The 72,089-nt window shown below is 41.1% G+C and overlaps 2 protein-coding genes and 1 long non-coding RNA gene across 13 annotated transcripts; 2 read left to right on the top strand and 1 right to left on the bottom strand.

Moving 5' to 3' along the window:
- The first annotated feature begins 2,456 nt into the window (after positions 1–2,456).
- LOC112218741 lies at positions 2,457–25,616 on the top strand. 3 transcript variants are annotated; one of them, XM_024379830.1, is made up of 8 exons: positions 2,457–2,671; positions 16,538–16,657; positions 17,889–18,130; positions 18,215–18,316; positions 20,695–20,815; positions 20,912–20,964; positions 23,234–23,383; positions 23,820–25,616. In XM_024379830.1, exons 1-8 carry the CDS (start codon positions 2,584–2,586, stop codon positions 24,000–24,002), a joined length of 1,059 nt encoding a protein of 352 aa, XP_024235598.1. In that variant the 5' UTR covers positions 2,457–2,583; the 3' UTR covers positions 24,003–25,616. The 3 variants fall into 3 exon arrangements, with proteins under 3 accessions (XP_024235598.1, XP_024235589.1, XP_024235607.1); XM_024379821.2 differs by having other exon boundaries at positions 2,458–2,671; positions 17,886–18,130; XM_024379839.2 differs by having other exon boundaries at positions 2,459–2,671; positions 17,886–18,130; positions 18,236–18,316.
- A 4,457-nt stretch (positions 25,617–30,073) lies between these two features.
- On the top strand, positions 30,074–38,303 carry LOC112218754. 3 transcript variants are annotated; one of them, XR_002948659.2, is made up of 5 exons: positions 30,074–30,283; positions 33,165–33,259; positions 33,498–33,662; positions 34,695–35,775; positions 38,014–38,303. It is a non-coding gene; the product is annotated as an uncharacterized LOC112218754 (long non-coding RNA). The 3 variants fall into 3 exon arrangements; XR_006078630.1 differs by lacking the exons at positions 33,165–33,259; positions 33,498–33,662 and having other exon boundaries at positions 30,090–30,283; positions 34,695–34,956; positions 35,053–35,775; XR_002948656.2 differs by lacking the exons at positions 33,165–33,259; positions 33,498–33,662 and having other exon boundaries at positions 30,090–30,283.
- Positions 38,304–48,737: 10,434 nt separating this feature from the next.
- LOC112218758 (complement decay-accelerating factor, GPI-anchored) lies at positions 48,738–71,174 on the bottom strand. 7 transcript variants are annotated; one of them, XM_024379877.2, is made up of 14 exons: positions 70,919–71,174; positions 70,561–70,752; positions 70,351–70,453; positions 70,166–70,236; positions 68,627–68,809; positions 67,248–67,325; positions 67,056–67,100; positions 59,637–59,702; positions 59,452–59,502; positions 59,320–59,367; positions 58,361–58,428; positions 57,864–57,909; positions 57,095–57,176; positions 56,626–56,907 (listed from the first exon to the last, which is right to left on the bottom strand). In XM_024379877.2, the coding sequence occupies exons 1-14, from the start codon at positions 70,980–70,982 to the stop codon at positions 56,883–56,885; spliced, it is 1,122 nt and encodes a 373-aa protein (XP_024235645.1). In that variant the 5' UTR covers positions 70,983–71,174; the 3' UTR covers positions 56,626–56,882. The 7 variants fall into 7 exon arrangements, 6 of the variants coding, with proteins under 6 accessions (XP_024235676.1, XP_024235645.1, XP_024235651.1 ...); XM_024379883.2 differs by lacking the exon at positions 58,361–58,428 and having other exon boundaries at positions 70,919–71,171; XM_024379899.2 differs by lacking the exon at positions 58,361–58,428 and having other exon boundaries at positions 57,864–57,874; positions 70,919–71,171.
- Positions 71,175–72,089: the final 915 nt, after the last annotated feature.

The raw sequence follows: 72,089 nt of genomic DNA, 5'->3' as shown, positions 1-72,089 counted from the left end.
GAGAGACTGGTAGCATAGTATTTATATCATCCCTCTGATTACAATGACGAGCAAGACGTGCCACTCTGTTAGGGCCAGCTGCAGCTTAACTAGGTATTTTCTTACAGCACTGGAGCACATGACTGGACAATAATTAAGATTAAACAAAACTAGAGCCTGCAGGGGTTGCTTTTTGGAATGTGGTCAAAAAATCTCTTTATTACGGACAAACCGCTCTCCATCTTTACAACCAATGAATCTATATGTTTTGACACTGACAGTTTACAATCTAAGGTAACGCCAAGTAATTTAGTCTGCTCAACTTGTTCAACAGCCACACTATGCATTACCAGATTCAGCTAGAACTTAGGAAATGATCTGTACCAAAAACAATGCACTAAGTTTTAGAGATGTTCAGGACCAGTTTATTACTGGCCACCCATTCCAAAACAGACTGCAACTCTTTGTTAAGGGTTTCGGTGACTTCATTAGCTGTGGTTGGTGATGCGAATGGACACACATGCTTTGTTTAATGCCAGTGGCAGGTCATTATAACATTTGAAGTGTTTATATTCTTTTAAAAATGTTGTTAGTGTAATGTTTGTTGATTGTTTATTTCCCTTGTTTATTTCCCTTGTTTATTTCCCTTTTGTGTATTGTCTATTCCATTTTCTTTGGCAATGTAAACATAAGTTTCCCATGCCAATATAGCCCTTTGAATTGAATTGAGAGGGAGGGATAGAGAACAGAGAGAGTGAGAGACAGAAAGAGCGAGAGACAGCTAGAGAGCGAGACAGCTAGAGAGCTTGACAGCTAGAGAGCGAGACAGCTAGAGAGAGAGACAGCTAGAGAGAGAGAGACAGCTAGAGAGAGAGACAGCTAGAGAGAGAGAGACAGCTAGAGAGAGAGAGACAGCTAGAGAGAGAGACAGCTAGAGAGAGAGACTGCTAGAGAGAGAGACAGCTAGAGAGAGAGAGACAGCTAGAGAGAGAGACAGCTAGAGAGAGAGAGAGACAGCTAGAGAGAGAGACAGCTAGAGAGAGAGAGACAGCTAGAGAGAGAGACAGCTAGAGAGAGCGCGAGAGACAGAAACAGAAACAGATAGAGGAATTTGCCCTGGCACTTCCCATTGCCCTTTCACAGAGGAAAAAGAGTATTCTGTGCATTTACGGTCATCTGAGATGAAGTCATGATTCAATGGAAACCCAGCAGCCAGTGAATGCCTTTATCTAACAGTAGTGAATGTTTTACTTCTGTGACATGGACGCTGTCCCCCAGCTGTATCCCAATATACCCAGTTACCCATGCTGCCCCATCCAATGCAGCCCCCCGGGACGAGGGCAAAGCTCAGGCTGAGAAGCAGCAAGAGGCCAACTACCCACCTCAGTGCCCCATTGTTTTTCATTGAATGTTACTAATGTGGGTTTGGGTAGGGGGGATGGCTGAGAGGGAGGAAATGGGGTGATGGTAGAGAGGGGGATGGAGGTCAAAGCAGGGACAGGGGACCTTCGGTATCATGTTACAGGCTTGTTTTTTCAAAAACAAAAAGAAAAATGTATAGGAAGGTCTTAAAAACTCCAGTTGGCTTCGACTGCCTTTGGGGGAGGGGATTGGAGCTTTTTACAAGTAATTTAGCATACCTCTAACAGTGGTTCCAGATGTTGGATGTGCATTGTATATAAGAACAGAGGAGAAGAATTAACAGTAAACCAAAGATCCACAAGGGGAGGGAGAGGAGTGTTGTGTACCCTGTATGGGTGTGAAAGCTTGAGGCATCTCCAGCAGTGCTTGGCCCTGTTGTGCTGCTGACAGAATTGGATTGGTTGGTGTTGATTGATGGCCTGGATGGGGACATCGGCAGCTAAAACTTGATGGGATGGATTTAAGGTATTTAGCATAAGAAGAGGATCACACCACTGTTTCAGCACCTTAAAAGCTTACCTTACCTTATGGCATCTGCATAAGCCCATTACAGACCAATGGCCCACAGTCTATTGTCCTCTAATACCTTCCATTGTGTGCAGAGTGACTGCTTCCCTCCAAAGCCTTTCAGGAGTCCACAACAGAATTAGACTCTAACTGTGAACATCTCCACTATGAACCATATATGTTTCGTAATAGCCACTGATGATGCTAGATGTTTCCTTTTATGACAGGCATTGTAACTTTGAAGTTATTAATTAACCAACATTATCTATATAATACATGTCAACAAAATAAAACTACTCAGAAATATTGGAAGATTTCTGCAGAACTATTTTCAAACTACATTCAACTATACACCAAACACAAGTTTAGAATCCCAACACAAGTCCATTATTTTATTCTTTATTTTTTCCCTCCTTCTGCCATGCTCCTTCTCTCCCCCCATCCACCCAGTAAGGCGGGGCCACAGAGGAAGGATTAAAGTAACCAGTGAGAGAAGGGGTGTGGAGTTGGGCCTCAGCGAGGGAGGGCAGCCATATAAAAGTGCCAGAGCACAAGCGGGACTTTATCCGGCCCTTCCCACTCACGGTAAGAGGAAATCCTAAACTGGTCTGGTCCACTGGTGCTCCCCTTCTCTCTCGCTCACACACCCTGGACGCTCACACAAACAGGAGGAGAATGGCAGTAGCAGCATCCACACAGAGAATGAATGAGACCCACAAAATGCTGGCATTCACTTTGCTTCTCATCACCACCCTCTTTCACGGTAAGTAAAAACTCATACATCCAGACTCCTCAAGCTGAACTTGAAAGAAAGCATGGGAGCGCTCAGGGGTGGGGTTCAGGGGTTGTCTCAGGCTGAACACAGAGATTTTCATGTTATCAACTTTATACAACGGTATCAACATGATTTTCACTTTCATGAAAATAAACCCATGGTTTAGCAGTGTGTAATAATTTATAAATGCAGGATAACTTCATGGAATTCCCCCCCCCCCATGATTCTGAAAGGGAAAAGTTACTTTGTAGCATAACGTAGCAAACAAAGGGGCCAATTTGAATATGAAACCTGCAGTCACCGTGCAGCTGAATCTTGCATGCATAACCTGCACCTATTTATTGCCTATGGGAACGCTCTCTCCAAATTGTACTACTTCTCAACAATGTGACCCTTTCAAGGCTGCGGGGCTGACTTGCTGTACTGCAATATCTGCTATTTCATTGACTATATGCCAATGTTCTACTATAGCTGGGAGAGCTGTGTGTGTTTATAATTAGCAGATGGTTGTGTGTGGATGTATGGGGTGGGTGGGGAGACGAGGGTGGAAGTTGAGTGAGGCACTTTTGGGTATAAAATGTGGGTGGGAGTTGTGTTGATACAGCAGGGGCCGTAACAAGGCACCCAGGGGTAAAATGATGTCAATTAGAGACTCTCTTTGTGTTCACCTAGAGTGTCAACTGGTCTTGGCAGAATAGCAGCTATTATCTGGACCATAAACACTGGCCACATGCCTGATGAGAGGGTTAAGTACAAGATTGGGAGGTTTTTCTTGCCATCTCCATCTGATCTAACACATTTCCAGAAGAGACTACAGTGTTGATTCAAACCAGGTTGTCTGTAGTGACACTTAGCACTGAGATGCAGTGTCTTAGACCACTGTGCCACTTGGGAGCCCAAAAAGTTCACTCAAAACATTTGTATTTGTTCTGCCAGCAACACCCAACTGGGGTGGCAGGGTAGGCTAGTGGTTAGAGAGGTGGACTAGTAACCGGAAGGTTGCAAGTTCAAATCCCAGAGCTGACAAGGTACACATCTTTCATTTCACCCCTGAACAGGCAGTTAACCTGCTGATCCTAGGCCATCATTTAAAATAAGAATTTGTTCTTAACTGACTTGCCTAGTTAAATAAAGGTTAAAAAAAATGCACATCAATTAACATTGCAACAACAGCAGTTATTTATGTTCTCACTAATTGCATTAGTCTTTTGCTGTGGTGTGGGAAGAAATATTGACATAGTAAATTGCTTAATCTGAAAGTAATGCAATGTTTCTTAGATTTATTATAAATTATGTAATTGGTATTGGAAGCACAAATCTATTCCTATAAATTGAAGGCAGCTGGTTCTGCTATGATCTGTGGAACACATGCATGTAGATTAATGTTGAAGAGTAAAAATGTTATGTTTCCACATATCTTAAGAGAATCTTGAATCTGAAGATTGTGTGGACACATGTTTAATATAATTTACCATTCAATGAAAAGCTGGACATCACAACACCATGCCAAGCTAGCTGACAAAAATGAATGGTAGCAGAATGCCTCACAGTTATCCTAAACAGTAGGAGGGAGAATACATGGGAGCAAGAGGTGGTAAAGCAATGGGAGAAGCAAGAGGGAGAAAAGGAGGGAAAGCAACAAAACAGTGTATAGTTTTCTTAACGTCTATTTCCTGAGAAGAGACAAGTACTTCTGCTTTCTAACAAAGTCCAACTTACTGTATACCATTTGTTTTAAAGCCGGATGCTCCGGTCAACTTTAGAAATCTGGGAGAGGGCTGTATTATGTAAGCACTGTGCAGAATTACTGTAGTACTGTGGATTAAGTCAGAGCTAAAAGACAGATGTTGGCATAGCTGCAGTACAGTAGTTAAGGTGGAGGGGCTTTTCAGAGATGGGTTTGGAGAATGGATTCAAGAGCTATAGCCAAACAGCAGAATGAGGGGAACTACTAACATACTGTAGCACTCAAAAGTTAATGCAATTGTAACTTTTTAAAGTCACCCCTAAAAGTTAAACTTAACAAAACAAAGTATAAATGGATCTAATTTCAGCATCACATGATGAGAGTAAATTTACATTTGAGTAATTTAGCGGACACTCTTATCCAGAGAAACCAGGGTTAAGTGCCTTGCTCAATGGCACATTGACAGATTTTTCACCAAGTCAGCTCGGGGATTCAAACCAGCAACCTTTCAGTTACTGGCCCAACCACTAGTTTACCTGCCGCATGCATGAATCACAATTGGAGTAGAACAACCTAGTGTTCTCAAGTGAAGTTTCTAAAATTTCGAGAGGTTGTGTTTATCAACAGACTACAAAGGATTTAAGCCATATGCTTGTCCCTGGTTTTAGGAGGCTTACTAGTTTGAGGGAACTCAACCTGACCTCAGGACCTGCAATTATGTGAATCATAGATATTGTTTTAGCAACATCTACTGAACACTCACACAGGAACATGTCCAACAAAGAAGCCACTCCTCTCATAAAGTAAATACCATTATGTCCAGGGCTGAAAACCCAGTCCATGTCCAGCACCTGTGGAACAGGAACATTTATTTTGTATCTTATAAGGCCTGTAGAAGGACAGGTCTTCCTCTTTGGGCTCCCGAGTGGCACAGCGGTCTAAGGTACTACATCTCAGTGCAAGATGCATCACTACAGTACCTGGTTTGAATCCAGGCTGCATCACATCTGGCTGTGATTGGGAGTCCCATAGGAAGGTGCACAACTGGCCCAGCGTTGTCTGGGTTTGGCCGGGGTAGGCCGTCATTGTAAATAAGAATTTGTTCTTAACTGACTTGCCTCGTTAAATAAAGGATAAATAAATATTTGTTTCTGTAAGATTGCTAAATCACACTGTTTCAAGTTGATCGTTACGTTTTTGTAGTCTGTTTTATAGTTGTTTCTAAATGTGTGAAACAATCTTTGTGTGGGAGAGTGGACATGTCTTTCCTTTACTATCTGTGGTGATAAGCAGAACAAACATGGACACTTAACATTAGATAAGAAATGTGTCATTCTAAATAGAAAAGCATTCTGTGCTTCTACACCTGCATTGCTTGCTGTTTGGGGTTTTAGGCTGGGTTTCTGTACAGCACTTTGAGATATCAGCTGATGTACGAAGGGCTATATAAATACATTTGATTTGATTTGATTTATGGTTGAGGGCCAGTCTACGTTTCCAGATTAGTGTCTTGATATTGTCTAGTTTAGTCTGGACATGGCTGTTATTCAATACCACCTCCAGAGGCATGGTAGTAATTTGTCTGTAGGAGATTTGAAATCTCCTTGTGATTCTCTCTGAACTGAATCACTGATTTACTCCTCCCAGACAGGAACAGTTAAGGTAATGTATACAGCAGTGAACCTGTAACAGACAATCTGTACAGTGAAATACATACACAAGTAGAAACAGATGAGTCCTGACTGAAGTCCCCAGCACTTGGCTGTCATAGCCCCAGGGTGGGATGAGAGCTTCTGACTGAAGTCCCCAGAACCTGGCTGTCGTAGCCCCAGGGTGGGATGAGAGCTTCTGACTGAAGTCCCCAGAACCTGGCTGTCGTAGCCCCAGGGTGGGATGAGAGCTCCTGACTGAAGTCCCCAGAACCTGGCTGTCTGAAGTCCCCAGCCCCAGGGTGGGATGAGAGCTCCTGACTGAAGTCCCCAGAACCTGGCTGTCCCCGTAGCCCCAGGGTGGGATGAGAGCTTCTGACTGAAGTCCCCAGAACCTGGCTGTCGTAGCCCCAGGGTGGGATGAGGGATGGGAAGTCCCCAGAACCTGGCTGTCGTAGCCCCAGGGTGGGATGAGAGCTTCTGACTGAAGTCCCCAGAACTGAAGTCCCCAGAACCTGGCTGTCGTAGCCCCAGGGTGGGATGAGAGCTTCTGACTGAAGTCCCCAGAACCTGGCTGTCGTAGCCCCAGGGTGGGATGAGCCATGGGTGCAGCACTGGAGCTTGAATAACAACACGAGATCCTCCATCCTCTTTCTGGGTTTAATGCCAGGGAAAAGAGGGCTGGGCTGGGCTGGTTCTGTGATAGAGACAGAGTTTAAGATAGCAGGTCAGGAGTCTAGAGTTGCAATACTGTGTTCACCTCCCGAGGGACTGAGGTCCAATGTCCCATTCCTCAGCCACTAATAGTGGCACTTTCAGACGCAAATTCCTCAGTTGTACTATAGAATCATACACAAGATACATCTAAGTGGCTAGAATTGCCAGTAGAGTGAGGTTTCATTCAGCATTGTAACTATTAGTGAGAACAGGACTTCAATACTGAACACAAAAGAGAGGGAGAGCCTAACCGTATGATCACCGTGGAAAAAAATCAATCGTTTCCTGAGAATGTTACCCTGGCTTTGTGCTTTGGTGGCACTGTGTACTGACAACTATACATGGAGGGTGTCAGAGGGGTGTTATGACAGACATGGGTGGGTTATAATGAGGGTCTGACACGCAGGGTCACCCGGTGCCCCTTCTCCCACACACCCCTCTCATTCCTCACTGAGCCACCCTTCACACATATCCTGTTGGAGGATATGTGAGGAACATTCCAAACATATATCGCTGATGCAAAGAAAATAGATATGTCAGTCCAGTTTATAGAACCTGTCTTGTATAGAGGAGACTCCCTTATTTTAAATATGTTAATTTAGCTTTATAGACAGTGGAAAAAAAGGTTTTGGCTAAAGCAGCATTTTATTTGTGGAATTTGAAGATTAATGAGACAGTTTGTTTTAGAGTTTGCATGTTTGGCTCTCCTTGTGCAAACACTATCTCACGTGGTTACCATTGCACACTATGTGAGAATTGTGGTCAACTCGTGCCTGCAGACCATTATCATCTCACTAAGCCCTGTGTCACAGTCCAAAGCCTACTCTGCCCCTGCCCCTCCAGCAGCAGAGAGGAGTAGCCTACTGTATGGGCCAGTCTGGTTGTATGTTGCTGGCCATGGGAAGACAGGGCCACTACCCAGCTCTGACTGTGGGCATGACGTGTTGCGTTGCGTGGGAGGGATGCGCCTGGTGAATGCATATACTTCTCACCTCTGTAGATCCTGGGGATAAGAAGTCCACAACTGTAGGAGGGTGGGTGGAACTGATGGGGGGTTGCCTATACGTTAAGCAGGCTTGTTCTCCTCCAAGGCTGCTGCTGCTGGCATTCCCCCATCCAGAACTCCCTTGAGACGAGTGAAAGCCGGAGGATATCCAGACCTGTCAATCTGACCATCTGCTGGGGAAATCTCAGAGTGCAGGGTAGTCGAGGCCGTTAGTGGGGGGGCTGAGGGAGTTAAGTGACATGGTTCAGAGCTTCACATTAGTGCTCCATGCAACACATAAAGAATAGGTAAGAAGAATAAAAAGAGGGGTAGAGAGACAAAGGAGGTCTCAATATAAGGAATGGATGCAGTAAATCATAGACAGGTTAGCTATAGCTGTGGTTCCTGGGTAGAGGGCAAAGGAGAGGTCATCCTGTGAGAATCAGAGGAAGTGTTCTGTCTGATTGCTAACCTCCTGCTCTTAGCGGCCTGGCAGCTCACCCCACAAGACCCCACTGTATCCATTACAACACAAACCAAAGGGGATGACTACATACTGGCCCTAGTGTGTGCTCCACAGCTATGTTAAAAGTTATTTACACATCCAACATTCCCATATAGTGAGGATCATCGGTGATGACTAACAACTATGTCAAATCGTTCATACTGCACCACCAGTTGCCTGAAATTAACATTAACAGCCATATAATGTCATGAAACATGGAGCCCTTAAAAAGCGAATCAAAATGAAGCAAAATGGTATTCAAAGGTTCCTTGACGTTACCATGTCTGGTAATGATGAGATGACTGCTATGTACTGGCATAGCGTAAACCCCCATGGAGGGACATTGAGGGTGTGGGGGGTGAGCTCTGGGGCCTCATGTGCCGTCGTCTCACACCTATGTTTATTTTTTATAAATACTTTTGACAGTAATCCTGCCTTTTAGTTTCCACATGTAGCAAGCAAAGTGTTTGTGTTGTCTACATCTACATGGGTAGAAGATGAGTTAGTCAGACTAGTTTTCATGGATCTAATTAGCCCATTTCCCAGCGGCAGCCCGCCTCGGCCTCCTCATCTAATTGGCTATCAAGTAAAAAAAACAGTTACGTGAATCAGGTCAGACTCGGATGATGGAGAGTGAGTTTGTTTTTCAAGATGGATAAGTAAAAGGCAAGAACAAAGTGGTGTACAAAAAAACTGCAAAAAAGCTTTATCTGATCAAGCTCGTGCTAACTTACTGAAGATAACCACATCAGTAAAGCTACCACCACCTCCTCCTTGACTGACGAAACACCATGGCAGGTGGAAGCTAGTAGGCCTACTTATGCAGCAGCTGGTACTAGCAGCCTAACAGTCCTGACAGAGACCTCACTGCCCGGGCACGCCAATAACAGTGGCCTTGCTTCTCCTCTTCTTCCTCCCCTCAGTTCCTCAAGTGAGAGGAACTCACTTCTCCTCCTCCTCCTCTCCCTGAAAATCAAGCTGATGACTGCCAGAGACACACCCGCGCTCATGAGAGCAACACCCCTTCTATGAACACGGGTAAACCTACGAGTGAAGAGACGGATAGCCTCGTCAGCGTGGAGTCCGAGTTCCAATCTGTAATATACACTAATGTTGAGTTTACACCCCTTTTTCCCCAAAAAGAGCCTCAATTTGTCAGAGCATGCACTCTACACGGTGTCGAAGCATTCCACAGGGATGTTGGCCCATGTTCTCCAATGCTTCCCACAGTCATGTCAAGGTGGCTGGATGTCCTTTGGGTGGTGGACCATTCTTGATACACATGGGAAACTGTTGAGCATCAAAAACCCAGTAGCGTTGCAGACACACTCAAACCGGTGCACCTGGCACCTACTACCATGCCCCGTTCAAAGGCACTTCAGTATTTTGTATTGCCCATTCACCCTTTGAATAGCACACACACACAATCCATGTCTCAGTTGTCTCAAGGCTTAAAAATATGGATTTAACCTGTCTCCTTCGCTTCATCTACACTGATTGAAGTGGTTTTAACAAGATACATTTATAAAGGATCATAGGTTTCACCTGGAGCATGTTTCCATTTATATTTACACTCTACCATCTAAATACTGTATATAGCTATAGATAGGCTAGTAGGCTAGACTGAATTGTCTGCATAATGAAACAATCCATAGTAAGCTATTGTTTTGACAGTGGATTGATTGTATTATTTGGCATTAAAGGGACATTTAAAAAATGTTTGACTTCATATTCATCATCTCCAGCACCACCCCATCATCAACATATGAGAAAATTAGTTTTGTAGTAAAAAAAAAATACATGAAGATAAGTGTTTGCAGTGACATTATTTTTTGTTGTTGTGTATTATTATTTTTTTAACCTTTATTTAACTAGGCAAGTCAGTTAAGAACAACTTCCTATTTTCAATGACAGCCTAGGAACAGTGGGTTAACTGCCTTGTTCAGGGGCAGAATAACAGATTTTTACCTTGTCTGCTCAGGGATTTGATCTTGCAACCTTTCAGTTACTGGCCCAATACTCATACCACTAGGCTACCCTGGTGTGCGTCGTGTGATTTAAATCAATTATGAGTAGGCATTGCCTACTAAATTCCTACTAATTGGTTGATGATGTCATTATCTTCCTCTATTATATTTACTGCAAAACATAGAAACGTGCCATTTTCACATATGTTGATATTGGGGTGGTGCTGGCGATGATGAATATAGGCCTACAGGACAGTTGTATATAAAAATGTAAAGATCTATTGGTTACTGATTAGTATGCTGTTTCATTGAAAATTCATTTTACAATCTGCAATGTTTGGATTTCCCACTTTAATTACTCAACAAGTATATATACTACAGTTCAAAAGTTTGGGATCAATTAGAAATGTCCTTGTTTTTGAAAGAGAAGCAACTCTTTTGTCCATTAAAATAACATCAAATTGATCAGAAATACAGTGTAGACATTGTTAATGTTGTAAATGACTATTGTAGCTGGAAACTGATTTGTAGCTGATTTTTTTCAATGGAATATCTACATAGGCATACAGAGGCCCATTATCAGCAGCCATCACTCCTGTGTTCCAATGGCATGTTGTGTTAGCTAATCCAAGTTTATAATTTTAAAAGGTGAATTGATCAATAGAAAACCCTTTTGCAATTATGTTAGCACAGCTGAAAACTGTTGTTCTGGTTAAAGAAGCAATAACACTGGCCTTCTTTAGACTACTTGAGTATCTGGAGCATCAGCATTTCTGGGTTCCATTACAGGCTCAAATTGGCCCAAAACAAAGACCTTTCTTCTAAAACTCATCAGTCTATTCTTGTTCTGAGAAATTAAGGCTATTCCATGCGAGAAATTGGCAAAAAACTGAAGATCTCTTACAACGCTGTGTACTACTCCCTTCACAGAACAGAGCAAACTGGCTCTAAGCAGAATAGAAAGAGGAGTGGGAGGCCCCAGTCAACAACTGAGCAAGTACATTAGAGTGTCTGGTTTGAAAAACAGACACCTCACAAGTCCTCAACTGGCAGCTTCATTAAATAGTACCCGCAAAACAGCAGTCTCAACGTCAACAGTGAAGAGGCGACTCCGGGATGCTGGCCTTCTAGGCAGAGTTGCAAAGAAAAAGCCATCTCAGACTGGCCAATAAAAAGAACATTAAAATGTGCAAAAGAACATAGACACTAGATAGAGGAAGATTGGAAAAAGGGACAGACGAATCTAGGTTTGAGGTGTTCGGATCACAAAGAAGAACATTCGTGAGGAGCAGAAAAAATTAAAAGATGCTGGAAGAGTGCTTGACGCCATCTGTCAAGCATGGTGGAGGCAATGTGATGGCTGGGGGTGCTTTGGTGGTGGTAAAGTGGAAGATTTGTACAGGATTAAAGGGATCTTGAAGAAGGAAGGCTATCACTCCATTTTGCAAAGTCATGCCATATCCTGCGGAAGGCGCTAAATTTGAGCCAATTTCCTCCTACAACAGGACAATGACACAAAGCACAGCTCCAAACTATGCAAGAACTATTTAGGGAAGAAGCAGTTAGCTGGTATTCTGTCTATAATGGAGTGGCCAGCACAGTCACAGGATCTCAACCCTATTGAGCTGTTGTGGGAGCAGCTTGACAGCATGGTACGTAAGAAGTGCCCATCAAGCCAATCCACCTTTTGGGAGGTGCTTCAGGAAGCATTGGGTGAAATCTCTTCAGATTACTTCAACAAATTGACAACTAGAATGCCAAAGGTCTGCAAGGCTGTAATTGCTGCAAATGGAGGATTCTTTAACGAAAGCAAAGTTTGAAGGACACAATTATTATTTCAATTATAAATCATAATTTATAACCTTGTCAACGTCTTGACTATATTTCCTATTCATTTTGTAACTAATTTCAAGTATGTTTTCATGGAAAACAAGGACATTTCTAAGTGACCCCAAACTTTTCAACAGTAGTGTGCATTTTTGCCACCAGCTAGCATTCTATAGCTTCGTGAAACATAAGCATTAGGCTTAACATAAGCAGTAGGCTTGACAACCAAATATAAATAAGCATGTATCCATTAAAGCAAAGCAATAGGCTACTACAAGCATTAGCACCAAATTATCTGACAGCCTATCGATGGGAAGATACATAGACATTGCAATTTCAGAACCATGGACAGCTATCAGAGCACCCAAATTCTGACTTTGTGGGGCGGGGGGGGGTTCAGAGAAACTGCGCTACACCAGTGCTGCCATGTTGAGGTTAGATTCTTGTTAAGTGGGTTTGTGTGTAGAACACCTAGCTGATGACTGATGGCTGGTCAGACAGTGATTAAGGCTGCTCAGGCTTTAATGGCCATGCTGGCCGGGTTGATAAACAACATGCTCTGTATGGCTCTGTTTTAAACTAAGCACCCAGGTGTTATCAAATCAAATTAAATTGTATTTGTCACATGCGCTGAATACAACAACCTTACAGTGAAATGCTTACTTAAAAGCCCTTAAACAATGATTTAAGAAGTTAAGAAAAAAAAGTGTTAAGTAAAAAATAGATAAGTAACAAATAATTAAACAGCAGCAATAAAATAACAATAGCGAGGCTATATACAGGGGGTACCGGTACAGAATCAATGTGCGGGGGACACCGAGGTAATTGGGAGTGAACAGGGAGTACAGGAGGGGACTGAGCATGCACCCCTGAGGGTCCCCCGTGTTGAGGGTCAGCGTGGTGGATGTGTTATTACCTCCCCTTACTGCCTGGGGGCGGCCTGTCAGGAAGTCCAGGGTCCAGTTGCAGAGGGAGGTGTTTAGTCCCAGGGTCCTTAGCTTAGTGATGAATTTTGTGGGCACTATGGTGTTGAACGCTGAGCTGTAGTTAATAAATAGCATTCTCACATAGGTGTTCCTTTTGTCCAGGTGGGAAGGGGCAGGGTTGAGTGCAATAGAGATTGCATCATCTGTGGAACTGTTGGGGCAGTATGCAAATTGGAGTGGGTCTAGGGTTTCTGAGATAATGGTGTAGATGTGAGCCATGACCAGCCTTTCAAAGCACTTCATGGCTACAGACGTGAGTGCTACGGGTCGGTAGTTATTTAGGCAGGTTACCTTGGTGTTGTTGGTTACAGGGACTATGGTGGTCTGCTTGAAACATGTTGGTATTACAGACTCAGTCAGGGACAGGTTGAAAATATCAGTGAAGACACTTGCCAGTTGGTCAGCGCATGATCGGAGTACACGTCCTGGTAATCCGTCTGGCCCTGCGTCCTTGTGAATGTTGACCTGTTTAAAGGTCTTACTCACATAGACTATGGAGAGCGTGATCACACAGTCGTCCAGAACAGCTGATGCTCTCATGCATGCTTCAGTGTTACTTGCCTCAAAGCAAGCATAGAAGTTATTTATCTCATCTGGTAGGCTTGTATCACTGAGCAGCTCGGGGCTGTGCTTCCCTTTGTAGTCTGTAATAGTTTGCATCCAACGAGAGTCGGAGGCGGTGTAGTACGATTCGATCTTAGTCCTGTATAGACACTTTTTGTTGTTTGATGGTTTGTTGGAGGGCATAGCGGAATTACTTAAAAGATTCCGGGTAAGAGTCCCACTCCTTGAATTCAGAAGCTCTACCGTTTAGCTCAGTGTGGATGTTGCCTGTAATCCATGACTTCTGGTTGGGGTATCTATGTACGTCACTGTGTGGATGACGTCACTTATTGATGAAGCCAGTGACTGATGTGGTGTACTCCACAATGACATCGGAAGAATCCCAGAACATATTCCAGTCTGTGCTGGTAAAACAGTCCTTTAGCTTAACATCTGCTTCATCTGACCACTTTCTTATTGGCTGAGTCAGTGGTGCATTGAAGTCCTCGGCTACTAGGAGCGCCGTCTCTGGAGCGTTTTCCTGTTTGCTTAAGGCCGTATACAGCTCATAGATTCTGGTACTAAAACCTCACTCAGTTTGTGGTGGTATATAGACAGCTACAAAAAATACAGATGAAAACTCTCTTGGTAAATAGACTCTGGTTGGCTGGCTCTTTGGGCTGTTATGTACCTAATACAGAGCTGGTAGCAATATGCACATACATTAATTACAATGACAGAGAGGTAGCTCATAAACACAATTAAATTGTCACAAAACACGTGACAGCTATAACCAACAGTTGCTAGTCTAAGTATACCAGTGTGAGACCTCCTTCAGTACTGTTGACCCACCTGTTTACGTGGCACGCTGACTGTTTTGCACTTGTGGCACTTGCTCTTCATACTGATTTAGCAAGTCCAATCAATGCAACACACTGCATTTAGCATACTGCAACAACTGACTATAAAAGTTAAATTCCACAAGTAAACAAGGTGGAAAGACAGTCGGAAATGTCCATCCTGGTGATACAGTAGCTTATCCAAACCCAGCCCAATTATGCAACATTCAGTTCTGTCTTGGACAAAGCTTCTGTGGGTTTAACCAGAAAACAACATTGTTTAACTGCATTGGGAAAAGGCAGGGAGGGAGGAGAGAGTCTTAATGAGATTCACAGAATTTTGGCAAAGCCACGTGGATGAGGTAATGCCGTTGTGTTAGAGGAGAAGGCTACGGGGGGCAAACGATTGCAGAGCTTTCTTCGTTGCCATAACTATCTCAGTAAACATGTTCAATCTCAGGAAAAAGGGAGTCAGGTGCACAGCTTATTAAGATATTTCATAGCAAGATCTTTGCCCAGTTTAGTTTATTAAACATACAATGCTCCGTATGGTATGCACTGCATTAGCACTGCTCACATGAAATATAGTTGCTGACAAGACTAGAAAATAATATGACAAACTACATTATAAGTTTTGTACTTGATTTAACCCACCACTACAGTACTTGAAAAGATAAAATGACACATCACATTGTGTAAAACAAGCTTTTACCTCAGGGGGCCTGATAGGTAGAACTATGGCTATTTTTTTAATCAAATTATCGTTTCGACATCACTGTGCACCAACAGTTTTAGTAAAGTAGCAGTATATTTCAGCAGGGCGTTCGGCTGTTTAACATGCTAGCTAGATGGAAACTTAATTCACCTAGATGACTTGATGTTGTGTATCCCACTGACTAATGAGGCTGAACTGTTGTTGGGAGGCACAGCTCTCCCATTACTTCTTTGCATGTGAGAGCTGGGACTGAGATGGTGTCAGTACCAAAGCCCATCAGTCTAAAAGACATGGCCATCGCCAAGTAAGGGTATCAGTGGTCTATCAAGACGCCCAGTCAAAGCACCCATTTACAGGCACATACGGGCACAAGAGACTTACATACACAGTATGACTTCACCCTGGTGGAGGATAAATGGGTGTTATAATCACACACTGGGGAGAGATCCTTACCCTCTTAGCATTGAGCGGCATCTCTCTTATTGCATGACACCTGGCAATGAAAGACTTTACAGTCTTCTGATAGTTAAGTATTGAAATATCAAATTCTTCAAGGTTTTAGAAATGACAAGATTGTTTTTGAGAGTGTGAAAGTCTGCAGTTATTATATTTATCTACATAAGTAGCTATGAAGGAGGAAGAAATAATCACATTCCTCGGTCCAGCTGCATATCTAACTAGGTATGAGGAAATGGATGCACATACTAAGACTTTAAAGAGTAAATTACCCAGAGGCCCATGTATTAAAGCCAGTGTGCTTGCTGCATAGCTCCCATAATGTCTGTCATTAGACCAGAGAGAGATTTCCCCTGGGGGGCTTGTACCCACCATCCCAGCGGGAGTGTGTCAGGGGTCAGGCCAATTTGCAGGAGAGGACAAGAACATTTATTTGCACAGGCTGAGCTGAGGAGTTACCCCACAGTTGGGCTATTAATTACAGTCCCTTCCTTAGTGCTGCATGGAGCCTAATTGATTTCAGGTCAGGCCCTGGAACCTATTAGAGACGGACTGCATAGCTCCAACACAAACACCTCAGTCAAGATTACATTCACAGCCAATGAGATCTCCCCCCCCCCCTGGGATCACTAGTAATACCAGACTATATGGGTGTGGCAGGATTGCTATCAGTCCTGTGAGTCTAAGTGCTAAGTCAAGTCAGTTTGCACACATGCTGTCTATTAATGTGGTGCTATAGACCTGGACACAGGTGTGGGATCAGTTGAACATAGCTTGGAAAGACAATGTCATATAAAGGTGCAGACAAATGACCATGTAGCTTGGTGTAAATGAGAATAGCAGCTATTAAGCTAAGTGAAGTAGAATACTCTTTCAGAAAGGGACATCACTGCTGTGACAAAGTTGTCATGGTTTCTACAGTATGTGTTGGCATGCAAGGGTTATAGTGCAAGTTATCCCTTTGTTGTTCTCTTCCAGGTGGTGTAGTTGCACAAGATGAGAGTGAATCAGATGTTGTCACTGGGCCCACACAGCCAGTGGATGTTGCTGAATTAATTCGTGGAGATGACATTGACACCACACAACCGGCAGATGAAGGTAAGAAATGGATCCATTAGAAGATGATCTCCACAGAGCCACTATTGGTGTTGCTGTATTAATATACCGTCCTAGGCTCATCCTATCAGCTTTTTGTCATAAATGTTTAAATCAAGTGAACATAGGGGCGCAATGCACCTCAAATCTGTGGGGACACAAAGTGCATGAGGATTTCTGGGGGGTGGTCCTTGCCCCCCCTCCGGAAGTTGGATAATTTAGCATTTTTCAAACACCTGCAATCTAGAGCCATAATCATTATGCTTAATCCTATTTAAAAATATGTATATTTTTCTGCATATCTAAGCATACAGTTGAAGTCAGAAGTTTACACACAGGTTGAAGTCATTAAAACTCGTTTTTCAACCACTCCACAAATTTCTCGTTAACAAACTATAGTTTTAGCAAGTCGGTTGGGACATGTACTTTGTGCATGACACAAGTCATTTTTCCAACAATTGTTTACAGAAAGATTATTTCACTTAAAATTCACTGTATCACAACTCCAGTGGGTCAGAAGTTTACATACACTAAGTTGACTGTGCCTTTAAACAGCTTGGAAAATTCCAGAAAATTATGTTATGGCTTTAGAAGCTTCTGATAGGCTAATTGACATCATTTGAGTCAATTGGAGGTGTGCCTGTGGATGTATTTCAAGGTCTACCTTCAAACTCAGTGCCTCTTTGCTTGACATCATGGGAAAATCAAAAGAAATCAGCCAAGACCAAGAAAATACTAATTGAGTGTATGTAAACATCTGACCCACTGGGAATGTGATGAAGGAAGTAAAAGCTGAAATAAATCATTTGCTCTACTATTATTCTGACATTTCATATTCTTAAAATAAAGTGGTGATCCTAACTGACATAAGACTGGGAATTTTTAAACGGATTAAATGTCAGGAATTGTGACAAACTGAGTTTAAATGTAGTAGGCTAAGGTGTATATAAACTTCCGACTTCAACTGTCTGTATCCTCCTGACTGGTGGTTATTTTATGCTTGATAGCCTGAAATGGCTTCTTGGTAGCTAGTTATGAGGTTGGGAAATTGGGAACCTCTGGCCTAGCTAAAGACAACTTCATAAAATTGCTAGGTGGCTAGTAGTATTACAGAGAAACAACAAAAATAATAATACAATCTGAGGGGGCACGTGTCCCTGTGCCCCCTATGGTCATGATGCCTCTGACTGGACATAAAACACTAAGAAAGAGACTTTTCTTTTCTTTTCAGAAGCAGATAAACCCCAAGTCCAGATCATTTTATTCCCCAGTATTCCTGGCCTGGATCTGTCAGGCTTCTTACATGACACCACAGCGACTCCAGTCACCAAGGGGGTAGTGGAGACCACAGACATAGGGGAGGTCACAGTGGAGGCTGGTGAAGCAGGAATCACAGACCCAGATGACAACCAGGAGACCCAGGCTCCCCAGCAGTTTCAGACCTCCCAATCCAGTGACACTGTGCTCATCCCAGAGGTGAGCCTCGAGTTCAGTGACAATGCCATCCAAATCGCCAATCCAAGTTCAGAATGAACGATACACACTCTAGTCTAACTGAAGTGGTCTGGTGTCTCTCTACAGGCTGATGTGATGTGTGTTGATAAAGAAGCTGTCCAGGACAGAGATGCAGTGAATCTGAAACTCAAGGCCTCATCCAGCTGTGTAAGTAATGAGCACACCACGTGTACACACACACACACACACACACACACACACACACACACACACACACACACACACACACACACACACACACACACACACACACACACACACACACACACACACACACACACACACACATACACACACCTCACTAAAGGAAAAGCCAACTTTTCCTGATGTGACATACAGGAAACCCTCACAGCAGTGTCCACTTCAGTTCAAACTGTATCGAGGGTAGTTTCAGTAGCGGAAGCTGAGAGTCAGAGTAAGATGTTATAGATGACCGACTCCTGAGGCAAAATCATAGCAAATTGCCACTTTCAATTTGCCCCTTATCAGACCAGTGCACATTAGCTAAGCAGGAAATTCCTATTCATTAAGCTACAGTGATTAAAACATCTCCCGTGGGCAGTGAACAAGAAGGCTAGTGACACACCAGCCCTTCTCCTCCCTAGTTATGCCTGCCAGGTGAGGAGGGGGAGCAAAAATAGTTTGTTACAACCCAAGACATGCCTACAGGAGAGAAGAAGAGGGAAGAACGTGTTCAAAGTGTTGGTGTGAAAGGTGGGAAGGCGGTGGTGGGGATATTGTTGTAGCGTGTGTACAAAAGGGATTCCTCAGCCTCTTGGGGCAATGGCTGCTGGGCTAACAGGAATTCCGCTCTGTGCCGGCCAGGGAAGTGAAGGGAAGTGGCGTCTCGCTTTCCTCAACTGTGTCTGTCTGCCAGGCTGCCTGTCGTCTGGAGCTCCAGCTCCGCTGATTTCAGTCAAGATAAAATTGTATTAAATAATGCCCTGAAATAACGGAGTCCTTGGTGATATCACACATCAAGAGGCATGTGGGGCGGCAGGGTAGCCTAGTGGTTAGAGCGTTGGACGAGTAACCGCAAGGTTGCAAGTTCAAATCCCCGAGCTGACAAGGTACAAATCTGTCGTTCTGCCCCTGAACAGGCAGTTAACCCACTGTTCCTAGGCTGTCATTGAAAATAAGAATTTGTTCTTAACTGACTTGCCTAGTTAAATAAAGGTCAAATAAATAAAAAATGTGTAAGAGTCTTGAATGGGATTTAGCTTCCCCCTCTCCATCTAGGCCTGCATGGGAAAGCCCCCTGCAGCATGGCATGTAATCAGTGACACACTCACTCCTACACCAGGCTATGCTTTATGACTTGATTGGCTTCATCTGGGTTAGACACCACATCCCATTTGTGAAGATCCATGTATGTTTCCAATTATATGAGGATCATATATACTGTAGATGAGTTTTTAAAAATATGTTTTTCAATTATGAACATATTACTAAATACTTTTAAAAATTATAGAATGGAAACATCTTGAAAATGTTAGAAAACCCGCCATGCTATGCACTGACTACACAAGACAATAAAGCATCAGGGGCAGGACCCAAGAGACTGCATCAGGGATCAAGAAACAGCTGAGAACGACGTGAATAAAACTGTTTTCAACTTAAAGATGAGAATTTGTGTGCTTTACATGCACTGTATTGAACATGCTCTGAGTGCCGTAGCAGATGAGGCCTTGAGAGCGATCCTGTTTCCTTAGCTTTGTAAAGAAGCCAGCTGTCCTATCTGGGGCTGGGATCAAAGGTTTGAGCAGAGCCGTCTGTGAGTGCTAGTGGCTGTTTTTGGACCATGTTAAATAGGGTGGAGTATTGCAAGGTTGTGATATAATTTATTGGGTAAAGGGAGAGGGACATGGGAGGGGGGTGTGGCCCTTTTGTGGTGTACATTTCAAAGACCCATAGTTGTAACTGTGTATTCATGAGAATGTATATTACCACATTTCATTTCTGTGTGAACACATTTCATTTCTGTGTGAACACATTTCTGTTTGAACACATTTCTGTTTGAACACATTTCTGTTTGAACACATTTCATTTCTGTTTGAACACAATTCTGTTTGAACACATTTCTGTGTGAACACATTTCATTTCTGTTTGAACACATTTCATTTCTGTTTGAACGCATTTCTGTTTGAACACATTTCTGTTTGAACACATTTCTGTTTGAACACATTTCATTTCTGTTTGAACACATTTCTGTTTGAACACATTTCTGTGTGAACACATTTCATTTCTGTGTGAACACATTTCATTTCTGTGTGAACACATTTCTGTTTGAACACATTTCTGTTTGAACACATTTCTGTTTGAACACATTTCTGTGTGAACACATTTCTGTGTGAACACATTTCATTTCTGTGTGAACACATTTCATTTCTGTTTGAACACATTTCTGTTTGAACACATTTCTGTTTGAACACATTTCTGTTTGAACACATTTCTGTTAACTAGGATGACCAGGTTCAGCCCCAAATTCACATACTTTGTTATTAATCCAACTGATATTTCCACAGGAGGAGACCAGGTCTAAAATTGAGAGTGTGTTGGAGCACCTGTGTGGAGACGACTGTAAACTGGAGGTCTACCAGGAGGACAACTCCAATGAAATCCTGATCTCTGGCCAATGTATAGAAGGTTGCTTCCCTCTTCTCCTTTTTAATGATGTGGGATTATTCTGTTGAGTGTCTGGTGTTGAAAAAACATTAACCATATCACCATCTCTCCTTACAGCTGATGCAAAAGGAATGGCTGAGAAGTTCAACAATGACAACATTAAAGACAAGGTAGAGTATCACTTCTCTCCATTCAGTATTCCAATTCCCCATACACATATGACGTTCACATAATTCACACCACATACACTTCATGAGAAAGGCATTATGATCAGTGTCCATTGCTGTCACACCCACAATAAAAATGCTTTAATTTGTGCACCGTGGTAGGTGAGGCACAATGCTGATTCGGCTCCTTATCTAACCACTGTGAGATAAACCCCACTGTGAGACACTCCTCCACCAGACAGGAATCCTCACTCATGGCTCCAAGCTGCCGGGAAGATGCTGTATGACAAACAGAAAACAATCCCCACTTTCCTGTCAGCTGGAATTAATTTATGTTCCCGGTGGAGATGGGGTTGAGTGTTCCCAATGGGAATGAGGAATGGGTGTTTCCTTCTCATGATTCAACCTGGTTGTCCCTTTGACATTAGACATACTCTGTGCCCCATCCCTACAACCCCCCTAACTCTGCCCTGCCGCGTTAAACAGTTAAGTGAGCTGCACTCGTCCACAATCTTCTCATTATGTTGGTCAGTTAGTTCAATGGCACCTTTGTGTTTAGATACTGCTCTGGTCTGAAGGGTGTAGGGCAGGGATCATTTACTAGATTCAGCCGGGGGCTGATTTTTTTACTTGAGCGGATGGTCAGGGGGCCGGAACATAATTACAAATAATTTGTAGACTGTAAATTGACTGCAAGAAGCCCAAACAGATAGTATTTGACTAAAACATAATAATTTCAAACCTTGCTTGCATTTGTATACGATCACATACTGTATATCTCTCAATTATGCGTGGGAATACTTTGGAACAGATTTTCCAAATGAAAATCACTTGGATTTGCTGGTGTTTTTGAAGTGTTTTATGTTCAACAATTAAAATAAAAAATGACAATCTGAAATAGCTTTATATGGGCCACACCCAAATGCTGGTTTAGAGAGAAGCATGTGGAACTGCCTTCCTTTGGTGTCTTGTTTTCACTATCATTCATCATAGTTATCGTATAAGCTAACCTCAATCTCCTATCTGATTGACACCAACATTCCTAACCTCAGCCAAGATACTTAAGACCTCCTCAGACAAAAGGGATATATCTCTATTATGTGTTCGAGCTGATTTGCTGGTGTTTTTACAGTCTTTTATGTCCAATAATTAAAATTCAAAAAATTGTGGGCTGCCAGTTGGGGAGCACTGTATGCTAGCCCAGGCCACATAAAGCCTGAAATCCATCCTCTACAGTCTGGGCTAAAATAGCCTGATCCAAGGAGGCATTAGGGGCACTGCTATTCATCCATCCTCTACAGTCTGGGGGTAAAATAGCCTGATCCAAGGAGGCATTAGGGGCACTGCTATTCATCCCTCCTCTACAGTCTGGGCTAAAATAGCCTGATCCAAGGAGGCATCAGGGGCACTGCTATTCATCATCCTCTACAGTCTGGGGGTAAAATAGCCTGATCCAAGGAGGCATTAGGGGCACTGCTATTCATCCCTCCTCTACAGTCTGGGCTAAAATAGCCTGATCCAAGGAGTCATTAGGGGCACTGCAATTCATCCATCCTCTACAGTCTGGGGGTAAAATAGCCTGATCCAAGGAGGCATCAGGGGCACTGCTATTCATCATCCTCTACAGTTTGGGGGTAAAATAGCCTGATCCAAGGAGGCATCAGGGGCACTGCTATTCATCCATCCTCTACAGTCTGGGGGTAAAATAGCCAGATCCAAGGAGGCATCAGGGGCACTGCTATTCATCCCTCCTCTATAGTTTGGGGGTAAAATAGCCTGATCCAAGGAGGCATTAGGGGCACTGCTTTTCATCCGTCCTCTACAGTCTGTGGGTAAAATAAGCCTGATCCAAGGAGGCATCAGGGGCACTGCTATTCATCCCTTCTCTATAGTTTAGGGGTAAAATAGCCTGATCCAAGGAGGCATTAGGGGCACTGCTATTCATCCATCCTCTACAGTCTGGGGGTAAAATAGCCTGATCCAAGGAGACATCAGGGGCACTGCTATTCATCCCTTCTCTACAGTTTGGGGGTAAAATAGCCTGTTCCAAGGAGGCATCAGGGGCACTGCTATTCATCCATCCTCTACAGTCTGGGGGTAAAATAGCCTGATCCAAGGAGGCTTCAGAGGCACTGCTATTCCTAGTGTCAGTAAAGCATCTAAAACAAGACAATGCAGATTACATACCACTATAATTCACATAGGGTATAACTTCAAAGTACAGCCTGAATTCCTTATATTATTATGTGTATAACTCTCCTTCTCTCTCTAGATTGATTTTGAAGAGGCTGTTCCTCGCTGGGGGAAGAAATCCAAACTGGTATTGGTCTCCCTGCTGCTCACTGGACTGCTCCTGGCTATTCTTCTCATCGCAGGCTACTACCTGAAAACCCACCGCCCACCACCCAAGGGAGCGAGACTGGTGAGTCAGAGTGGCCAAGACGTGAGAGAGACCCAAAGCAAACTAATACTGTGTACAGGACCCAGTTTACTGGGAAGATTGGGTGGGTCTTGTTTTCACAATCATTTATCATAGGCATCGTATAAACAAACCTCAATGTCCTCATCTGATTGACACAAATATTCCTAACCTCAACCAAGATAGTTAAGACCTCCTCAGACAAAAGTGACACGACTCCCTGACTCCACCATTCGTGTTTGAATTCCATCATAGGGAGAAAGTGATTGCTTTTGAATCCTCTCATCATCAGGCTTCACCTTCAACTTTACCTTCCCAACATACAAAACATATTATTCCTTCAGTTAAATCTGTACTGTATCACAATAACACGTATTACCAAGCCCAACCTACCATCAAGGTTCCTCTAATCGAATCTCTATGGTTCCTCTGCCCATAGGCTGAAGAGGGTTTCCAGGTGTATGAGGAGAACCAGGCCAACACCCTGGTGTCTGTGGCCCCTCTGCAGTCACAGGAGCCCCTGGTGAAGCCCACCAGCAATGGGGAGTTTCTTGAGAGCCAGCCACCAACCAACAACGGCCAACCTGCCACCCAGACCTCGGTTGCTGACACTGAGATGTGAACGAGCTCTGAATTACATCCCCAACGCCCCATTTTCATTCCTCCTGCTCACCATCATCACCACATTCCCAATCCCTATCCCCTCATAGTGTACCTGGGGATACAAGACTCTAACACTAAACAACAATTCAATATCCAAGCCCACCTCACCTTACCCCATGCAACCCTTGACTCCCAGGATGATGACAATGATGAAGATGATGACTATGACGATAATGACGAGGCCTGTAATGTGAAGAGAAGAGATTGTGATCACTGGCCTCTAACAGGTGTCTTCTTAATGGTAGAGAAGGAGCCTAAACACTGAGTTTGGGGGACTGGACAGCAGGTTCAGAGACTGCATTCCAAAAACAATAATTGCTGCAAGAAATTAACAAGAAATCACCAAAATTGACAATTTGTGTTGCTGTTTCCAAATTCATGTATGAAGCACAGTATATTCGAATTCTTAGTCTTTCAGATCTCAAATGGACTCATTTGAACTAAAAGGGTCATCGTAGTTTAAAGTATCGCTTGGTTAATTTGTTTGTATGATCAGGTGTGATCGTTTGCTTGAACCTCCTGTTTGAGGTAAAAAATTACATTTGGGTAACAGAAGCGGAGAAAGAGTGATACATGGAGATTATTTCAAGCATTGAAGAGATTTTAATAGGCAGCTTTAAAATGGGTATCAATATGATTGGCTAGTGCAGAGATCAGAGTTGAATCATGTTGCCTTTTATCAAGGCCTATCATAATAGTTGTGTGAGATGGGCTGCCATATGTTTGTTTCATAATTCTGTAGGCCTACACTCTTAGAAAAAAATGTGCTATCTAGAACCTAAAAGGGTTCTTCAGCTGTCCCCATAGGAAAAACCTTTGAAGGTAGAACCCATTTGGGTTCCATGTAGAACCCTTTCCACAGAGAGTTCTACATGGCACCCAAAAGGGTTCTACCTGGAACCAAAAAGAGTTCTCCTATGGGACAGCCAAAGAACCATTTTGTAACCCTTTTTTTCTAAGAGTGTAGTGTGTCACAATTTCCATAATGACGAACATTATATTGTAGTTGTTTAAATGTTTTTTTTTTGTTCTGACTCAGCACTGTGTCTTTGAGAATGTTGAACCAGGTAGACTAATCTTATCAAATCCGAAAAACAGACATAACCTGTCGGTTTTGTGTGGCGAAATACTGCCTTTAAATATCTACAAAACCCCTAGTAACATGTTCAACATTCTCAAGGCCCTTTAAATGTCCTTAATAAATCAGTTCATCATGAAACATCAGTTACATGGATGAAAGATGTATTTTAGCTATTGTTTTTTGAATGACTGATTGTTTTCATACAATACTGCATGTGTAAATATGCTTACTTTCTCTGTTAGAAATATCTGTGTGCCCTATACATTTTGATTGTGTCATTGTTGCTACTGTTTCTTTGTCTACCTGAACAGGTAACACTAGCCTGATCATGTCACATAGCATGGCACACATACAAACTTGCATCTCTTTATAGACCCCACACAAGGAAAATTTAAGTTTATTATGATTCCTACAGCTGTTTTGGGCCTTTCATCAAATCCAACATCTGATCTTGGCTTAAATAAACCAAATTATTAATATGTCATTGAAAAAGTTTCAAACTGCATACAGTTTACTGTATTAATCAAATCAAATGTATTTATATAGCCCTTCGTACATCAGCTGATATCTCAAAGTGCTGTACAGAAAGCCAGCCTAAAACCCCAAATAGCAGGCAATGCAGGTGTTGAGGCACGCAGGTGTATTAACAAGCATTGCCTGATGAACTGACCCACATATGTAAAACAATTGGACTCTGACACTGTATTCTAGTCATGTAAAGCATATTTCTAGCAATACCACCCTAGACATGATCATATAACAGTCACAAATGTTTGCTTATGGTCGTAGAGACATTTTCAATGAAACAACATCAGTGGAGTATTAGAAAGTGCAAAATATAAACTGTTGCTACTACTGAGTCCATACAGAAATAGAACAAACTTATTCTTTGGGGAACTGACCAGCATCTGAAGCACAGCATTGATTTAGGGAAAACTTTGCCACAGATGGAGACTACTGGACTATCTTTGACTTTGCCTATTGTTATCTCCAGTTTTGTCATCTTCCATTAATTGCGTCTGCGAATACGCTTTAAAAGTAGATAGTAAGAATAAGATGGCGCTTCGGTAACATGGATAACTATTGAAAGGTAGCTGATTTGCGTATTTCTACATTGTAATGGACACGGTAAAAAATTTGGTAGGTAGGCTGCTAGGAGTCTTCGGCTGCAGTACAGCAAAGCACATGATAGGCTACAATGACTTTGCTCATGATCATGCACGCCACAAATGTGAACTATAAGTTCCTTAAATTTTATTTTGCGGGTGCATTTTAATTATCTGGTTAGACACTTGAGGTTATAGCTAACATTCCCCCATTCAAAGCAGTGGAGCGTGTAGTGAAGCAAAAGTTTAGAGGGCGACGGGGAGTGGGTTTTCAAAATGCTATCATATCAAGCAATCATACCATTTGTAAAATGGTCATATATATTTATTTTTAGACACAGTACCAGTCAAACATTTGAACACACCTACTCATTCCAGAGTTTTTCTTTAGTTTTACTATTTTCTACATTGTAGAATAATAGTGAATAGATCAAAACTACGAAATAACACATTAGATATCATGTAGTAAGAAAAAAAAGTGTTAAACAAATGAAAATATGTTTTATATTTGAGATTCTTCGAAGTAGCCACTCTTTGCCTTGATGACAGCTTTTCACACCTGGAATGCATTTCAATGAACAGGAGTGCCTTGTTAAAAGTTCATTTGTGGAATGTCTTTCCTTCTTAATGCATTTGAGCCAATCAGTTGTGACAAGGTAGTGGTGGTATACAGAAAATAGCCCTACTTGGTGAAAGACCAAGTCCATATTATGGCAAGAATAGCTCAAAAAAGCAAAGAGAAATGACAGTCCATCATTACTTTAAGACATGAACTAATGTCAATGCGGAAAATTTCAAGAACTTTCAAAGTTTCTTCAAGTGCAGTCTCAAAAACCATCAAGCAATATGATGAAACTGGCTCTCATTAAAGGAAGACCCAGAGTTACCTCTGCTGCAGAGAATACGTTCATTAGAGTTAACTGCACCCCAGATTGCAGTCCAAATAAATGCTTCAGAGTTCAAGTAACAGACGCATCTCAACATCACTGTTCAGAGGAGACTGCATGAATCAGAACTTCATGGTCGAATTGCTACAAAGAAACCACTACTAAAGGACACCAGTAAGAAGAAAAGACTTGCTTGGGCCAAGAAACACAAACAATGGGTATTAGACCAGTGGAAATCTGTCTTTTGTTCTGATGAGTCCAAATTTGAGATATTTGGTTCCAACCGCCGTGTCTTTGTGAGACGCAGAATAGATGAATGGATGATGGTGTGGTTGTGCTTTGCTGGTGACACTCAGGGATTTATTTAGAATTCAAGGCACACATAACCAGCATGCCTACCACAGCATTCTGCAGCGATACGCCATTTGTTTTTCAATATGTCAATGATCCAACACACCTTCAGGCTGTGTAAGGACTATTTGACAAAGAAGGAGAGGAATGGAGTGCTGCATCAGATGACCTGGCCTCCACAATCACCCAACCTCAACCCAATTGAGATGGTTTGGGATAAGTTTGCATTCCAGGTGAAGCTGGTTGAGAGAATGCAATACTTATTTTCCACCATAATTTGCAAATAAATTCATTAAAAATCCTACAATGTGATTTTCTGGATTTTTTTTTCTCATTTTGTCTGTCATAGTTTCTCATCTTTTGAAGTGGGAGAACTTGCACAATTGGTGGCTGACTAAATAATTGTTTGACCCACTGTACATGGATGAGCAGTGACAGAGCGGCTAAGATGCAGTAGATAGTGTAGGATACAGTATATACATATGAGATAAGTAATGCAAGATATGTAAACATTCTTAAAGTGGCATTATTAAAGTGACTAGTGTAGTGGAAGCGGGGTGAACAGGTAGTGGCTCGGGTAGTTATTGTCCTTGATGATCTTTTTTGCCTTCCTGTGACATCGAGTGTTGTAGGTGTCCTGGAGGGCAGGTTGCATCGTCTGTGGACCTATTGGGGTGGTAAGCAAATTCAAGTGGGTCTAGGGTGACAGGTAGGGTGGAAGTGATATGATCCTTGACAAGTCTCTCAAAGCACTTCATGATGACAGAAGTGAGTGCTGCGGGCGACAGTCATTTAGTTCAGTTACCTTGGCTTTCTTGGGAACAGGAACAATGGTGGCCATCTTGAAGCATGTGGGGACAGCAGACTGGGATAAGGATTGGTTGAATGTGTCTGTAAACACACCAGCCAGCTGGTGCATTCAGTTTTGGCGGATGCTGCAATCAATCGACGGTTTTGATTGAATATTTTAATTTCTTTGCAAAAAATGTTTTTTTTTTTAAACTGTTTTTGCTTTGTCATTATGGGGTATTGTGTGTAGAATGATGAGGGGGGAAAACGATTTAATACATTTTAGAATAATGCTGTGAAGTAGCTGAATTTGTGGAAAAGTAAAGGGGTCTGAATAGTTTCTGAATGCACTATATGTTTTACAAGTTTAGACATCACAGTACAGCACAACAGAGCACAGTAGAGTAGAGTACAGTTACAGTACAGCACAGTACAGTAAAGTAGATATGTTCAGTACAGTAGAGTTTAGTGCAATACATTATACTCTACTCTATTGTGCTCTACTGTACTGTACTCCACTTTTCTTTACTGTTCTGTACTGTGCTGTTCTCTACTGTGCTCTACTGTACTGTAATGTATTGTACTGTCCAAACCTTCTCATTCCACAAATGTGCATTTAAATATGAATGCATAAATTAGTTTAGATGTGTAGTAAAAATGCACATACAAAACTCTTCTATCAGGAACAGTATAGTTGATAAGGAGCGTATAAGGTCTTACTGTTCAAATCAAACTACGCAGCAAAGTAATGACAACTGGTAATAGGCCTGTGTTTTCGCTGTATCATATTGCCCTCTGCTGTATTGAAGAAGGCATTACAATAACAGTTTAGGTACACTGAGGGACTTCGATTAGACTGAACTGGGGTGAACCGATCTATGGCCCGTCAGCGAGCAAAAGCGGTGAGGGAGGATTGCCCAGCTCAAATCGAGAATCACCAGGCCATCATTTAAAAAAAACTTCTTGAGAAACAGTTGTTGAGAAACATGAAAAAGGGATTTTCCGTAAAATATTTTCAAAGTCGTTTTCCTTGGGAAGGCAGGTAATGCGTTTTTATTATGAGCAGTGAGGGAGGATCGCCCTGCTCAAATCGAGAATCACCAGGCCATGTCAACAAAACTGCATCATGAATCATTGAGTAACATAGAACATGTATTTTCCATCAAATGTATGTTAAAATTTTCAAAGTAATTTTCCTTGGGGATACTGAATCCAAACGCATTACTCCACGTGCTGTCGCTGTCGGCTTTCAATATGGCACTTGGCGCACCCCCAGGGGGCAGCCAAGTTTCAAAACTAATGCAATCAAGTTTTAAAACGTCTCAAACTCCTCCCATTCGGTGAAGCTGCGAGGTAAATCGAACTCCCTCACTGGCACATTAACTTTCCTTCCGGCTGCCTGCATACCAAAGTAACTTTCTCCAATAAGCAATTGTTCCATACAGATTATTTGTATACTAACATAATTAGACATTGTGTAATATCCCCCCACATAAAAAAGTAATTATGTAAGACACTATACCCTATAGCCTCCTACTTACTATAAGCTACTAAAATCCTATAGGCCTATTTTACTATCAAACATTATGGAGGGTCTATTGTAAACATGCACAAGGCAATGGTATATCCATGTGAAGATGTTTATTTTGAAGCCTGAAGGGATTATGTAAACCCCCTGCAGGCCTACTTGCATTGGTTCCATTCGATGCGTTAACGTCGAGTGGTTTGCGGTAAACTGGGTCCCATCGCCATGTGATGTCTTCCAATGTTTGTAAACATGCGTCAACCACATGTGATTCCAACGTAGGCAAAATAATACCAGAATCTGGCCAACGAGCGAACGGAGGCGTGTAATGGGCGGGGTTCGCTTTGGAAAAGTCGATGGGGATACTGTAACAATGTGAGCAGTGCTTCAAGATAGAAAATAATGACATTACACGTTCATAGAAACAGGTGACAACCCAGTTATTGAAAACATGATCTAGCTGAGTGGGTCCCCAAGGGAGGAAAGAAAACATACTTTGAGGTAAGCTATTTCAGGCTGTCCAAGTAGGCAAAGCCATATTTTTATTCTAGGAAATACAGAAATGCATAACCTATTTCAGTAGCTTAATGCAAGCTATGTAGCCTAGTAAAGACTGTTAAATGACTAAAATGTAAATGTTATCTCAAACAATTTCTTAACAAAGTGTATAGGGTATAGCATATAATAAATGCATTATGAATATGATGGTCCTCTCAAAATGTTCTTAATCTTCAAATCAATCTGAAAATGGCAATTTAGTAAGCGATACATAGTGGAGGTAGACATTAATAAAATAAAATTACCATTCTCAATTAGTTACGATCGATAGGTAACTAGGTAAATTTGACTGCGTCAGAGGGAGCGAGTGCTATTGCGACAAACACAGTGGAATCCGGTGGGAATTGAAGTCAAACCACAGATCCTGGAAACCGCTTAGAAACATACCTTGGGGCGATTAAACCTTTACTGAATATAGGATATTTGTTTTGTATAAAGGAATGTCAGGTAGGCTAAAATGTTGGCGACGAGATGGCGTGTGAAACCGGGATTGGGAATAGGATGCTGCGCAAGAGATGGATGTGTGTAAACAATCGTGTCGTAGGAGCGAGGAGGATGTTACGCACTTCATAATGGTAGGTCAATGATGTCCTCGTGGCCATAAACATTATTATCAAACACAACACATCTCAATAATAAAAATAAGAGATATAGAAAAATAACATGTTCTAATATTGTTATAACAAACAATCTATTGATCAATTAATTAAGATGGTGCTTTTATCATCAGTAAATTCGTGTTTGTAAAGGACTACCGGTGCTACTAGCGTTGTTAAATATTAATGTTATGCCTGTATGTGAATGAAGGCCATAATGACACTTATTTTGTTGGGATTGCATGACAGTGCGCACTTGATCAGCATCTGCTAAATGACCAACATGTTAAATGCAAATATAGATGTAAAGAAACCAAAACACCCTGTTCCAATAAGGATGGGGGCGCTGTTCAGCAATATTCCCATGACGGTGTTGCCTTTTCTCTATTCATGGCATCATATTATCATCTCTAGGTAGTTACTTTTCATATTAAAGAGAGTTTAGCACCATATTACAATCATTTACAGACATAATAAACAGCTAAGGGGGCCTAAATGAGCTCAGTTTTATAAATGTGAAAAATAATAGACGCTAAACCCCTAGATTTCTCCCCTTTTGTATTGGAGGCATGCCAGGGCATCCAAGCAGGTTAAGTCCTTTAGCAGGCTTGGCTCGTTTCTACTGGGAGCAGAATAAAACTTACACATGCCAGAAAAAGCCCACATCACAATTGGAGCTTGACACACCTGTTGTGATGCCACTATTGTTGACAGTCAAGCCACAAGCTTCCCAGTCCTGGCCAATGACCCAAACGGTTGATGTCTAGCACCATCCCACTGCTTCCCCCTGGGGGAAGGTCATGAAACTACACAGGTGAAAATGTCTCGGAGTCACAGTACAGGACCATCGCTGACGACACCTGGCAAGTAGATCTGCTTTATGCCACCTCAGGCTAGAAATCTTGTATGTGAAAAATAATGGTGTTTTAAAATAACTTCCCCAGTTATATTCTGAATAGAAATATGCATTTAGCATCTGTGCATTGAAAGCTTGCAGGATGTCGTAGACTCTGGACTCAATGTTTCTTCAGATTTTGATATAAAAACCAACACAAAATAGTTGTTTCATAACAAATGATGCAAATATTTACCATATCCTCCCTCTACTGACCAGTTTATGAACTGACCCACTTTCAGAGACAGCAGTTTTTCTATTATTCTGTGAGGCTGCTGTTCCAGCCAAACAAAAAAGCAGACACACATGCATATATTTTATCTTATGTTTGTAATGTAGTAAGTATTTCAGCTTTTATTTTTATTTTCATTTATTTTTGTGTTTTTTTTCTCCTGTAAAACACGTTGCGTTTCATTCCATGTCTGAAATGTGCTGTATAAATAAAGCTTGATTTTGACATCTAACATCAATGCATTTGTTGAGGACTATGAAAGAAAGACATGTACAACTAAATTGAGTTTAGAAATAGCAAATGCTATTTTTGTCTGTCAATACTCAGTATCTCTCAATCTGTAGCAATGGCAAGAAAACATCCAAACTAAATGTTGTTTACTGCAGGAACTGAATCACCTGTAAATTCAATTTAGAGAAAACAGCAACCCTGGCACGTGTCTTTACAACGGATCCCTTCTACATGGAGATGAGTGTTTGGGAGGTGGAATACTGCTAAAGAGATGAAAGTGTTCAAATTAAACCCCACTGCCTGCTGGATGATGATGTATAAATAGACAAGTGGGAAGAAGCGGTGTTCGTTCACAGGCATCATTATCAGCTCTGCACTTAAAAGTGCTGCTGAGGGGAAAAACCTATTGTGCTCATATTATTAAAATGTGCATCGCTTTGTTATTTTCCCTGTTAAAAATACTATTCTTTCCAATATGTCAGTGAGATGCACAACTCCATTCCAGTAATTCCCTGCATATACAGTAGTAAGTACTTTCATGTTAAGCCTAGTGAGTTTATAGACTACAAAGTATTTGTACGAAACAGACAGACCTCATAGGCAAAAAACTGCAGATAATTTGTCTTCCACTCTGTGATGCACACAAACCACCTCTTTGATCATGTGACGTGCAGCTTACATTTCACTACAGACAGAGCAAGAGGTGGAACAGAGTGTACAGGGTGTTAGCCAACTCTTCCGTCAATAGCCTTGCTGCTAACCCCACCCTCCTGCCAGCAAAACACAATGTCACGCATATCAGGAGCCTGAGCAGGTTGCCCACTATCTCATCTCTCACAGAATTTCTCAATTCGTTGCTTTTCCTTTCAGAGTCCCTGGGGTATCACTGCACCTCAGCAACGTAGACAACAAAGCTTTGCTACACCTTCTCTCCTTCATTGCAGAGTGGCTGATGTGTAGAGAGGGTAGCTATTTCTGTAATTTACCATATAAATCAATGTGCCCCCTCCCTCTTACATTATACAACATATAAGACATGGGAATATATTCATCATATTATTTCATAGGATTAACTTTTGAATGTACATGTTTGAATGTTATTATAGTCTCTGTCATCTCATTGCATGGTAGATAAATTAGGACCTCTAATCTATAAGAGGATAATCTGTCTATGCTTTTTGTCACCTGCCCCCCTCCACCCAGCCCTCCATGTTGCGTCTGGAACCCATGCAAATGCTCTAGCCTTGAATGACCTGTACCAGTGCCTTTCCCCTTCTCAACAACAGCCACTCCTGCCTCATCATAGACAATGGGATGTCCTAAAATGAGTAAAGCATGCCTTAAAGTATAAATGGCTCTACAAACAATGTACGTACCCTATATCAAATTACATCAAATTGTATTGGTCGTGAACACATTTTCAGATACAATCGCAGGTGCAGTGAAATGCTTATGTTTCTAGCTCCAACAGTGCAATAGTTAAAACTATAGGTTTTGCAATAACAACTGGCACCCTGTTGACTGCCTAAAAAGGGCCACAAAATGGCCTCACAAAACCAAAACAGGCCTTTGTTTTGGTTTAAAAGGGTACGATGTGCCTTTAAAAGCAGTAGACAGTCAGGTGACTTGGTAAGCAGAAGCAAACTCAGCTCTGAAACAGAAAACAGAGCAACTGCGAACAGTAGAGAGAGGGTGCGCGAGGGACCCAGTTCACGATGACAATGTTAAAGCTGTGAGGAAAGAGAAGAGCAAAAACAGGGAGAGGGAAGAGAGAGGAGGAGCTTGCGGTGGCTCTTAAACTAGATGACAACGTAGTGGTGAGTCTGCCAGCCTGAGTAGTTTAAATAGCTGCATTTGTTTTTAGGTATACAGTGGGAATGTTTGGAGAAAGAACAACTGCATCACCCCATTGGAGAGACTGTGCTTCTGTTTGTGAGTGAGGCTAACTGTCAGACTAAACTCGTATTGTTGACGTGAGAAAATAAAACAACTGTAGCAGTCAGTGTAGTGAGAATATGGCCAGAGGGGTGAGAGACAGGAAATTGTGACAGGGAGACAGAGGAGGAGATTTTGGAATTAGTTGCTACGTCAGTTTTTCCACATCCGCAGGGCAACAGCATGTTGAGGCCAGGGTCATTTTATTTTCGATCAGGCAGAACTTTAAAGCCTTGGTTTACCTTGAGGGTTTACCTTGCCGTGCATTTTGTTATGTTTGTATTTATTAACTGTGCTCTACAGCATTGTCATTTGAGATTCTGTATTCATCCAAGGAAGAGTGTGGATAAGCTGCAGGATGCTGATTGTGTGGCGCACATTACCCGGGTTGCAGCCAGATTTTCAGATGTACTTCTTTGGAATGAATATCCTTGCAGTGAGAGATATGTTTTCTTCTCATTCCAGATCATTTCTCCTCTGAACGACTCTCACAGCTGCAGTGAAAACCTCGATGGGTCAAAAAAGTGCATGCATGTCAGGTGTGGACAGAGGGAGGGTCAGGGGAGGATACATGTACAAGGCACATGTTGATTTTCAGAAAATCCGCAGGAGACCATGAAGAGATGGGTAGAGGACTTCTTTTTTTTTACCCTGGCCTGGGTTCGTCCACGGTGCCATCCAGTTGCACCCGCCCACCCTACCCACTTTTCCTGCAGTGAGCTCTGGGGTGAGTGGCGTACATCTCCTGCCAGGAAATTAGTTGCTGTGTGGCTCTTGAAGGCCCATGCCTTGATGCAGTGATCTCTACTTCTCTCCTCCTCAGTGTCCCAGCAGAGGGACAAGCTGGATCTGTGCCTTTTTCTTCCCTCATCTCTCTCACTTTCTCCCTGCCTCTCTTGCTCTCTCCAATCCCATGTCAGTCAGTCAGGGGAGGGATCCGAGTTGTGCTTCCTGGAAGAGCTTCTCTCTTAAAGCGGCACAACAGAGTCCTGTATATCATGGTTCCATATGAGAGGAGTCGTTAAACTTGCTCGCTTGGTGACTCAACATAAGCAGCAGTCGTAATCGGATGGGATACTTTCTCATGCAGCAACTGGACCACAGGCTAAGTGGATGCATTTCCCCCCTATTAGTCTATGAGGAGGACCCTGTGTCCTCTTATTGGATGACAACCAGGAAGTGGAAGATGGCCACTAATTGGCTTTAGAGGCATTGTTGTTTTTGGTTTTATGGTAGAGATCTTTTAAAATGTAGCGTGATTGAGGAAGACAGTGACTATTTTAACCCAGATATTGTGTTCCTAGTTCTGAGTACAGTTAGATACTTTTATCCTCTTTCTCTCTCCAATTCTGCATAACCAACACAGTAACTCATTCCTTGAAACACACACTCACTTAAACAGTGAAGATGACACTCATCTCTCTTATGTTGTCTCTGGCAGAGCTGAGACCCGATGGTGGCCAGAAAGATGGGATGCATCCCAGAATGCTATTAAGCAGAGAGATGGGCCTGCAGTTCTCTACTTGACAACATGCATCTGTACAAGGTAATCAAATGTTCTCTCATACAACTCGGAGATGAAATCAAATTCAACCTTACCAACAGACTTAGTGAAACTCTACACATGATTCCAAGCCATGAACCTCTGTGATTTAGTTAACTCCAGAAGTCCTTACAGTTTGATTGGCTAAATAGTCTCTTGAGTTTCTCGTCGTCATATCTGGGAGATACATGCCAGCGTAGCCGGAAATAATTTTTGGTATCACAAATTGTTCTGGCAATTTTAACATAGAAACTTAATTGTGAGGAAGGATGTTTGATATGCTTTTTACATTTGTATCACACAACATTTTTTTCATCATGATGAAAGGGGCCTTTTTAGGACATTTTTGACCTATACATGCCTCCTGTAACAGCCTATGATCTGTGGATTGTACATACATACAGAAAATACAGAAAAATTCTTATTTATTAAAAAAATATATATTACTCTGTCAAAAGTACCCATTTTGGTTGTGTTTATTTTAAGACATATTGTTTGGAACAAGTACATAAAGATTTCAGAGTGGGCTCGCTGCAAATTCTGAAGGTATGATCAATTTTATGTGCACTACCAACACAGTGAATGGGGAAATGGATTCAAAGGGAACTCCCTCTGCTGGTGATTTGCTGAATGTGCAATCCTAAAGGAAGGCTGTTGGTCATTAACCAATCATGTCAATTTCATCATTAAAAGTAACAGAGAGCCCACCGTTGAAATTGTACGTGTTGTTACGAATTTGACGTATTGTATTTTTACAAACAATGTGTCCTAAAATAAGCTAATTCAAAAAGGGTAATTTTGAGATATTAATATTAATATGTTTAAATTTGAATAAATTCATTTGAAAATGTTTATTTCAGAATCTAGGCTATATCAACCCTATAAGGAGTAAAATGACACCAATATGTTATTTTTTTTTATCAGGTACGTTGACTGAGAACACATTCTCATTTACAGCAACAACCTGGAGAATAGTTACAGGGGAGAGGAATGAACCAATTGTAAACTGGGGATGATTAGGTGACCGTGATGGTATGAGGGTCAGATTAGGAATTTAGCCAGGACACCAGGGTTAATTTATCGCAACACCCCTACAATAAGTGCCATGAGATGGAGGGTGGTATGCTGCTGGCGGTGTCTGTATCATGTACGGTTCACAGAACATAGGGTGTTACAGGAGGCATGTATACGTCTAAAATGGGCCTAAATGGCTCTTTGACAAGATCAAATCAAATTGTATTTGTCACATGCGCTGAATACATCTTACTGTGAAATGCTTACTTACAAGCCCTTAACCAACAATGCAGTTCAAAAAATAGAGTTAAGATAAAGAAAATTATATATTTTACAGCTCAATCGTGATCTTAAGATTGGCCATGCTATAATAATGGCAAGGGGAAAGTACTGAACATATAAGATATTGTTAAAACCTCTTAAGGATCGTAACCTTTTTTAAATGTCCACCTAAAATGACATACCCAAATCTAACTGCCTCTAGCTCAGGGCCTGAAGCAAGGAAATGCATATTCTTCATACCATTTGAAAGGAAACACTTTGAAGTTTGTGGAAATGTGAAATTATTGTAGGAGAATACAGAGATAGCAGGGGTTCAAACTGTAGAACCCAGTTCCTACATTTCAATATAAAAATGTATTTTATCAAACAACACTATGCTATATTTTATCTCTGGAACACTCAGGATGACAAATCAGAGCACAATTACTGAACGTAAGTACATTATTTACCTTCAGAGGTGAATGTATCAAACCAGTTGCCGTGATAAAAGTTTTGTTGTTGTTGGCAGCAGTGTATGTGCAACGTTTTAGACTGATGCAATGATCCATTGCAGTACTGTTCAAAATGTTATCAAGTCTGCCCAAATGTGCCTAATTGGTTTATTGATACATTTTCAAATTCATAACTGTTCACTCTCTTCAAACAATAGCATGGTATTTTTTCACTGTAATAGCTACTGTTAATTGGACAGTGCAGTTAGATTAACAATAATTTAAGCTTGCTGCCCATATAAGACATGTCTATGTCCTGGACAGTTTGCTGTTACTTGTGTCATTCTAGTCACATTAGGGCATGTTAGCAACAACCCTCCCAGTATAGGGACACTGATCCCGTAGATCCTTAAGAGGTTTTAATGGGGTGGTGGTGTTGTACCTAACCAGCTGTGGAGGCAGGATGTTGGACAACTGCTCAATTGGTGACACTGGGCATCTTCTTCCTTCTAAGGTATCCATGATGATGGTACATGTGCACCTTGGCTTTGGTACCCATCCTGCAAAGATGTCTTAAATCAAAATCTGTTGATACCGTGCATTCGGAAAGTATTCAGGTCTTTATGGTAGAGTGGCCAGATGGAAGCCACTCCTCAGTGGAATGCTCAGCCTACTTGGAGTGTGTGGGCTGTCATGTGCCTTTTTATAGACTCTCAGACCATGAGAAACAATGTTCTCTGGTCTGATGAAACCAAGATTCAACTCTTTGGCCTGAATGCCAAGCGTCATGTCTGGAGAAAACCTGGCACCATCCCTACGGTGAAGCATGGTGGTGGTGGCAGCATCATGCTGTGGGGATGTTTTTCAATGGCAGGGACTGGGAGGCTAATCAGGATCGACAGAAAGATGAACGGAGCGAAGTACAGAGAAATCCTTGATGAAAACCCGCTCCAGAGCACTCAGGACCTCGGAAGGTGAACGTTCACCCCAGTCTAACTGGACAACGACCCTAAGCACACAGCCAAAACAATGCAGGAGTGGCTTCGGGGCGAGTCTCTGAATTTCCTTGAGTGGCTCAGCCAGAGTCCGTACTTGAATCCGATCTAACATCTCTGGAGAGACCTGAAAATAGCTGTGCAGCGACGCTTCCCATCCAACCTGACAGAGCTTGAGCTGATCTGCAGAGAAGAATGGGAGAAACTCCCCAAATAAGAGAGGCTGTAATCGCTGTCAAAGGTGCTTCAACAAATTACTGAGTAAAGGGTGTAAATGTGATATTTCTGTTTATCTGTAATACATTTGAAAACATTTCTAAAAACCTGTTTTTGCTTTGTCATTATGGGGTATTGTGTGTAGATTGATAATGGAAAAATAATAATTTAATCCATTAAGGCTGTAACATAACAAAATGTGTAAAAGGTCAACGGGTCTGAATACTTTCCGAATGCACTTTACATGATAGTACTAGTAATAATTTTGACAAATCCAAAAGAAGAGATGAGAAATGTAAAGATATGTAATTCGTATTTCTGCATGATGCCAAAAGTGATACATTGATGACCTGATGATGGTTGAATAACTGAAACGTTTGTCTATGCACTTTTTAGCCCTTATGATTGACATCATGCTATGATAAATTGCACTTGCCTTTTAAGCCTATTTTCATGCAAATGTGGCTGATACTGTTCAATAAGGACTGAAAGCAATGCACAGACAGCACCCACTGTTTATTCAACAGTTGATAATAACCATTTTTATTCTGAAACTTCTAAAGGGCTGGATGACTTGGGAGGCCAATGCAGACTCATACACAGCCCTGTTCATAACTTCCCCTGGAAACTGGTTTCAGACAGTGTTTTAGAGTATCAATAACATATCTAGCACCATTTGAAATCAGTGTTCTTGGTGTAAGAAAGACACAATTTAAAGCAGGATGGATGAAGGCATACAGTAGGCCTACATCGGTCTCATAATTTCTCACACATTTGGCATGGCGGATATTGTTAACGTAATTTGCCCCCCCCCCTCACACCTTGCCGCCCTCCTTCATGACCCCTCTTGCCAAGGTTGACCATTTTCTTTTGGTGTTTAGAGTCTCCTCTATTTCTAGCACCATTTGAAATCGGTTACAATGTCGGGGGAATATCATTTGAACAGAAGATGAAAAACACCCTTGGATTCACCCACACATTTAAGAGTTGTCTTTGACCAACTCACATTATTTTTGCTCAAAGTTCAAGTAGGCTTTACCAAAGGGCCACAGTTGTGAAATGTTCATTGACTTCAGCTTGCAAAGCTTTTTAATTTTAATAGTTTTTCATGTTGCACATTATGAGACATAATGAAGGACATGTTGATGCAGGTGAGTGGTTTTCAGGTGAGTTAGCTGTTACCATAGACTTTCAGTCATTAGCATTGACTTTAACTTAAAAATGGAAGAAGATAAAGGGCTTCCATGCCAATATCCCAAATGATCCCTGATAAAGCAGATGATGATCAAATGATAAAGCAGTTTATCAGGTTTTTACCACAGGTTTATACAAGCAAACCATCTATGACAGGCATGCACCCCTTTTTTGAAGGCCCTCGGATCAATCCCCCCCCAGGCGGGGTCTCAATTTACTGTTGCTAGTTAGAATGGTATAATACACAAGGTGCAATTTCAAAACGTGGCTGTGCATCAGCAGTTTTTCTCTTATGTCCTGCACTGATTGTAACTCATTAAGCCCAAGTCAGCTAAACATTTTTAAATTGGTAAATTAGTCTAGCGGCCAGCTTTCTAAACTTGTAGTAGGCCTAATCATGGTTGAATTACTGACCGGGGTCCCCCATTGATTTTGTTAGTCACTCTCACTCAGATCTCATATTAAAAACTGCAAACATTTATCTCCACCCAATGACAAAAATTTGTAGAATTGCAGGAAATTAGTTGTAAAACTAATTTTCCTCTGCCCAATGGCAAAATGAGTAGAATTACATGAAATTTGTTATGAAATTGCAAACTCTTCTCTCAGCCCTATGGCAAAATGTGTATAATTTCAGCATGTTACTGCAGCCCCTTATGATGAGTTCAGATTTTTGTGTGGCCCCCACCACCATCAAAGTTGCCCAACCCTGATCTATGGTGTTCCAGTTTGCGTTCGCACAGGAATTTTCTGGAAAGTTCCACACGTGGATGTAGGGAAAGCCTTGCTGAACCAGAAGTGTATTCATTACGTAGATTCTGTTGCAAAATGTTTCACAACAGAAACAGTTTATTCCAAACGTAAAATGTTTTGCACCGAAAACAAGAGTTTCTATTGGTGAAATTCAGGTAGTTCCATCCCTGTTTCGCTACATTTGGTGTTTGATTCTTTAACGGTTTTCGTTGCAACACTTACGGTGAATCCCAAACCATCCCCTCATTCACATTACCAATAAGCATTCCGTTATGTTGCGCCGGATGTCATGCATTTCAATGGGGACGTCCAGAAAGGAGTGGAAACACAAAACCCCTTGCAGTTGAGGCTTCCATTGCAAGACGGAATCCACCTATTTTGAAAATGTTAAAACTATTCATAGTCTTCAGCCCAGCCAGTCCTATGGAGTCAAATTCACACCACATGTATTGAATTCAAAATGAAATCAATCCTGAACATGAAATATAAAGTTGAGAATGTAATCATTATACTTTCAAGGACGGGTGAAATAATGGGATGTTGAAATCAAAAACCAAACAATTGGAAGCAAAATGTATATAATTGTAAACAAAAATAAAACATCAAAACCCCAAAACTTGCAAGCAAATCATTTTAAAGCTAGGGCAAAACTCCCATCAGCCACTCTTTGGGCTACAATACCTATTTTACAAGGAGCCCCTCGGACCCATCATGACTGGACTACCGATGTAATTCGCCCGAGGGTTTTTTTCAACTGGCTCCTCCATGGAGACGTCCCCTGAATGCCCATCTGCTAGCCTGCTAGTCACGGCCCACTAGCTGTCTAGAGCATATCGGACTGTTAGCTGAAGAGGCGCATCGGACAAATTCTTTGGCCACTATACCTATTTTGCCAATTGGCCTGGACCTCTTTACCACACGGAGCCCTGCTGATCCATGACGACTGGTCTCCCGACGTAACAGCACGAGGGGGCTACAACAGACTTCTTCCGTCGCAACTACCTCTAAGGCCCTTCTAAAAGCTTGCTATCCCCGGCCCGCTAGCTGTCTGAATCGCCGTGTCCCCTGCCCGCCGAGCTACTCACTGGACACCTATAATCACTCGGCTACGCGTGCCTCTCCCTAATGTCAATATGCCTTGTCCATTGCTGTTTTGGTTAGTAATTATTTCACTGTAGAGCCTCTAGCCCTGCTCAATATGTTAATAGTTAACCCTTTAGTTCCACCTCCCACACATGCGGTGACCTCATCTGGTTTAAATTATGTTTCTAGAGACAATATCTCCCTCATCGTCACTCAATGCACAGGTTTACCTCCACTGTATTCACATCCTACCATACCCTTTGTCTGTACATTATGCCTTGAATCTATTCTACCGTGCCCAGAAACATGCTCCTTTTACTCTCTGTTCTGAACGTACTAGACAACCAGTTCTTATAGCCTTTAGACGTACCCTTATTGAAAGATTAGTGGAATCTGTGTGGGTTAGGATGACTGACATTGAAGGTGAACAGGTGGTCACGTGTCAGGTGACAGAGGAATGGATGAGACTGAGGCAGGAATTCCTATAACCATAAAGTGGTATATTTACTGAGTAGTCTGTGCTGCATCACAAAGGAAACAAATAACATGTATCCAATCAAATTCCTCATCCCAAAGATCATATCATAACAATCATTCATGATTAACATAATTAGGGAAGTCAACAATCCAGTTCATTAAGAAGTCAATAGTAATCATCCGTGAGTCATTTAGGCTTGTAACTATTTATCATAAATCAGGAAAGAATACAAACAGTGAATGGTTATTCAATCTATAATCCCCATTAGTTTGGTATCAAAGTCGATCAGTTAGCAAATAATGACGTTTCTCATTTCACCCTTTCAATTGTCTTAATGTGTACATATAATTAATTTCATTACATATTAACCATATCGATTGCATAATTGGCCTATGAGGATCCGTAGGGCCATGATCATTGGCAATTCACATTACACAATATGTTTGAAGCGTGCGCTCCAAGCTGCGCTCCGCGGTAATAACTATAAGCAATAACTGATGGCCCACTCCCCCCATCGCCACAGATAGTTCAGATGAAAGGTAACAGAGTAGGTGGATTTACATGGATTCATGGACGCACAGAACTTCTGGATTAGACGGAGTTAAGGAACAGAAAGCAGCGAGATCAGGCGATGGCAATTTCCTCCTTTTATGGAGTTGAGATCTGTCGGACATTTCCACCTGACCCAATTAAAGCTGAGTAAGTGGCAATGAATTAAAGGATTATTCCACCAACTCCATGGGCCTTTTCTACACTTATCCTACTCCTCCTCTGTTCCTCTGGTGATGGAGAGTTAATCCAGGCCCTGCAGTGCCTAGCTCCACTCCCATTCCCCAGGCACTCTCATTTGTTGACTTATGTAACCGTAAAAGCCTTTGTTTCATGCATGTTAACATTAGAAGCCTCCTCCCTAAGTTTGTTTTATTCACTGCTTTAGCACACTCTGCCAACCCAGATGTCCTAGCCGTGTCTGAAAACCTTGACATTTCCATCCCTAACTATAACATTTTCCGACAAGATCGAACTTCCAAAGAGGGCAGAGTTAGCCTGCAGAGTTCTGTCTTACTATCCAGATTTGTGCCCAAACTATTTGAGCTTCTACTTTTAAAAATCCACCTTTCCAGAAACAAGTCTCACCTTTGCCGCTTGCTACAGACCACCTTCTGCCCCCACCTGTACCATATGTGAATTGATTGCCCCCCATCTATCTTCAGAGCTCCTGCTGTTAGGTGACCTAAACTGGGACATGCTTAACACCCCAGCCATCCTACAATCTAAACTTGATGCCCTCAATCTCACACAAATTATCAATGAACCTACCAGGCACAACCCCAGATCTGTAAACATGGGGACCCTCAAAGATATCATCCTAACCAACCTGCCCTCCAAATGCACCTCTGCTGTCTTCAACCAGGATCTCAGCGATCACTGCCTTATTGCCTTCATCCGTAATGGGTCTGCGGTCAAACCCCCACCCCTCATCCCTGTCAAACGCTCCTTAAAACACTTCAGTGAGTAGGCCTTTCTAATTGACATGGCCCGGGTATCCTGGAAGGATATTGACCTCATTCCGTCTGTAGAGGATGCCTGGTTATTCTTTAAAAGTGCTTTCCTCACCATCTTAAATAAGCATGCCCAATTCAAAAAATGTAGAACCTGTAACAGATATAGCCCTTGGTTCATTCCAGACCTGACTGCCCTTGACCAGCACAAAAACATCCTGTGGCATACTGCATTAGAATCGAATAGCCCCCGCGATATGCAACTTTTCAGGGAATTTAGGAACCAATAAATACACAGACAGTTAGGAAAGCAAAGGCTAGCTTTTTCAAACAGAGATTTGCATCGAAAAAGTTCTGGGACACTGTAAAGTCCATGGAGAATAAGAGCACCTCCTCCCAGCTGCCCACTGTACTGAGGCTAGGAAACACTATTACCACTGATAAATCAGATTGAGAATTTCAATAAACATTTTTCTATGGCTGGCCATGCTTTCCACCTGGCGACCCCTACCCCGGTCAACAGCCCTGCAACCCACACGGCAACTTGCCCAAGCCTCCCCCATTTCTTCTTTACCCAAATCCAGATAGCTGATGTTCTGAAAGAGTTGCAAAATCTGGACCCCTAGAAATCAGCCGGGCTAGACAATCTGGACCCTCTCTTTCTACAATTATCTGCCAAAATTGTTGCAACCCCTTTTACTAGTCTGTTCAACCTCTCTTTCGTATCATCTGAGATCCCCAAAGATTGGAAAGCTGCCGCGGTCATCCCCCTCTTCAAAGGGGGACACACTCTACACCCAAACTGCTACCGACCTATATCTATAAAGCCCTGCCTTTCTAAGGTCTTTCGAAAGCCAAGTTAACAAACAGATCACCGACCATTTTGAATCCCACCATACCTTCTCCGCTATGCAATCTGGTTTCCAAGCTGGCCATGGGTGCACCTCAGCCACGCTCAAGGTCCTAAACGATATCATAACCACCATCGATAAGAGACAATACTGTGCAGCTGTATTCATCGACCTGGCCAAGGCTTTCGACTCTGTCAATCTTCAAATTCTTATTGGCAGACTCATCAGCCTTGGTTTCTCAAATGACTGCCTCGCCTGGTTCACCAACTACTTCTCAGACAGAGTTCAGTGTGTCAAATCAGAGGGCCTGTTGTCCGGACCTCTGGCAATCTCTATGGAGGTGCCACAGGGTTCAATCCTCGTGCCAACTTTTTTCTCTGCATACATCAATGATGTCGCTCTTGCTGTTGGTGATTCTCGGATCCACCTCTACGCAGACGACACCATTTTGTATGCTTCTGGCCCTTCTTTGAACACTGTGTTAACCAACCTCCAGACGAGCTTCAATGCCACACAACTCTCCTTCCGTGACCTCCAACTGCTCTTAAATGCAAGTCAAACTAAATGCATGCTCTTCAACCGATCGCTACCCACACCTGCCCGCCCGTCCGGCATCACTACCCTGGACGGTTCTGACTGAGAATATGTGGACAACTACAAATACCTAGGTGTCTGGTTAGACTGTAAACTCTCCTTCCAGACTCACATTAAGCATCTCCAATCCAAAATTACATCTAGAATTGGCTTCCTATTTCACAACAAAGCATCCTTCACTCATGCTGCCAAACATACCCTCGTAAAACTGACTATCCTACCGATCCTTGACTTCGGCGATGTAATTTACAAAATAGCCTCCAACACTCTACTCAGCAAATTGGATGCAGTCTATCACAGTGCCATCCGTTTTGTCACCAAAGCCCCATATACTACCCACCACTGTGACCTGTATGCTCTCGTTGGCTGGCCCTCGCTTCATATTCGTCGCCAAACCCACTGGCTCCAGGTCATCTGTAAGTCTTTGCTAGGTAAAGCTCCCCCTTATCTCAGCTCACTGGTCTCCATAGCAGCATCCACCTGTAACACGCGCTCCAACAGGTTTATTTCACTGTTCCCCCCCCAAAGCCAATTCCTCCTTCGGCCACCTTTCCTTCCAGTTCTCTGCTTCCAATGACTGAAACGAACTGCAAAAATCACTGAAGCTGGAGACTCATATCTCCCTCACTAGCTTTAAGCACCAGCTGTCAGAGCAGCTCACAGATCACTGCACCTGTACATAGCCCATCTGTAAATAACCCATCCAACTACCCACATCCCCATACTGTTATTTATTTTGCTCCTTTGCACCCCAGTATCTCTACTTGCACACTCATCTTCTGCACATCTATCACTCCAGTGTTTAATTGCTATATCGTAATTATTTCACCACTATGGCCTATTTATTGCCTTACCTCCCTTATCCTACCTCATTTGCACACACTGTATATAGACATTTTGTATTATTGACTGTATGTTTCTTTATTCCATGTGTAACTTGGTTACACTTTCCCAGCAACCAATCCTTTTGAATACAAATTGCCTACGCTCTTGCCTACATGTACTACCTTTAGGTCACGCTAGTCGTATCTTTGCTTTCATGTCTGTTTCTTTGCTTTCAGTTGGTCAGTTGGTCTGCTAGTTTTGAAGTGATGGTTAGTCTTAACCGAATCAATGATCATGATAGACAGGCTTTTTTTTATTGCCTACTTAAGTAGACCTGACATCACCTCATTTTAGGGTTTTAGCCAATTTACTTCAAAATTGTTAGTCACGGGTCAATAATGTACGGATATTATAAGCATGTCTATCTAATACATTTAATGACAAACCATCTAACTACTTAGATAGACATATGAATTACCTGTTGTGCAGGTGTTGGTAACTGGTTCGCCATACAACTGCGCCAATATCATTTGTCATAGAGTTTTGCTCTCCTTTAAAATTATTTGCTTACAAGTTTTGGGGTTTTGCTTTTGATGTCTTATTTTTGTTTACAATTCTATACATTTTGCTTCCAATTGTTTGGTTTTTGATTTCAACATCCATTATTTCACCCATCCTCAAAAATATAATTTTACATTCTCAACTTTATTTTTCATGTTCACGATTTATTTTATTTTTAATTCAATACATATAACATGAAATTGGGCCCATAGTAATAACTTAAAATTAAAATAATTATTAGGTGTAAGTTGCTTGCTACAATGGTATCGTCGACCTAGCCTAGCTTTTAGCTAGCTGCTCTGCAGTGCAAGTTAGCTTGACTTGCTATAAAGTTAGAGAAACAAGTTGAGAAAAAAGTAACTAAACCAAATATGTTTTATTATCACATTAAACAATATATTTATCCTGTCTTGAATGAAAATGTCATATTTTGCAATCTTCCAAAATAAATGCGATCTCTGATGTTGCGGTACAAACACTGCAAGTCCGTTTTTTTAATCAAATTGTGCAAACTGAAAACATATCGTGATATGCGTGTTGGGATAATCAGCAAGCGGTGTTGTGCGGTGAAACACCGCATCCCATTCATTTTCAATGGAAGGAAAGCGGTGAGAGGCGGAGAGGGCTGGGGACCTTTGGGCGGCGCGAAGGTGGCGTGGGAGGCGGTGGGAACCATGTACACTAGCACAAGACGCCCCTCGGTGAAACACCGCTTCCCATTCATTTTCATGGAAGGAAAGTGGTGAGAAGTGGAGAGGGCGGGGACCTTTGGGCGGTGCGAACGTGGCGTGGGAGGCGGTGAAAAATATAACATTTTCACAACTTTATGCAAGTCACCAGCGGCGACCGCTGGGTGATGACCAATCATATCGAGTGGTTTCCATGACGAATTTGACACTATGCGACCCAAAGCTGGAGACTTTCTTCAGCAAAGATGGCTGATAAAAATACTAGGATGGAAGCAAATGTAAGTGATTATAACGTCATAACAAATCATGCAAAAAAATACATTACAGAACAGTTGAGAGGAATATGTTAGTTAATGTAGAGACAAACGATTATGTATATTTTTTTGGTCATAAAATGTATTTGCGAAAATCACGAATTAGCAAGCTAGCTGACTAGCTAACATTGGCCAGTTAGCTGGCTGGCTTTATGGGTGTTTTGTATTTTTTTTGTAATTAATTGTAATTCTGGTTGTTTGATGTTTTAGGGACTCTTGAAACATCCAGCAAACCAGGCTGTCGTCTTGTGAAACAGTGGATGTAAAGAATCTAGCTAGCTAAAGCATTTACTGCAAATTGAATGTACAATTTTGTAAGTGTGTCTTGCTGATATTTGCCATGCAATGCAGATAGATAAAGTAAAGTAACTAGCTAACTATTTTCTTGCTTATTGTGCAGTGGAGGATAGAAATACCTGTATGCCTATAGATGTGTAGCTAGCTATGTAGCCGATCTGTGTATGGACCCTAAAACGTTTGGTATACATATTAATTCAGAATCTGGCTTTGAACCTCAGCTATCTTCATAGCCACTTGTATCAACTTCAAAACAGTCTGAATGACATTAATGATGCCTATGGATTGAGTAGAATATATAATATATATATATAATATATAATCTAACTTTGTGCCAAGGATACAAGTCATGTATACATGTAGTTATTACCATGCATGAGATCCCCCACATTGTAGCCTGTAAATGTAATATATTCACTGTTGATGTACTCTACCTTGGCAAATAACGGTGCAGTTCAGGTATGAATGTCTTTGATATTATTTTTTCAGTCATATCCAATACCAGGAGTATCAAATTCCAGTCTTTGAAGGATGCTGTGTCTGCATGTATGTATTACAATTATACACTTCAACAGTGTTTACCAATCTTGGTCCTGGGACAGCAATGGTTACAAATTGTAACTATGCAATAGACTAGAAACATGATTTAACTAGTTAAAGGCTGATTTGTAATTCATATATACAGAAGAATTTAAAAACAGTACACTACACTTCCTATGCGTCATGTAAATACTTTAAACTGGTTCATCTCAATATCTTCATGGATCTGATAAACACAGGATAGGTGTAGTATTTCATCAAATGAGAGACTTAATTTCAACCAGTAGTGTGAAACACTTTATTGAAAGAAGTTCATTGTCCAAGTGTTATTAATACATGCATTATAAATATTATCATTGTAAAATTATATTGTAAATACAAGTTCAATCTGTACTTCAATGCACATCTGGTCTGCATTATAAAAACAGAGGAAAAAAGGTGGCAAGGGAGGTGTAAAAGACAGAAAGGGAAAGAGGTCAAACAGAGGAGCAGGGAAGACAGCATATGATTAATGAATCACATTGCTACCCTAATATTCTCTCAGTTCATCACAATTACATAATAGTGTCTCTAGTGGTGTCTCCTAACCAGCCTTGGGCTCCCAGTCAGCCCGAAGGTTATCTTAAGAGCAGGTGAGATGGCGATGACTGGACTGGGGGTTGACATACTCTCTCATATCAAAACATGCCTGCAGACGAGAGACAGATGGGGAGAGAGAGGGCATATTTAAACCTTGTGTTTTCTTTTTATTCTAACACTGTCAGTCATCATAATCATCAGGAGGTGAAATGCAAAACTGACCTTGGATCATTAACTCTGGGACTACTGCATCTTTCTGTATTTCAATGTAAAGTATCTCTTTAATAATACTTCCTGTTGACCTGACCAAGTGACCTCACCTCTGATCATGCTGTGCACTATGTAGCAATTTCAGATGCGGGAGGGGTTCACCAACACCGGCTGATATAACCTAGAGGATTTAGGGAGAAGGGGAGAGAGGGATGAAGTGAAGGAGAGAGACTGTTATTGAGAAAATAAGGTCGTTAAAGTGCCTGCCTTCAACAGGAATCTGTGTGTGTGGCCTCACCTGGTGTCCACACTAAGTGGCCAAAGAGTATTTTATGCTGAAAAACATGCATACACACGAGGACAAACAATATAGCGTAGTTATAGAAATAATGAAGTGTCTTACTATTCTCTATGGTTGGCCCTCTTGCCTATTCTTTGAAAGTGGAAGGAGCCACTTTAATGTGTGTAGGTGTGGGGTATAAGGTGCCTAATTGTTCAAAATGTTTTTATTATGGGTGACTTTGTTTTTGAACAGACATCACACCCTTACCTAAACAGCACCCTCACCTGAGAAGTAGAAATCAAAGGGAGAGAAACTGGGAATTTAATAACTGCAGTTTACATAGCTAAGTAAAAGGAAGAATACTCTTATTGAAATGTGGATGGCTCTCAAAAGAGCCTTAGGTTGTGCATAGTGTAGTCTATGGTGTTGCCAGGGTACAGCACCCTCTTCAAAGAAGGAGGCCGGTGAAGATCTCTCACACACAGATTGCCTCTCTTGCTGCATTGTTGGACCCCATCATTAAAACATCCTGCAGAGCAGCAGGCTTCTCCTCTGGCACAAGGTGGCGAGCTGCAGATCCCCTTCTGGTCCTTATGTCCATCCTCATGAAGTTATGCAGGACATAGGTAGCCTTCACAAGCCTGAATTCCTCCAGGAGGCAGTCCTAGATGGCCCTGGTCACCCAACCTTGCAGTCCCCTACACGGTAACTGTAGGCAATCGTTTTGAAGAAATCTCCAGTTACAAGGTATCTGTAGGAATATGGAAGATAATGTCATTATTAGCCTTTACATCACCAGGTCATTGTGGATTACTAAAGCATAATATCCCTTATAACAAATCATGATAATATTGGATTGATAGATGCATGTTTATGTGACAATAGCAGGCTGTATCAAGGATAGCATCACAAATGTTTTATTTATTTGACCTTTATTTAACTAGGCAAGTCAGTTAAGAACAAATTCTTATTTTCAATGACTGCCTAGCAACAGTGGGTTAACTGCCTAGTTCAGGGGCAGAACAACAGATTTTTACATTGTCAGCTTGGGGATTCGATCTTGCAACCTTTTGATTACTAGTCCAACGCTCTAACCACTCGGCTTCCTGCTGCCCCAATTAATAAATTAATGAATACATAAATACCACTTGAAGCTTGATGATGAGTTGATCATTTTAATCAGCTGTGCAGTGCTAAGACAAAAACAGAAATGTTTTTGAGTCTTTGAGTCCCCAGGACTGAGAACCACTGCTATTCAGTGGGACCTCTCCTGTACTCCCTGTTCACCCACGACTGCGTGGCCACGCACGCCTCCAACTCAATCATCAAGTTTGCGGACGACACAACAGTGGTAGGCTTGATTACCAACAACGACGAGACGGCCTACAGGGAGGAGGTGAGGGCCCTCGGAGTGTGGTGTCAGGAAAATAACCTCACACTCAACGTCAACAAAACTAAGGAGATGATTGTGGACTTCAGGAAACAGCAGAGGGAACACCCCCCTATCCACATCGATGGAACAGTAGTGGAGAGGGTAGCAAGTTTTAAGTTCCTCGGCATACACATCACAGACAAACTGAATTGGTCCACTCACACAGACAGCATCGTGAAGAAGGCGCAGCAGCGCCTTTTCAACCTCAGGAGGCTGAAGAAATTCGGCTTGTCACCAAAAGCACTCATAAACTTCTATAGATGCACAATCGAGAGCATCCTGGCGGGCTGTATCACCGCCTGGTACGGCAACTGCTCCGCCCACAACCGTAAGGCTCTCCAGAGGGTAGTGAGGTCTGCACAACGCATCACCGGGGGCAAACTACCTGCCCTCCAGGACACCTACACCACCCGATGTTACAGGAAGGCCATAAAGATCATCAAGGACATCAACCACCCGAGCCACTGCCTGTTCACCCCGCTATCATCCAGAAGGCGAGGTCATTACAGGTGCATCAAAGCTGGGACCGAGAGACTGAAAAACAGCTTCTATCTCAAGGCCATCAGACTGTTAAACAGCCACCACTAACATTGAGTGGCTGCTGCCAACACACTGACACTGACACTGACTCAACTCCAGCCACTTTAATAATGGGAATTGATGGGAAATGTAAATATATCACTAGCCACTTTAAACAATGCTACCTTATATAATGTTACTTACCCTACATTATTCATCTCATATGCATACGTATATACTGTACTCTATATCATCGACTGCATCCTTATGTAATACATGTATCACTAGCCACTTTAACTATGCCACTTTGTTTACATACTCATCTCATATGTATATACTGTACTCGATACCATCTACTGTATCTTGCCTATGCTCCTCTGTACCATCACTCATTCATATATCCTTATGTACATATTCTTTATCCCCTTACACTGTGTATAAGACAGTAGTTTTGGAATTGTTAGTTAGATTACTTGTTGGTTATTACTGCATTGTCGGAACTAGAAGCACAAGCATTTCGCTACACTCGCATTAACATCTGCTAACCATGTGTATGTGACAAATAAAATTTGATTTGGCTAACTTGATGGGTCATGTACGCCCCCTGCTGGCGGTGAGCGATTTTGGGTCGTTTTACCTCTCGCTTCTTCTGTTCCTTGATCGGTTACACTGCAAAATGACTGCAGTAAAAAAAAACAATGTTGGATGCAGTATTTGCAGCATACTGCACTCTGACTGTAATCTTTTTTCGTAAGGGTGGGATCGGTTGCTTGTCTCCCGAGTGGATCTATTTTACTTACCTTTTGGAAACATCACTCGGTATGCAGAGCAGTAGTTTGCAGATTTATCACTAACCCGTACTAATACCACAAGGTGGCAGCCTTTCACTGTGAAGACAGGCAACACAGCCCATCACCATCATACACTAAGTATGGTAATAGAAAATGTCTAATCAGTCTGTCTAATTGACAGACATTGATTAATCTAAAATGGCAAGAATATAATTAGATTAATTTGTTAAATCCAAATAATTATTATGTGTATTAACCTTAACTGCTATGCATTAGCCTACATGTTGTCCTCCCTCCATCCAGCCAACCAGATGACAAAGGGGGTTATCTACTTCAAAACACTGTTCTACCGCTCCATCAGTTTTGAGGTTATTGTTTGTACCAACCCAACCCCAGCTGCCTGTGAAGTGCATATACCCCATATTTGAAATGCAATGTTTTTATGTCAGATCATTTGACTCTGTACGCTGGTGCGATCTTGCATATAGGGCTGTGTTTTTGTACATCTGTGCACACAGTGTTAGACCCGAGCTGTACTGTATGTAACAAAATAATGTACCCAGTAAAGAGATGGCAAAATGTGCCTTCATAAGCACAGCTGTTGGTGTCTAAAAATACTGATTAAGTTTGTTAGAGCACTCTTAAAAAGATGATTGTTAAGGAATTGTGAAGAGATGGCTAAGACAGTGCTTAAATTAATCAATCATGGATGAAGGCCATCAAATAAAAAAATGTCCATCAAGAGAAACTAAATTTAACAGGTAGTGTAAATATAAATATTTACTTTCATTTCCCCACCTCTTAACTGTGTTTTTCTACTAGGAGGGTGAGTGTCTAGCAAGGGGTTGCAGCCAGCCTGGACACCCCTTGGGCACTCATGCTGGAGACAAGGCAGTCTGTCCTTCTTGCTCTGCTTACTCGCAGGTCTGTCAGCACATTTAATAATACTGGAGGAGAAGGCACTATCAACACTTGTAGGTTGCCAACGGTAAGCCTTGTGTTCTATCTATACTGAACAAAAATATAAATGCAACATACAACGATTATACTGAGTTACAGTCCATATCAGGAAATCAGTCAATTGAAATTAATTCATTAGGCCCTAATCTATGGATTTCACATGACTGGGCAGGGGCACAGCCATGGGTGGGCCTGGGAGGGCATAGGCTGACCCACTGGGGAGCCAGGCCCAGCCAATCAGAATAAGTTTCCCTCCCAGAAGGGCTTTAATACAAACAGAAAAACTCCTCAGTTTCATCAACTGTCCGAGTGGCTGGTCTCAGACTAAACCACAGGTGAAGAAGCCGGTGAACGTGAACTGCGGTTGTGAGGCCGGTTGGACGTACTGCCAAATTCTCTAAAACGACATTGGAGGCAGCTTATGGTAGAGATAATAACATGAAATTCTCTGGCAACAGCTCTGGTGGATATTCCTGCAGTCAGCATACTAATTGCACGCTTCGTCAAAACTTGAGACATCTGTGGCACATTTTAGAGTGGCCTTTTTATTGTCCCCAGCATTAGGTACACCTTTTGTAATGATCATGTTGTTTAATCAGCTTCTTGAAATGCCACACCTGCCAGGTGGATGGATTATCTTGGCAATGGAGAAATGCTCACTAACAGGGATGTAAACACATTTCTGCACAACTTTTGAGATAAATAAGCTTTTTGTGCATATGGAACATTTCTGCGATCTTTTATTTCAGCTCATGAAACATGGGACCAACACTTTACATGTTGTGTTTGTATTTTTATTCAGTATAGATGACTGGACTACAGAGTGGGAGACAAATCTCTACACTCTTGATGACTCTATTCATATCAAGGCGTCTGTAACTGGCCAAGCCACCAATGAGTTGCCATGCCAACTGCAAACAATCCCATTCAATACCCCTTCATTTCTGGCCACGGGTAAAGTCATAGGAACCACCCACATACATCTTTTCCATCAATCTCAATTTCTTCCTCTTTCTTTGCCATGATTTAATTTATTTTTCTTTGATGTGGACTGGTTTCTCTCCAGTTGCTTTGTAGATGGCAAAATGCATGTCTCTCTGTCTGACTTCAGCTTCGCTAGAGAGGACAGCAGAACTCTGCAAATTCTTCTGGATGCCTTCCGCTTTCAAACATGGACATATCAAAAGTGAGATTGTAAAATAATTTATGAAAAAAGTCACACATTCCTAACATCATATACTGTATCTGTGGTGGCCTATCAGTAAAGACCCATGGCCATAGTTATCACTGCTACTTGTTGCCTTATTGTTGTGTTGCAGGTTTATATTAGCTGTACCTTGAGAGCAGCTTTTGCATCTAGCCCTATAACTGCTGTCAACAAAGCCTACACATATAACCCGTCTATATCCAGGTGAGGGGGAAGGTACAGTATGGAGGTATGTTTAGCATACTGTAGCCTACATGTGTACATTTATTTATTTTGAAGATCCATGAAATACATGTAACCAGAACAGAAATAAATATTTGCATCATTTAGGAATTTTCACCAAGTACAGTCCCCTGTTGTGAAGTGTTACTTATTGACGTTTTGCCTCAATGTCTCCATTGCATCAGATACCAGAAGCCTCATGCTGGGACCTGCAATCATAAGAGCCACAGTTCAAGGCTCTGAGACCGTAGACAGACGCACAATGGAGCAGTGTAAGTACAGTGCACCCAGGGGCTTTTCTGGCCATGTGTTCAAAGTCAGGTTTATATAATGGCTTGGTTCTTCCCAGTAAGCATGGTTGTGAACGTATCTATTGAGTTTCTCCAGTGATTTGGCTATTTTGTTAGACTGGTTTAACATGCTTTAGTCTTTCATTACACCTGTCATAGCGGACATATTAATTGACCCATCATGCATTCCTTTATTGCAATGGTTTATAACGGCAACATGTTTGTCATTTCTGCAAGAATCTGTGAAAGTGGTGTTTAATAAATCAAAGGCAGCAGTCTGGCATGGTCGATCTCATCTCTCATGGCTATTGTTGTGGCCACAGCATTACTGTGCAGCTTGCTGCTTTTGAGCAACAGAAAGAGCCTTCTAAACAGCACAGAAGTAAAAAAGTATTATTTTAACAAGTCCCTGCACCCAAAACTTTCGTAATGTGTTTATCTTGAGAAAACAAACCATCATTATTAGGAAATGTACATACTACTTTAATATTTACACAAATGTCTCAAAGGAGAAAAAGCAGTTTATCATAGAATGACTTGAGATTTAGATATTAACGGGGTTTTTTTATCCACCAAAAACCACTAATTCACGGTGTTAAATAACACTAATATGTGAGAACAATATTTTTTTGTGAACAAACGTTTAATTTTGGCGTTATATAGTTGGTAGCAACAAAGTCGACTACGAAATCCACAATGCAACGCTCTATGGGCTAGCTAGCAAACGTAGCTACACACAATAATACCAAAGACAATATCAGCATGTAACGTAGCTAGTTAACTGTAAAATCGCCTAAAAACTACACTATCAATTTAAGAGTCTACGATCTCACCATGTTCAACCTGCAGATCGATGTGCCTCACAGAATGGAGTATAACATTCGCAACGGCAGATATACTTTTGAGATGGGAAACGCGGACCAAGCTACACCAAGGGGCCGCGCGGTGCATTCTGGGCAATTCTGCGACAAGACAGGCTTTCCTTGAAGGAGTGAATGGGAGTCTATTGGGCACTAGCTAAAAACAAAATACATTAGCACGAATTTCTATTTCTAGATATTTGGCAACAGCACCATGCAATGCACCCTGGACTAGAGGCAAATAGGAACAATATGCTAGACCATTCGTCAAATTACAAATTTCTCGAGGTAGAAATATATCGCAAAAAATATGAGCCATCACTCATTCGAAAGAAGACATCCTCCCGAGTTATGACGTCGGCCAGTATTACAGTCTGACATGTATGATAGACATTTTCGCGATCTAAAAGTTGGATTCCTATTAATTTCCAGTGTAGTGAGAGGTACTTTATCACAGTGCTACGTAATACCGGCCACATGTCTGCCTGCTTGAACGCCAATAACTCGGATACACATGAAAAGACCCAGGGAATCGATAGAACGTCACTCAGATGCACCCAAAAAAATATAACATTCAAAATGTGCGAACCTTTCCTTTAAATCACACATTTGGGGCCAGGAAATGAACATGAGCTCGTTTCCCAGACCCACATTGAGCCTACTTGAAAATAAATACAAAGTAACGTTAGATTTAACAGGAATGTCCGCGTTACCAGACCCAGATTATTTTCCTTTGAGCCGCAATCATTCCGCACACATTTTGGAATGGTCAGAGATGATCAGCCTTTGAGCCTCAATCATACATTTTGTTTAGTGCATTAATCTTATTACAGGGCCTTCTGCCCACTCAACACAGCTGACTAGCAATTTGTAGACAAATATGGTATTTGACAAGGCAAAAAGCTTTTTATTACACATGTTCCAGTTTTCAATATAAATACATTAAAAAACATAGGGTTAAAACATTTACATTGACTTTCAAAAAATAATTACATCATAAAAAAAGTACAATTATAACTTCCATTCAGTAATGTCACATACGTAAAGGGCACTGTAAATTAAGTGGCTTTGTTCAACCAGGGAATGGTCTGAGACAAGAGACAATTACTGGGCACTTCTTTTCAAGGACAGATGCAGATTAGCAGATAGGAGCAGTCCTAGCCCTGAAAATAAATTAGATATTTTAGATAAAGCATTGACTCAATGGAGCAGTTAACAATAGTTTCACTATTTAGATTACTCACATTCAAAGACAACCACAAACTGTATAGTCATATGAGTAAGACTTTGGTTAAAAGATGGGACATTTTCTTAATGGGTTTAAGAGAATCATGTATGAATTGTAGATACCTTGGGTAGGCATTCAACTTAGTCATTTTGAAATTGTAGTAACTCCTCTTTTCTTCTTGAGTCTTCTCCTGTCTGGTAGGAGCTATGCAACATTTTCAAATAATGAAATTGTGTCAGGATTATCATGTTTACATATAAATAATGGTGCAGTAAGGAAATACAGTAGATTGGCATACATAATATCAGTATTTTAGTGCTTAGATTGGTAGCTGTGTTCCAGTGTGGTAGTCAGCTGGTCAGTTTAGCACGGTGTATGGTAGGTCTAGCTTCCTAGCCACCTCCCTTTTGAACAACATACTCCATTCTCTTTTTCAATTCCAATATCTCTGTCCGAGAGTGCATTAGGAAAGGATTTCCCAACTTTCTTGATTTTTCAACACCCAGCAGGAAAGACAAAGCTTTAGCGGAATTGACAAAAACAGGCAACTATGGCATGTACAGTAGCAAGTTGAAGTATCCAGCAAAAAGTTTGATCATGCAAATCACAGGTATCGTAGGGAATACATGAATATGAAATGCCAGACTGAATGTTAGTTCATGGGTTATGTAATTCCGTAAACAGCATTGTTTAGTTCAATTAATTGGCCAGCTGTATAGCTAGTTTATCCAAATAATTCATTTGTGGATTGAATGAACAGTGTAAAGTCCATTAGCAGAAGTTGTGGTTAATGCATATATAGTTTGGAGGAAAGTAATATCTGTGATTCAGTTGTAGGTGAAATTGTGCACTATTTTCTAGTAAGATAAATTATCAAATGTAGGTTCTCACCCTTTCCTCTTCTGAAAATATAATACGAACAGCACAATAAGTATAACTGCAAAAGATAAAGAATCAATCATGAGTCCCCTGTATGATCTTCAAATGGCCAAGAGAAAGTGTAATACAAATCTGATAAACATGGTAACATTAGAAAGTCAGCAGTTTGACTAGGCCTACTAGTGTAACAGATCAAATAATGTGAAGGAAACTCTTGATGGGTCACAGAAGGGAATATTTTCCCCAGTACAGTATACAGCAAAGAATCCAGTTTAGTTAGAACACATCCTTACTACATCAGGCACGTGAGTGCGTCCTCATGTTGATTTTGTCCATCCACACTAGACGCGATCAGGACGCCAGGTTGAAATATCAAAACAAAATCTGAACTAACTATATTAATTTTGGGACAGGTCGAAACACATGGAACATTCATGGACACTTAGCTAGCTAACTTGCTGTTGCTAGCTAATTTGTCCTGGGATATAAACATTGGGTTGTTATTTTACCTGAAATGTACAAGATCCTTTTTTCTTGTTGCTGGATCTTTGTAGAATTGAGTCACATTGTGTGTTCTCTACTCCAACAATTAATCCACAGAAAAAAGGGGAAACCTTGTTAGTTTCTAGTGTTAGATTCTGGGTGAAATTTGGAACATTGTAATATGCAGAAACATTATATAAATGACTGAAAGGGACTGGTTTTACATCAGAAGTTAATGGTTATCTGTAGGAGACAGATGGATTTGGAATGTGTTGGGTGGACGGGAGGAAGTCACGTGATTGCTATAGGGAAAGCGGATGGACATCTTTGGATTACGCGAAGGAGGGGGTCAGGTCAGATCCCCTGAAGTGAGAAATTATGGTTTATTACCCTCTTCCTGTCGAACCATAAGATGTAAGGATCGGAGAGAAGGAGGAGTGCCTAATGTGGAGTATATATACAATTTGGTGGTAGAAACATGTTTGTCTGAATCCAGCTGTATTGACTCTTTGGGAAGAATTCAACTTGGTTAAGCTTCTCTAGTGTCCGTGAGTTATTTACTCTGAAAATTAGAACCTAATACTAGTAATATGTACTTGTTCAGTCTTCTTCTGTGTATTTTATATAATGGTTGGCAACCAACTTTAAGGTGCATTACCACAACCGACTGGAGTGTGGACCTCATTCATCTTTCAGTCACCCCCGTGCGTATATGCTCCTAAAAACCAATTAAGAAATGGAGGTGGCGGGACTTGCAAGAACCAAGTTCTATTTTAGTGCCTGGCAACACAGATGCTCATTCACACATGCAAGTAGTTCAGATGAAATTATAGACATTATTCAATGTCTAAATGTATTTATCAACACTCGCACATGCAACCTGGGCGGTGTGGTCAGCATGTTAAACTCAAAAGCCTATTGGACAAATTTTTACCAGACACATCTCACTCTCATTTGTGATTGTTTCAAATGATGTATTTCTTACCTATGACTATGACTATGCCGATCACACTTCCCTTGGCTGCTGCATTCCCTGAAAGAGAGTCAGTATTGTTTGGCCAAATGTGAGCTGGAAAAATCTATAACGACAAAATACTAATCACTTGAATAATCTTACTTGTAGCTGCGTTGATGTCATGTTCACCAATTTCATGATGCCTCCCTGAAACTGCAAATACAAAATTATATAATCATGGATAGGGAGTGAAAGTTATTACCATGGTCTAGACTCTAGAGAAGTCTAAAATAGATGATTCAATTGATCATTAAGCCCTCGATTACACTGGGCTAGATTTACTCTACCTTGTATTGTGGGTGGAACAGTCGATGTTGTTATTGATGTTGATTTCAAAGGAATATCACTGACATCTATGAAATAGAAATGCACAATGGTTATGTGTTGCACCTTCATGCAGTGCTGTCATTTTTGTTTATATGTGTACACCTAGTGCTATGGCCACTGATGCAGACCTTTGGAACATCTACATTTTAAAAAGTTGAATAAATCCATGTAATATAGCCTACACCATCACAATCAATCCATTATTTATTTTAGACAGGTCTACAGGAACATATGAAGAAAATGTAGTTTATTCAGAAGAACAGAATAGCATATTCTGACTTGTCCTCATGTTGAGCCGTGATCTGCTATGCCATATGACTGTGGGTGAGACTACTGTAGTTAATTTAGCAGACAAGATTTGCTTTATATTCCGTGGCATTATTTTATAGTATGAAGAATACAATTGAAGAGAAACAATATTTTCTCAATGATTTGAGGGATTTGCAACTATTCTGTGTTGAGTGGTTTAAGAAACAAGTCCTCTTACAGTTGAAGTCGGAAGTTTACGTACACCTTAGCCAAATACTTTTAATTAAACTCAGGTTTCACAATTCCTGACATTTAATCCTCGTAAAAATTCCCTGTTTTAGGTCAGATAGGATCACGGCTTTATTTTAAGAATGTGAAATGTCAGAATAATAGTAGAGATAATGATTTATTTATTTCATCATATTCCCAGTGGGTCAGAAGTTTACATGCAATCCTACCAAATACTAATTGAGTGTCTCTAAATTGTTTAACCTGGGTCAAACGTTTCTGGTAGCCTTCCACAAGCTTCCCACAATAAATTGGGTGAATTTTGGCCCATTCCTCCTGACAGAGCTGGTGTAACTGAGTCAGGTTTGTAGGCCTCTTTGCTCACATATGCTTTTTCAGTTCTGCCCACAGATTTTCTATGGGATTGAGGTCAAGGCTTTGTGATGGCCATTCCAATACCTTGACTTTGTTGGCATTTTGCCACAACTTTGGAAGTATGCTTGGTGTCATTGTCCATTTGGAAGACATATTTGCAACCAAGCTTTAACTTCCGGACTGATGTCTTGAAATGTTGCTTCAATATATCCACATAATGTTCCTTAATCATGATGCCATCTATTTTGTGAAGTGCACCAGTCCCTCCTGCAGCAAAGCACCCCCACAACATGATGCTGCCACCCCCGTGCTTCATGGGTGAGATGTTCTTCGGCTTGCAAACCTCCCCCTTTTTCCTCCAAAAATAACGATGGTCGTTATGGCCAAACAGTTCTATTTTTGTTTCATCAGACCAGAGAACATTTCTCCAACAAGTATGATCTTTGTCCCCATGTGCAGTTGCAAACCGTAGTCTGGCTTTTTTTATGGCGGTTATGGAGCACTGGCTTCTTCTTTGCTGAATGGCCTTTCAAGTTATGTCAATATAGGACTTGTTTTACTGTGGATATAGATACTTTTGCACCCGTTTCCTCCTGCATCTTCACAAGGTCCTTTGCTGTTGTTCTGGAATTGATTTACACTTCTCGCACCAAAGTGCCTTCATCTCTAGGAGATAGAACAAGTCTCCTTCCTGAGCGGCTGTGGTCCCATGGTGTTTATACCTGCGTACTATTGTTTGTACAGATGAACGTGGTACCTTCAGGCGTTTGGAAATTGCTCCCAAGGATGAACCAGACTTGGAGGTCTACATTTTTTTTTCCTGAGATCTTGGCTGATTTCTTTTAATTTTCCCATGATGTCAAGGCAAAGAGGCACTGAGTTTGAAGGTAGGCCTTGAAATACATCCACAGGTACACCTCCAATTGACTCAAATTATGTCAATTAGCCTATCAGAAGCGTCAACATAATTTTCTGGATTTTTTAAAGCTGTTTAAAAAGGCACAGTCAACTTAGTGTACGTAAACTTCTGACCCACTGGAATTGTGATAGAGTGAATTAACTTCTTATGGCTGGGGGGGCAGTATTTAGTAGCTTGGATGAATAAGTTGCCCAAAGTAAAACGGCCTGCTCCTCAGTCACTAATATATGCATATTATTATTAGTATTGGATAGAAAACTCTAAAGTTTCTAAAACTGTTTGAATGATGTCTGTGTATAACAGTACTCATATGACAGGCAAAATCAAAACAGGAAGTGAGAAATCTGAGCTTGGTATGTATTCACCAAGGTTCCCATTGAAATCCCCTTGAGATATTAATGTTGCACTTCCTAGGGCTTCCACTAGATGTCATCAGTCTATAGAAATTTTAATGAGACTTCCACTGTGTTGTGGGACTGAATGAGAGCAGAATCTCAGGTGAGTGGCAGTCAGCCATTTTCTGATCACGCACATTCCTCATGGTATACACTTGCGTTCCATTGCTCATCAAGACACAAAGGAATACTCCGGTTGAAACTTAATTGAAGCTATATGTTAAAAACATCCTAATGATTGATTCTGTACTTAGTTTGAAATGTTTCTTCGACCTGTAATAACTTTTTGAAGTTTTTGTCCGACGTACCGCTGACCAGAATGAGCGTTTGGATATGTATACCAAACACGCTAACAAAGAGGAATTTGGACATAAATAACGGACATTATCGAACAAAACAAACATTTATTGTGGACCTGGGATTCCTGGAGTGCTTTCTGATGATCATCAAAGGGAATATTTATCATGTAATTTCTTGTTTATGTTGACGCCAACATGGCGGCTATTGTGACTATTTCTTCTGAGCGCCGTCTCAGATTATTGCATGGTTTACTTATTCCGTAAAGTTTTTTATTTTATTTTTTAAATCAGACACAGCGGTTGCATTAAGGAGAGGTATATCTATAATTCCATGTGTATAACTTGTATTATAATCTACATTTATGATGAGTACTTCTGTTGAATGATGTGGCTATGCAAAATCACTGGATGTTTTTGGAACTAGTGAATGTAACGCACCAATGTAAACTCATATTTTGATAAATATGAACTTTATCAAACAAAACAAACATGTATTGTGTAACAGTCCTATGAGTGTCATCTGATGAAGATCAAAAGGTTAGTGATACATTTTTTCTCTATTTGTGCTTTTTGTGACTGCTAACTTTGTCTGGAAAAAATGGCTGTGTTTGTCATTTGGTGGTGACCTAACAATCGTCTGTGGTGCTTTTGCTGTGAAGCATATTTGAAATCGGACAAATTGGTGGGATTAACAACAAGACAACCTTTAAAATTGTATAAAATACATGTATGTTTGAGGAATTTTAATTATGAGATGTGATGTTGAATTTTGCACCCTGCACTTTCACTGGCTGTTGACATATCGATCCCTTTAACGGGATTGCAGCCATAAGAAGTTATTAAGTGAAATAATCTGTCTGTAAACAATTGTTGGAAATATTACTTGTGTCATGCACAAAGTAGATGTCCTAACCGACATGCCAAAACTATAGTTTGTTAACAAGAAATTTGTGGAGTGGTTGAAAAACTAGTTTTAATGACTCCAACCTAAGTCTATGTAAACTTTCGACTTCAACTGTATATGCTTAATTTAGAGGTATTTATTCCATCTGAGAAATTGCCAAGAAACTGAATTTGAACAGAACAGCGCAAACGGGCTCTAACCAGAATAGAAAGAGTGGGAGGCCCCAGTGCACAACTGAGAAGAGGACAAGTACAGTGTCTTCTTTGAGAAACAGACGCCTCACAAGTCGTCAACTAGCAGCTTCATTAAATAGTACCAACAAAACACCAGTCTCACCAGCAACAGTGAAGAAGCGACTCCGAGATGCTGACCTTCTAGGCAGAATTGCAAAGAAAAAACCCAATCTCTGTTCTTTTGCCAATCTTAATCTTTGTTTTATTTGGCCAGTCTTAGATATGGCTTTTTCAATGCAACTCTGCCTAGAAGGCCAGCATCCCGGAATCGCCTCTTCACTGTTGACATCGAGACTGGTGTTGTGTGTACTATTTAATGAAGCTGCCAGTTGAGCAATTGTGAGGCGTCTGTTTCTCAAACTAGACACTATGTACCTGTCGTCTTGCTCAGGTGTGCACCGAGGCCTCCCACTCTTTCTATTCCGGTTAGAGACAGTTTGCTCTGTTCTGTGAAGGGAGTAGTACACAGCGTTGTACGAGATCTTCAGTTTCTTAGCAATTTCTCGCATGGAATAGCCTTCATTCAGAACAAGAATAGACTGATGAGTTTCAGAAGAAAGGTCTTTGTTTCTGGCCATTTTGAGCCTGTAAGCGAACCCACAAATGCTGATGCTCCAGAGACTCAACTAGTCTAAAGAAACCCAGTGTTATTGCTTCTTCAATCAGCACAACAGTTTTCAGCTATGTGTTGGTAAAATTATGATTCAATGACTGAACAAATCATTTTAAATGGAACTGTAACTAAGTAAACTTATACTCTATTTTATTATATCTGATTAACAATATGGAGTTCATACGATGGGATTGTGTGACACGGACAAGGAGTAATTAAAGTTAATGAACACCATTCCGACTAGGAAGAAACGAATGGGTTGTGGACTGTGTAAACACATAAGGTCGTTAACCTATGGTTGAACCTACAGAACTGAGCTCTGGGGTTTTTAGATAAGACAGTGAGTGCATTCCTAAGTTCTCTGTTAATTAGAACTGTCAGCTCAGTGGTGATCGATAATGTTGAGGGGTCAAAAGTTACCTGGGAGTGTGTTAGAATGAACTTTTCACCTCACTTTGTCCCGGTCGAGAGGGGATTCTGTTAAAGCAATGAAATGACGTCATGATTTGTATATAAACTGTTGCTCGTGGTGAAGTGGGAGCGCGCTCTGAGAATAAATTCTGTTACCTATTATTAAAAAGGCTGGTCTCCGTCTATTTTATGCAAACAAGAACCTTACAAATTCTCATAAAATAGATTAAGGGTTTTCAATTAATGAAAGCACATTGGCATAATTAAATTACAGTAACACTATGCTACCATATTTGCAAAATGGTTTTCTAATGATCAATTAGCCTTTTAAAATGATACACTAGGTTTAGCTAACACAGCGTGCCACTGGAACACAGGAGTGATGGTTGCGTATAATAGGCCTCTGTACACCTATGTAGATATTCCATTAAATGTTCAGTTTCCAGCTACAATAGTCATTTACAACATTAACAATGTCTACACTGTATTTCTGATCAATATTATGTTAATTTAAAATGGACAAAAAAATAAATGCTTTTCTTTCGAAAACAAGGAAATGTATAAGTGACCAAACTTTTGAACGGTAGTGTATGCCAGTTAGGCTCTACACCTGTTGTAAAGCTGATTAATGTGCTTAATTTTAAGAATGTATTTGGCCACTTACCAAAACATAGGCCTACATGGTGTTAAAGGCCGACTATGATATTAAAAAGTTGCAGTTTCTTGCCTTACTGCACACAAGCTGGACATCATTCACAAGTGATAGGCTAAGTCACCCATCAGACTGTTCTTGATTTAATCTCGTCTTTACATACAGTGCATGCGGAAGTATTCAGACCCCTTGACATTTTTGTTACAGCCCTATTCTAAAATGGAAATATTTTTTCCCCCTCTCCATCTACACACAATATCCCAATATGGGGTGGCAGGGTAGCCTAGTGGTTAGAGCGTTGGACTAGTAACCGGAAGGTTGCAAGTTGTTCTGCCCCTGAACAGGCAGTTAACCCACTGTTCCTAGGCCATCATTGAAAATAAGAATTTGTTCTTAACTGACTTGCCTAGTTAAATAAAGACATGACAAAGCAAAAACAGGGTCAAATGTTTTGCAAATGTATAAAAAAATAAAACTGAAATCACATTTTCATAAGAATTCAGACCCTTTACTTTGGCAGGGATTACAGCCTCCAGTCGTCTTTGGTATGATGCTCCAAGCTTGGCACACCTTTATTTGGGGAATTTCTCCCATTCTTCTCTGTAGATCCTCAAGCTCTGTCAGGTTGGATTGGAAGTATAGCTGCACAGCTATTTTCAGGTCTCTCCAGAGATGTTCAATCGGGTTTAAGTCCGGGCTCTGGCTGGGCCACTCAAGAACATTCAGAGACTTGTCCCGAAGCCACTCCTGCGTTGTCTTGGCTGTGTGCTTAGGGTCGTTGTGCTGTTCGAAGGTGAACCTTCACCCCAGTCTGAGATCCTGAGCGCTCTGGAGCAGGTTTTAATCAAAGGATCTCTAAATTTGTGCCGTTCATCTTTCCCCGGATCCTGACCCGTCTCCCAGCCTCTGCCGCTGAAAAACATCCGCACAGCATGATATTGCCATCACCATGCTTCCCCGTAGGGATGGTGCCAGGTTTCCTCTAAACGTGATACTTGGCCACCTCCCTGACCAAGGCCCTTTCCCCCCCGATTGCTCAATTAAACCGGGCGGCCAGCTCTAGGAAGACTCTTGGTGGTTCCAAAATTCCTCCATTTAAGAATGGAGGACACTGTTATTGGGGACCTTCAATGCTGCAGAAATGTTTTGGTACTCTTCCCCAGAACTGTGCCTCGACACAATCCTGTCTAGGCGCTCTACGGACAATTCCTTCGACATCATGGCTTGGTTTTTGCTCTGACATGCACTGTCAACTGTGGGACCTTATACAGACAGGTGTGCCTTTCCATATCATGTCTAATGAATTGTATTTACCACAGGTGGACTCCAAGTTGTAGAATATGTCATAGCAAAAGGTCTGAATATTTAGGTAAAGAAGCGATTTCTGTTTATTTAAAAAAATTAACTGTTTTTGCTTTGTCATTATGGGCTATTGTCTGTAGATTGAGGATAAAGCTGTAACCTAACAAAATGTGGAAAAAGGGAAGGGGTCTGAACACTTTCCGAATGCACTGTATACTAAATAGTGTGCGAAATTTGTTTTGATTCATAATGGACCATTATCACGCACCTGTCTCAAAACAGGGGCAGGGGAAAACAATACATGTTATTGATGCACGTATAGAGGACACTAATAGAGGACGCTTTTCCTGTGCCAGCCAGGTAGGCTATACTTCTGTTGCTTCTCTTTACAATGTGCTAAATATTAGGAAAGTTTAAATAAATAGTAGGCCTAGCCTATAGAAAGCTGATGGGATCCTCTTTTTAAGAGGCCATCATTCGGTTTTCTCATGCATTTGCATAGCCTATAGAAATGTTAAGCAACATGCTCTCATGAAGTGTTTAATTAGATTTTCGATTACATTTGCATTGATGTCAGTGATTAGAGGGACAATAGAGTGCTAAGTATCAGACAGCAAGTTTGGAAGGCTACTAATGACCATCAGCAGCATCAGAGCTTGGAGAAGCCTAATTACTGTGACTAAACGGTCAAGTGGAATTTGGCTGCCGTCATGACTCGTGATCGGCAGTAATACGGTCACCATAACAGCCCTATGTACACCAATGTTAACATTAAAAATAATCACTTGAATTAGCTTACTTGTAGCTGTGTTGGTGTCATGTTCACCAATGCTATGATGCGTCCCTGAAACGGCAAATTATTATATAAATCATGGATAGGGAGTGAAAGTTATTACCATGGTCTAGACTCTAGAGAAATCTAACATAGTTGATTCAAGTGATCGTCAAGCCCTTGATTACACTGGGCTAGATTTACTTGGATTTGCTCTACCTTGTATTGTGGGTGGAACAGTCGATGTTGTTATTGATGCTGATATGGTTGTTGGTTTCAAAGGAATGTCATTGACATCTATGAAATAGAAATGCACAATGGTTATGTATTGCACATTCATGCATACACCACTGTTACATGTTACACAGAGGGATTTAAAGAAGAACGATCAATGACAATGTTCCTTATGGTGCAACCCACTGGGCACGCAGTTGAATCAACGTCATTTGTCAACCTATTGTGACATGGAATCTCTGTTGAAAACACGTTTACCAAAAGGAGTCACTGTTCAAGCAGCAATCGTTGAACTGTGGCTTCACATTTTACTTCAATATACCCCTTTAGTTAAGTTAATGGCATGACATTGAATCAATGACATTGATTCATACATACCATTTTACTATCAACATTGAAACGTGAAATAAAATATGTCTAATCAAATATTAAATTAATAATAATTTCAAACACCCAATATTGACTATAGACCCTTTTCCAGTACACGACACACTGACGTCATGCACAGATGCTCACGACACTTGGCGGCAGTAAGAAAGCCATTGCCATCTGCGCCCATTCAACAGCCTAAATGTAGGTTTTTATTACTTCTAAACAAAATGTTGGGGTTCTGATCCGCTTACAATTACGTCTTGATTCTTGCTTGAACAGTCTAATATTATTTTTTGGTTGTGATCTTTGCAAAATAATTGCAGCAGTTGTTAGCTGGAATGGTAACGCTCATTGACATTGGCTAGCTTTTGCTACAGCCTAAGAGCCATTTTACTGGTTGAAGTGTTTTTTTATTTAAGTATAATGCAGTTGATTTGCAATGATGATGACAAACATTATATTAAGCAGGACATTCATACGAGCCTTAAAATCCAATTATAATCCAAAAGTAGTGTGAAATGCACTCATAAGCAACATGTAAAGAGGCTTTTTTTTTGCTGCCGTTCTATGAGAACTGCATGTTCTGCCGCCAACTTCCGTGCATTGCCCTCATGCAGCAATGTTTGCAAACACAGAAAGGGGTCTATAGGACAGAAAAGAGTTAACATTTCTACATGTAATTTTCTATGCAAATTTCAACAAACATTGTTCTGATGATTATGTTGAAATTTGATTGATGTAACAACCTGTTAGTCAAGTAATTAATTGTATTTAAGTTGAAGTTTTAGCTCAATTGCAATGCTTACAACACTGGTTGGAATAACAAACAGTACTGGTTGATTACTTTTTGCAAATCCAAATGCGTTTTCCATGTCACTCACAATAGGGTGACACATTACATTGAAACAACGTTGATTCAACCAGTGGATGCCTGCAGTGTCTAGATGTAGGGTGTTGGCAGATCATTTATCAAACATAAATGGAATCCATACCTTTGCATTCAGGAAGGAATGAGTATTCACCATCTTCTTCACACTCAATGGATATGTTTCCAATGAGGGTGTAACCTTCATCACAGGAATACTGTATGACATCCCCATACTCTGGAAACTGTTTGTCAGGCTTCTCTGAGATCATGCCATTCATTATATCAATAGGTTCTTCACAAGTTACCACTGAGGGAGACATACATGGGTGCATTATATTTGTTAGTGCTGAGCGACCAACCAAATTATAATTTTTGGGCTATTAAACTACTAATTGACCGAAGTCTTTTTTGTGAGCCAGATTCGCTGTTTCTCTAGACCGAAACCAAATCATTCACAATAGAAATCAAGTCGAGGGGCAAATCGCAATTGCATGCATACTCCTTGCGTCCCATCTCCTCAAAACCCCCCTTTTTTTTTTTATCCAATATTTTTGAGAAGGAAAGGACGCGAGGACTATGCGATTGAGATTCTCCCAAGAACTATGTGGGATGCTGGGCTAAAGGAAGTAGTTTATTAACACTACATTCATGTGATTTGCAGGGCCCTAATTTTCTGCCTGATTCCATTGAATTTTCCCCAAAATGCTATTCTGTTTTTCCAGGTTTGTTTTCCCATTTCTTCAGGTTTTCCACAAAAAAAAAAATGAAATCACACTTTAATAGAAAATATATATATTCTGAACAAAATGCAACAATTTCAGATTTAACTGAGTTATAGTTCATATGAGGAAATCAGGCAATTGAAATAAATTCTTTAGGCCCTAATCAATGGATTTCACATGAATGGGAATACAGATATGCATCTGTTGGTCACAGGAAGAAAAAAAAAGCCTCAATGGGGCTCAGGATCTCATCACGGTATTTTTGTGCATCCAATTGCTAATCAATAAATGCAATCGTGTTCGTTGTCCGTAGCTTATGGCTGACCATACCATATTTTACTTTTCACATTTAAATTAAAAAATTCCAATTGCACGCTCGCTCAAAACTTCTGTGGCATTGTGTTGTGACAACACTGGACATTCTAGAGTGGCATTTTATTGTCAGAAGGTGCACCTGTGTAATGATCATGCGGTTTAATCAGCTTCTTGATATGACATATCTGTCTGGTGGATGATCTTTGCAAAGGAGAAATGCTCACTAACAGGGATGTAAACCAATTTGTGGGCAAAATTTAAGAGAAATATGCTTGTATGTAACATTTCTGAGATCTTTTATTTCAGCTCATGAAACGTGAGACATGTGTTTATGTTTTTGTAGTGTAATTTGGATTTTCTAAGTCCGCAAACAGTGCTTCAAACAATACAGGAGACCACTTTTGAGGTCTGGGATTATTATTAAATTGTAAATTGTACTTGTTACCAAATAGGTAGTTACAGTCAATGTTTTGGTAATTGAACGTTCACCATGTCTCTAAAATAATAATAGAACGCAAACCAGACTCTAAAAAGCACTAATCGTTCAGCAGTAATTGGTGTTCTTCATTCAAACAAGTTCAATGCCTAAGATGTCCAAGGTGTGTCAATGGGAAATATGTATTTACCTTCACATCTTGATCTTCCACTCCAACCTGTGGCATAACACTGCCTGTAACTTGATCCCTGAACTTGATAGCTAGAGGTGGAGAGAGCACGTGTGTGAGAGGGGGAGGGGGGTGGTCTTGCATTGAATCTTTGTGGAAAATAATTCCCCCATACTATGATACGTCAGATATTGAAGCATACTCACCCTTTATCACAAATTGCTCTTGCTGATGCACCAAAAAGCGTCCCTTCCTTATCAAACTCATATGTCAAATGTGGCATCTCCTTGGGTACACCGCAGTCCTTCTCTGAAATTAATAATCAGCGAGGTAATGGAAGCATTAAAACAGTCAACCAACAGTAAACACTCAACAATCGCACTTGACAGAAGAGGGGCTAGTATTTTGCCGCCTACTTTTGCAGATTAATTCCAGGGTGCTCCACTCTCCACTCGTGCAGGTGATGCTTTCAGATCCTTGAGCTTTCATGTAGCCGTTGGTACATTGAAACAATACTTCCGAGCCCTCCGGAAAATCATTCTTTAGGAGTGCATCATTCGTTAGAACGACATTTTGATTTCTCTCCACTTGTGGTTTGGGACATTCAGCTGCGAGGATATGATACAGTAAAATAGGTCAACTCCACACACAGACAGAATTACGTTAGCCAGTTCAAGTTAGCAACGTATGTAGCTAGCTAAGCAAAACATTTTCAGGTAAAACTTCTATCAACCTTATCTAGGAAAGGGTTACCATGGCTAGAAACACACTCACAATTTCCACTTGTTATAAAGATAAGGTATATCAAGCACTTGGTCCATGAATTTGAATAAAACATTTTAAAGTCGAATTTATGTGAAGACAAGTCAGTGTCTCGACCTAACAATTTCTCTCTATTCTTGTTGAGTATCTATAGCTGACTAATCAGTCCCAGACCATCGACGACTTCAACAGTCTGTTGATAATCATTTCACTTTATAGCAACTGTGCTGGTCTTAACACCACGCGCAGCGTGCCCCTCCCGGGCCAGTGACGTACGGTGGTGAGTTAATCTTTGTTACTCATTTCTTTGGACACGCCACACCTCTATAGATTTCAATGCCAAAGTCTAGCCCAGTTGCTGACTAATTCACTACGCAAACACCATATAAAATCATTTGCATCTGAATAATTCATTGGAGACCGAAAAAACTAAGTGAAACGCACTCTGAGACCATCAAGACCAATTCTCACCCCATTGGCCCTTGGTATAAAGTCTAATAATAATAATAATAATAATACATTGAAAGTAATAACCTAATAATACATTATAGTAATACATAATTATAATAAATAACTAGTAATTAAATATAATATCGTGGAAATGTGGGTAATATTTGATTGATATGTTGATCAATGACATTTCAACCAACCTATTCACCCATTTTAAATTCCCAATGTGTTATCACTATATGCTTTCGGCCATCTAAAAGCAAAACAAAATTCCAATGAAAAAACGATCAGATTTTTGGTTTAGTTGTCATCTAAATGTGTTATCACTGTGCTTTCAACCATTTGAAAGCACAACAAAGTTCAAATGGGAATACAATGTCAGATATGTTGTATTTATTTTTACTGTGCTTCATCTAATAGCACATACTGTAGTGCAAGTGATCAGTGCTGTTTGAGATTCTGTGCCAATTATTATAACAATTGTGAAGATCTCCACAGACCTGCCACCTTGCATGCTATCCAACCTGGTCTCAGCGCAAAACATATTATATTTTGTTAAGTACATGCTAAATAGGTATAAAAGTAGATAATAGTAGTAAGTAGTAGCAAATCTGCTAAAGTTGTCCATGATGAGATTCGAACATGCAACCTTACGGGCTGCTAGACGTTTGAGTGTTCGAATCTCACCACAGACAACTTTAGAATTTAAATAATTAGCAACTTTGCAACTACT

This window comes from Oncorhynchus tshawytscha, linkage group LG02 (genome assembly GCF_018296145.1).
Source record: "Oncorhynchus tshawytscha isolate Ot180627B linkage group LG02, Otsh_v2.0, whole genome shotgun sequence".
Taxonomy (NCBI): domain Eukaryota; kingdom Metazoa; phylum Chordata; class Actinopteri; order Salmoniformes; family Salmonidae; genus Oncorhynchus; species Oncorhynchus tshawytscha.
The sequence above is the reverse complement of the archived record's forward strand: the minus strand, read 5'-3'. Positions and strand labels throughout refer to the sequence as shown.

What these genes read in the sequence shown, in the direction of transcription:
- LOC112218741 (XM_024379821.2), top strand. Translation starts at nt 2,584, where the DNA reads ATGGCAGTAGCAGCATCCACACAGAGAATGAATGAGACCCACAAAATG. An exon ending in CACACAACCGGCAGATGAAG is followed by an intron (nt 16,658 to 17,885) that starts GTAAGAAATGGA and finishes TTTTCTTTTCAG; the next exon opens with AAGCAGATAAACCCCAAGTC. An exon ending in ATGACAACATTAAAGACAAG is followed by an intron (nt 20,965 to 23,233) that starts GTAGAGTATCAC and finishes TTCTCTCTCTAG; the next exon opens with ATTGATTTTGAAGAGGCTGT.
- LOC112218758 (XM_024379877.2), bottom strand. Translation starts at nt 70,982, where the DNA reads ATGTTTTATTCAAATTCATGGACCAAGTGCTTGATATACCTTATCTTT. An exon ending in TGTTCCACCCACAATACAAG is followed by an intron (nt 59,503 to 59,636) that starts GTAGAGTAAATC and finishes TTGTATTTGCAG; the next exon opens with TTTCAGGGAGGCATCATGAA. An exon ending in AAGTTGAATGCCTACCCAAG is followed by an intron (nt 56,908 to 57,094) that starts GTATCTACAATT and finishes ATTTATTTTCAG; the next exon opens with GGCTAGGACTGCTCCTATCT.